The 70091-nt window shown below is 54.3% G+C and overlaps 1 protein-coding gene across 1 annotated transcript; it reads right to left on the bottom strand.

Moving 5' to 3' along the window:
• Window positions 1-44917: 44917 nt before the first annotated feature.
• Window positions 44918-53368, bottom strand: LOC134154359 (olfactory receptor 14C36-like). Its single transcript, XM_062601109.1, has 3 exons — window positions 53291-53368; window positions 51656-52579; window positions 44918-45199 (listed from the first exon to the last, which is right to left on the bottom strand). Exons 1-3 carry the CDS (start codon window positions 53366-53368, stop codon window positions 44918-44920), a joined length of 1284 nt encoding a protein of 427 aa, XP_062457093.1.
• Between the last annotated feature and the right edge of the window lie 16723 nt (window positions 53369-70091).

Genomic DNA, 70091 nt, shown 5'->3' with positions numbered 1-70091 from the left:
CGGGGAAACCTGTTCCACTGCTCAGTCACCCTCACAGCAAAGAGGGTTTCCCTTTCGTTCAGGTGGAACTTCCAGTATTTTAATTTGTGCCCGTTGCCTCTTGGCCTATCGCTGGGCACCACCGAAAAGAGCCTGGCCCCACCCTCTCTACAACCTCTCCTCAGATCCTACACACATTGAGAAGATCCCCCACCAGCCTCCTCTTCTCCACGCTGAAGAGTGCCAGCCTGCTCAGCCTTACCCTACATGAGACGTGCTCCAGACCCTTCAGCATCTTAGAAGGCTTTGGCTGCACTTGCTCCAGTAGCTCTCTGTCTCTCTTGGACCGGGCAGCCCACAACTGCACACACTACTCCAGATGTGGCCTCGAACAACAGGGCAGCAGGATCTGCATGGAGCACCCAGGAGGGGAGAACAGCAGTATCATTCTGGCATGCAGGAGTAACCACAAGAATTTCTGCTCTAAAGCCGAGTTCAGGAAACGTGGAAGTTGCCGCAAATTCTTACCTGCATACACAACTGAGTGCCTCAGCTAATTACACATTAATGAGCCACAATTAAAACCATGAAGAAAGGAGTATTTTCCCAGCAGGTATGGAAGGATTCCTACTGGCTCCTACTGGCACTTGAGGGGCACCATAGGAAGTTCTGTGGGTAATTCTGTAGTCCGATTTAAAAAAAAAAGGGAAGTGAGATTCCAACAAAAAGCAACAAAGGCAGGCTATGAAGATGCTCCAGAAAGGAAGTGCCAATCATTCCAAAGGGCACTAGGGGAATTTAATTGGACATAGCCAAACTAAGACAGAGGAAACAGGACTGTTTTACTATCAAAGTTGCTCTAGGGACACAGAACCGGTTACCCTCACAAGCAAGGCTGCCACAAGGACAAATACCCATCAAGTGGCCATCAGGAAATGCCCTTTGGACTTGAGAAGGCCTCAGATCCTTGAAAAGGAAATTCTTGAATTCAGTCAAGGAAATATTTCACAAGGGAACTTAAGTGCATTTATAAAATCAGTGCTGGCATACATTTGCCTGGAACAGGTGACTAAACTACAGGACCCAGGAGATTCTTTGGGAGGGCATGAGGTGTCAAGGAAACACAGGCCAATAGGAACCCAAACCTGAGGCACAAGGACAGGCACGGGAAGCAAAGCAGTGTCCTCTTAGCCTGCAGGCTCACCCCACTGCCCAAGCACACATCCTTCTTTTGTGCAGGAGGAACGAGACGACTTAGTAACTGAGGAGCAAATCAGAGCAGACTAAAAGCGGCTTGTGCCTCTGCGATGGAAGGCATCAGGCAATCTTCTTGCCTCTTTCAACCCCAGCCATCATTTGGATAAGTTCCAGACTGAAAACCCAAGTCCCCAAATAGCTGTTCCTAAACAGTGCCCATTCCAAAACCCCACAACAAGGCAATGCAGAGAATGCAGCACAAGGTGCATATACCAACTTCTCACTGTTATTTCACATGTTCTGAGGAAGGAGGTGGGTCCTCCCTGATTAGAGGATACTTCCAGTATGGTCATACTTATCAACTTGTAAGTTACAACAAGACAGGAAAAATAAAAGTTCTCTCAGGCTGTGACACTCTTTGGAAGAAGCCATTGCCATGAAACTAGCACTAGTATTTCTCATAGCAAAATCCATTACTCACACATGTCATTACTCTTCATGTCATGTGCTGGTCTGGAGTTTGAACTTAGAGAGGTTCCTAAAAGCTCAGGGGGGGAGGGGGGAAAAAAAAGAAAAGAGAGAGCAAGGGAGAGAAGCAGCAAATGTTCCCAACTGACAGATAATTAGAAACAAGCGTTTGAGAATTTGCAATTACACACTACACTTAGGTTCCTTCTTCCCTCCTGCTAAAGCAGTGAAAAAGTCAACAAAGAATTTGAAAAGAAAACTCACGTACAGCAACAGCACATATGGGAATACCACTGCACTGCAGCAAGTGTCACCTCATCCTTCAATTAGCAAAGGCTCCTTGGCGTGTGGACATCCTCAGGGGTGGCAGTGAGGTTCAAAGCACTGCTCATGATCTCCTCTGGCCTGCCTTCCTCCAGTGCAGCACTGAACCCTCTCACTATGGCCTGAGGAGGAAAAAAAAGAGTTATAGTAGAAAGGATTTACAAGGGAGGGTACTGAGCACACGAACCTGGGTGCAGCAGTCAGCTGAAACAAGGCCCACTAAAAAGCCTGTCAGGTTAAAGGCTGGAAACTGTCAGAGCGTTTCAGAGCAAAAGACCATGGGCTTCCTCAGCCTGCTGCTCAGGTAGCAACAGCAGCCTGGTTCTTTGCCTCACTCTCCTAACCTGGAAGGGTATGGTTGCTTTCAATTGTACTTCCTTCCGCAGTAACAGGGGAAAGAGAAGAAGTGGACAGAAAACACGAGGACTAGCAAACACAAGAAAGCAGCTCAGGAATGAACACAGGAACAGCAAAGGCCTCTTGTGCCACATGATGCTGCAGCCCTCCCAACACTGAGGCTTCAGCCAACCACAGCAGGCATTCCCCACACCAAGGCACCAAAGACACGAGCCTGGAAGAACTTGAGGCTGGTGAGTTTTATAAAAGAGCTGAGCTGACAACACAAGGGGGAACAGATGACAACGCTGGAGTCAGGCAAGCGGAACACCATGGTGGGCATTTGACCGGCTGCAATATGGCAGAGGGCATCCAAGTGTGCTTAAGGCAGGCACACAACGCATGGGCCTGTTGGGATAAAATGCTCCGATCTGCAATAGCATCTCCTTCTTGGTTCTTGCTTGCAGCTGGGCTCACAAAATGCAAAAAGAAATCCCCTTTTCCTCAGGCTGCAGCATGACTCTGCAGGCTTTGGTGAACCCTTGATGTGCTAACCCTTTGCAAGGCAAGTGCTAGCAAGCTGTTTGACTAGCAGACAATGCAAAAAGCCTTCCGCCTGCATAACAGTGCTAGAAGGATATTTTGTGCACACAACCAACCAGCCAGCACACTCCTCTCTTTCCAAGTTTACAAGGTCCTTTTTCAGGGAGAGCCACTTTCAAGCTGGGGCCTCAGCTACTACTGTTTCCACAGTTAAACAGCAGCCAGAGAGCCCCAACGTTGAGCGGTTTTGACCTTAAGAACATTAAGAAAGCTCAGCAAAGCCTCCCTACATTGGTATTAAGCCGAGATTGAGATCCCTGTTTCTCACTTCCAGGGGTAAGTTTCTAGTTTGGATGTCATCCTCATCAGAGATCAAAGTCCAAGACATGTACCTCACAACAAAAGTCAGAGAAGACAAAACACGTGTTGCAGGCTTGTACAGTCAGTCAACTGAGCCCGTGCACTGCGGGCTTTGAAGGATAACCCAACAGGTAAGAGGGAAAGAATTGAAACAGCAGAGTACAGAGTGCTCAGAACGGCACAGAAACAAAACAAGCAGCAGCAGGCCACCCCTGGGAAAGTGCCACTTGCTGAAGAATGGTCCCCCTTCCCCTAGGGAAAAACTACTGGCAGCAGAGCATTTCTTCACTCTACAACATACAAGGAAGAGTGCAAACATTTATGACTGAATATACTCAATCATCATCCTCTAAAAATGAACTGATAAGCACAAGGTTATCTCCACACTATCTTGTTCCACTGGTTTGTCCTGGTCACACACATTTGCTGCTGGTCTGCAATGCCTGAGAGAAGCAGAGAAAGACAGAAATGAGCTATTTCTGTGTCCGTACTCATCTTGAGTACTGCATCCAGTTCTGGGTTCCCAATACAAGAGAGACAAGGAGCTGCTGGAGAGAGTCCAGCGGAAGGCTACAAAGATGATCACAGGACTGCAGCATCTGCCTCATGAGGAATGGCTGTGAGAGCTGGGCCTGTTTAGCCTGGGGAGCAGAAGACTGAGGGGGGATTTTATCAATGCGTATAAGTATCTGAAGGGAGGGTGTCAAAGGGAAGGGGACAAACTCTGCTCAGTAGTGCCATGCAGCAGGTATAAACTGAACCACAGGAAGTTGCGCCTGAATATGAGGAGGAATTTCTTTCCTGTGAGAGTGACAGAGCACTGGAACAGGTTGCCCAGGGAGGTTGTGGAGTCTCCTTCTCTGGAGAGATTCAAAGCCTGCCTGGATGCAACCCTGGCTAACATGCTCTAGGTGACCCTGCTAGAGCAGAGAGTTTGGCTTACATGATCTCCAGAGGTCCCTTCCAACCTTATTCATTCTGTGATTTGGTATAATGAACCAGCAAACTAGCAAATTGAGCAACTAGAAAATTATTACTTTGGGCTAGTCTCCAGGGAGAGGATTACCTGCTTCTTGGCTTCTTTGATTTTTTTTTTTTAAACACCTAAGGAGCTCCTACAAATACCCTTACTTTCACAAAGAAGCTCCGCCATCATCAAAGAAACAACAACAACAAAATACACCCACCCACCAAACAGTTACAAAGGAATTGTCGAAGAGTCTTCTCTAAACTCTACACTGATTGCAGTAAAGGGCTCCTAAGGGGGCACAAGCAATTTATCATCCACCAGCACTGCAAACAGCTAGACACTGCAGAGGTCACCACTATGACAACAGAGCCGGTCTACACCTAGGTATTTCACTAGCACTCTCAAGCCTCTCTCATGCACTTTTAACATGCATCCTCCCTTTCACAAAATCCTGACAAAGCCACTTCTGCCAATAAATAGCCAGAAAGGATTTTTCTCTCCCATTTTTTCTTTCCCCTCCCTTTTTTCAGACAGAGCTTGTGCTATTCCATAGCTGCCAACAGTAGCTATCGTACCACAAATGCACTGGCTGATTTAGACTTCTGACCAAGGGATTTGAACACTTTCAGGTGAAATGCTCTTGCTGCTGCTCATGAGGAGAGGCACACAACCAGAAAACAGTGCAGTCCAGGACACTCGACTGATTTTGGATCCATCCTGCTTGCACTGGAAATAGCAGGTCCTCCACCACAGACAGTATCATGCCTAGGGCTAGCCCCCACGACACCTCTGCAGGCCCCTGGCCACACACACAGTCACAAAGAGACAAGAATGGATGAAAGTCCACACAGCTGCAGTAACACTGGTTCAGCAGTAGAACCAGAGTTTTCCAAGGCACGTGCCACCTAAGAACAGTAAGGCGTATTAACTCCCTAAATAACTCCTTGTCAGAAAACTGACCTTTACTTCTTCCCCTGAGTCTGGCCAGGGTCACGCATACATGCGTGCTGAGGAGAAAACAGGCAAAACAGGGTTTGGCAGCATCAGGGAAGCCTCTCAGAGACCCAGTGCCACACACAGGGACCACACTCCCAACATTACACTTCCAGCCACAAAGTTCCTCCCTCCAAGCACCTCATGGATCATCTCCAAACATGGGAAGGTTTCTCCAGCAGCAGCTACTGCTACCGCTGCAGCACGTCAGCAACACCCCACACCTTGCCCTGGCAACACACCGCTCACACACAGCTACTTCTCCCTCCACACCAACTTCAGCCTCTCTCTCTCAGGCCTCCCAGTAACACCTCACTGAACACTCAAAGTTTCTGCTGCTACTTACAACAGGCCACCCCAGTCTAGATGTAAAGCTTGCCTCCTTCCTCAAGGAAAGCAACACCCTAAAGATTATCAAGCCAGCTCAGGTCAGGAGGAAACATGCAAATCTCTGCTGTCTGTAAGCTCCAGAAAAAGAAGCAACTCACAGGCACCCACTTAAAGTAATGTCCTGCCAAAGGAGGCCTCAGGAGCCAGGTCCTTCAATAAGTCTCAGCTGCACATTTCCTCACCTGGCAGCAAGGAAGGCAACGCCCAGCTGAAGCATTTGGTCAGCAGATACAAAGATGGAGGCTTGCAAGTAGTTCTGCTTCAGGAACAGAGCCTGAAAGCTGTTGCCAAGGTTTCTTCTGCTTGCTTGCCAAAAGACTAGGCAACACTGTATGGATTCTTCAAACCTTCTGCAACAAAAGCACTTCTCTTCAACAATTTTGCTCCCAAACCCTGCTGGTACCATCACTACAGGACCATCTCCCTTTTGTGTCAGGTGCACAGAAACTTCCTATAACGGAACTGAGATCCTTAGCTGCAGCTTTCATATGTCTGCTGTCAACAGACTATTCAAGCCAAACAGAGATCATTGGGGCTAGGTGGTAAACACAAATCTATGCTTATAAGAATACACTCTCATTCAGCAGGGTCTATTTCAAAAGTAAAACTCAAGCAGGCAGAACATGTGTGTGTCCTCCAGGCCAACCTTTCACAAGACACGGGTTTCTGCCAAGCTCTCTTCAGTCACAGCTGGCCAGCATCTGCCTGCCAGCAGACAGAAAGAACACTACAACTTTCTCAAGGTGACATTCAGGGATGACAACAGTTTAAATACCTGGCTGCAGTAGTAATACCTGCTCCTGAACAGAAACACATCTTTCTCCAGTTTCAGGAGAGCACTCACCATCCAGGAGACCCTTGTCCTGTCCTTATCAAACACTCTGGGGGCCAGAAGTAGACTGACCATACAGGAAGAGCCTGATTCAAGATTCAGGAATGAATGGAGATAGCTTGGATTTGCTAAAGCAGCCACAGCCAGGGAACACGAATGGCTGCAACAAAGAAGCAAGAAAAAATGTATCTCTGCTTAGACACCTGTCTCGCACAGCAATGCACACCTTCTATTCCGGCTTTAAAAGCAAGGACAGTGCCTGTTTGTGGCCATCCTTTTACCTTCCTCCCAAGCAACTGTAATAAGACAGAAAGCTACCAAAAAAAGCACTGGAGGTCTGCATATACATACCTCAGGGCTCAGGCCCTGCTCTTTTCATAGCCCTCTTCTTTCCTCATTACTGCAGAGGACAGACTGCTAAGGTTTGTAATCTAAAGCTGAAAATAAATCAAAATTTCACACGCTAATCACAAAACCTGCTGCACTGCCCCAGCGCTCTACAGCAGCAGCTCCTGCCTATCTACTTTCCTCACCAGTTTCCCAACCCACATCCAGGATGTTTCAGCTCCCACCAGGGGAGAACATCCCGGGGCAGAAGCAGCACAGGAAGCAGCTGCCCTGTTCCTCTCCCTCCTCCCTTGATGCCTGGGGGGTCACTAGTGCTGCAGCTCTCACACCTCAGGGCTTCTCAGCACCTGCCAGGCCGCAGCACAGGCTGAAAACCCCCCCTGTGTCCCCGGGATGCTCACAGGCAGCAGCTGCCCCCAGCACAGTGCAGAGGTTTCTCTCTCTCCCCTCCCCTCCCCTCCCCTCCCCTCCCGCAGACTCTCCCAGGGCCCTGGGGCAGCAGCATTTCCCCACACACCAGCACCAGCAGCCATGCCCACACAGGCCCTGCCCCCACACCCGGAAGTGACGCCTCTCACCCCAAGGTCCCCTCCCATCCCACGCTCCCCCATTGGCTTCTATTGGACGTGGCTTCCCGGGGCGGGACACCAGGGAGGGGCGGGAGGGAGGCAGCAGTGCGCGTGCGCTGTGCAGGGGCCGGGTGGGGAGGAGCGGGCAGGGGATCCGAGGGGAGGGGCCTCGAGGGGAGGGGCGGGGTATGGCGGAGAGGGAGGGGCGGGGCCAGGCAGGGCAGAGCATGCGCAGTGGCCCAGAGGAGGACGGTGAGGGGCAGGGCGGGGGCGGGGCTGCCCGGGCCCTGCGGGCGGGGAGGGGGCGAGAGGCTGCTGCTGCCGCGGGGCAGCGTCTCCCGGCCCGGGGCCGCCCGGAGCCTTTAGCCGCAGCGCCGGGAGCTGCCGCACCGGGGCCAAGGGCCGCGGGCTGGGCAGAGCGAGCGGCCGTGCGCACGGGGGCAGCCAGAGCCGCCACGGCCCGGCTGTGTGGCAGCAGTGGCTGGGGAAGGCCCGGCCCAGCCTGGGCCACCTCTGGCCCCTCGGAGCCCCCAGCTCTTGTGCCCGTTCTCGTGGTGGCCCCACGGCTCGGTGCCAGCTGCAGTCACCGTTTCTTAGCACCGTCCCAGCTGTGAGGAGACGCCGCGGGTGCAGCAGGGCTTGTGGGGACTCCAGGCTGGAGGCAGGAGGCAGCCAGCGCCCCGGTGCCCCTGCCGACAGCCCTGCTTTCCCTGGGCAGGTCCCCAGCTGCACTCTGAGCCCAGCCCGGCTGTGGGCACCAGGAGGAGCAGGATGTGCAGAGCCTCCTGACGACCGTGGCCAGAGCCAGGCTCTCGGGTATTGCAGCAAAGCAGCTGTGGGAGAGCTGTGCCCTGCTGGAGGGCACTTGAGCCCCTCAAGACACCTCCCCAGAGGCAGTCGAGGGTCTGAAGGTGACGTGTCCTCAGGAGAGTGTTAACCCACAGCCCCATTGCAGCCCTGTGCATTCAGTTCTGCTCCAGAGATGCCTCCTGGCAGTGGGGCAGTGTCGCGGGGCATCTGCGTCTTGGCAGGTGCCTGGGGCAGTGGAGAACAGACCCCGTTGCTGCTGGTGCTGTGGGTGGACAGGGAGTTGGGGAAGGCACTTTCTGAGCTCCCTTGCAAGCCTGCTGCTCTCTCCATCAGCTTTGGAGTCTCGGGCTCTTGTGCAGGCTTTCAGCTCCTTTCCCTTCCACCCACCCCAGCAGCAAGGACCCCAGCTTGCTCCCACCAGAGGCACAGGCTGCCTTGGCTGCCCGATGCATAGGGCTCATGAGCTTCTGCACATGCCCTGGCAAAGGTGCAGAGCTGAGCTATGACGGTGGCCTTGAACGCCTCTGCCTGGCTCCTGGAGCTGCTGAGAAGCAGGTGGGAAGCGCTGGCAAAGAGCAGGAGGTTTCTGCCTGCCAGCAGGCTGGCTGCATGCTCGGCCTGGCAGCCTGCAGGCACATGCCTGGAGGTGCCCAAGGCAGCTGCCACTGCCCATCTCTTGCCCCACACCAACAAAGCCTCTGCCCAGCCAGCCTGGCTAGCAGAAGAAGCAGAGCATCATCAAGACACCTGCCTTACTCTCTTCTGCTCCTGCCAGGGCTCAGGTCCAGCTGAGGCTGCCTCTTGCAAGGCTTGGCCCTCTCCCAAGTGCTTCTTGCAGCCAGGTGTCCCTGGCAACATGCAGAACCAGAGGTACCAAATTCCACAAGCATTCAGAATTGCTTCACTTGGTAGATCATTTCCACTTTGCAGATTTGGAAGGACACAAGTTGTTCTGTGTGTCTGACATGGTTTGCAAACATTTTCATATACCACCTCCTTTGCCATCCCGCTGCTGTTCATGCTTGCATCTTGTTATTTTATTTTATTTTTTCCATCCCCACTTAGGCATTCTCAATCTTAGCATGCTGCTGGAGGAAAGGAGAGGAACTGGGGTGTGTGAGAGGATGTAGACAGGGAAGACAGAGGGTGTTGAAAAGGTGCAGAAAGCAGGTATGTAGAAGTAGGGAACCCTGTCGGAAGAGCAAGATTTTCTGCTGTCTCACTATGGGAAAAAAGCAGGAAATGGAGAATAAGAAGAGAAAAGAAACTTTTGTCTTCCATGCAGGACATTAGCTTCCCTATTACTGCAAAGAATTCATGGAATTACATCAATTCTCTGAGCCTTCCACCTCAAGGGTTTCATTTCCTTCTGGTGTGCCAGGATCAGGATGGCAAAAGGCAGTGAAAGTGCTAGAGTCTGCCTCTGGAGTGCAGCCCAGAGGGCTGTATTCTCTGTGGGCCAACCGGCACTGCATTTGGCTGTTAACTAAAAGGTTGTTGGTGGAACCCACCCAGGGGGCTAGCCCAGCTCCTGAAGCACAGCACTGGAGCTCTTTTTCTTTTTTTTTTTTTTTTTTTCCTCTTGTCATGGTGGCAGGTTGGGGGCTGTTGACACATGGAGCTGAGGGGCTCAGGCTATAAAAAACTCTGTTGAAATTACCAGATTTATTCCTCTAGGCAAAGATACACATCTGTCTACTAAGTCGGTGTGTGCAGGAGGTGGGGGAAGGCTGCCTCCAAGTGAGTGTTTTGACTCAGCAGCCATAAATGTTTTCGGTTCTGCAGAAGCAGCTCTTCAGAGATTCAGGTGGGGTGTCCTTCCTATACTAGTATCCAGTTCCTGGGGAAAGCACAGTGTTTGGGTGCTTGAAGGGCACAGAAGTGCAAAGGAACCTGGAAAGGGCAAATGAAATGAAACTCAAAAATACATGTCCGCACCATCTGAATGCACAAGCGTAACACCTGGTGCATGTGCTGGACTATCTGTAAGGCTGTTGTAAATGGAGCTCCCAGGGGGTCTCCAGCAGCCTCCCAGCATACCTGGCCTTGTGGAACCTAAGTGATAGCTGGTGCTGTCCTCTGGGCTTGCCGGGTGCTGGTGAAAAGGAAGTTTGGAAGAGAATAAAGAACCAGGTGGAATAGGCTGCCATGTAACTAATAACTACGTATCCATGCAGATTGACACACCTAAACACATGCAAACAGGCGGTAAACTGAAAACGATGTGGACCAGATAATACACAAAGTGTCAGAGCACACAGTAGGTGTGCTCTACTGCATGGGAAAATGCAAAAGAATTTGGAGGAGATGGGTGATGGAAGGTAGCCAGACTGCTCCATGGGAAAAGGAGCACAGACAGGGCATGTTGACCTATAGGCGTGGTCACATGGCTGGGCCGTACCAGTGTTTTCCCCAAACTGGGTTCTTTTACCGGATGTGCAAGCAACCAACAGACACACTGGATCGAGATATTTGTTTATTTCATTTCTGCACAGAGATCGGTGCTAGGTGGTAGATCCACAAAGCTAGCACACCTTCTCCCTTTCTCATTCTTTATCTATAAACACTTTTCAGGAAGTACTTTATACAGATTTTTCTGTTGGTTACAGTTTTATCACATCACATACTTGCTCTGTGCTTGTGCTTTAACATCCGAGTTAATTAGCACAAGAAGTGGAGAAAAAGGTGGTAACATCATTATCATGTCATTACCAACTCATTATTCATTTTGGGGAGTGCACTTTAATAGGTTAATAAGCCCTAATGAACTTGTAGGTTCCTCTGGGTTATTTTGCTGTTTTTGTCCTCTCTGTTCCTCATGTTCTTCAAAGTGTTGTGGTTTCCTCATGGTAATTCGGCTGGAGCCAGTTGTCTTTTGCAATACTGTTTCCCAAGATCCCCTTTCTCTTGTCCTTGAGTCTTGTTAGCTCTTGGAGGGTTTCCACAGCATCATTCCAACAGAATGCCAGTGTTCCCATGGGGGTCCAATTTTGCTTTCCTGACAGGCGGTTAAGGGGTATTACAAGGGGAAGGACATTATACTGTAATTCCATTTGGAATCAGATCAGCAACCCCAGGCCCCATTCCTGTTGAGCCTCCCGGAAAAGGGTTCCTGTTTTATACCCATTCCTGCCCCTCTGCTCCCTCATCCTCTTGGGCCTCATCCTCTCACATTTATTCCCCTTCCTTGCATCCTTGCAATTCTTCTTAATGCTGTGACCAACATACTCGCTTCCTCCTGCTGTAGTTTTCCCTTCTCTTTCTGACCTTCCACTATATAAGAAAGTTGCTAATGATTGTACCTTCTGTAGATTCTTTCCCTGCCACCATAGAACATGCTTTCTGAAATACTCCTGGATTCCTGGGGCTGCTGGCAGGACAAATGCACTCACTGCCACCCTTCCATTAACATTTCCCACAGACATTCCTCCAGAGCTTAATTGGTTTTGCCGCAAGCTACTCCAAAAATTGCTCGGGTGTTCCTCACACTTTTGCTAATGAAAGTACCTCTCCTGAGTTAACGACCATTAGTCCTGCCATTCTTCCTGCTAAGACTAAATTTTGGCACTCAGTTTCACATGCTGCCAAATCATTTGTAGTATTAGAATCTCGATGTGAATCTACTCCTGGTCAGGGTTGACATTTCCATCTCAGTCTGCCAATTCCTTATCCCTCTCCCAATGTTCATTCCCTATGCTCTTCTGAAAGATCTCTTGTAACAAGACTTGAACACCCCCCCCCAAAAAAAAAAAAGTGAGCTGTCCCTCTACTCTTGTAGAAAGCAGTCAAGCTGCCTTCTACAGGTCTTCCTGCACCTGGGGCATTTGCTGGGCCCTTTGAATTAGATCTCCCAGAGCCCATGGCCAATAAACATAGACACAAAGGACCAGTGTGGGCGGCTGCTGGACTGGTGTCACTGTCCTGCCCACACCTGGCTTAGGAATCACAGCTCCAGTCATAGGCGCTTGCAAAGTGGCATACTATTTTCCCATGGGAAGTGACAAATATAGGTGAGAAGCTTGAGCAGAAGCAGGTTCAGAGGGAGGAGAAGCAGGGGCAGAGCTATTCCTCATGTCTCGCAGCATTTGCTGCACAGGCCTGCGTCTTCCCTGACTTCAATCTCTGAATCCTCCAGGATGCATAAATGCCCAGTTATCCGAAATATACTAGTAGACCAATTCCCAGCCTCCAAATGAACCACCCAGAGGCCATACTCAGAGGTTGTCCCCTTCTCAAGTCTGCAGTGGCCATTCTTCCTGATGGAGGGTGATTACTCTACCCTTACTGACATTTGAAGTATGTTTATTTTATACCAGTCTTCCAGAATTTCCACTAGTGGTGAACCCATTTTACATTTCCTAAGAAAGCTCCCCTGACTCATGCTGCCCTGGTTTTAGTACCTCCCTGGTGAGCATCACCGGCAAAACCTCACACCTGATGCTCATCGACACAGCCCACAATTGAAAACAAGAAAACAGAAAATATTATCAATGTCCTGAGACAGAACCGAGCTCAGAAAGACAACACGCACAATGTTCCTGTGCCTGGAGTATCAGCTACTGAGAAAACGTGCTCTCCAGGTCAGCTTAAAAGTCATGTGCCTGCTCATGGCCTATCAGGCATTGAGGCAGAAGTAATCTCCCATCTGCATAGAAAACCTGTGCTTGCTACTGACCTATCAGGCACTGAGGCACAAGGGACCTACCACCCACAAATATGAGTCATGGGACCAGGGCCAGCCTACCCAGCACTGAGGCTCAAGTGACCTCACAGCCACAAACAGCAGTCACATGACCACCACTGGCCTGTCAGGGCCTCAGGCAGAGGTGACTTCAGAACCACAAACAGCAGCTGTGTGCCTGGCACTGGCCTGTCACGCACTAAGGCACAAGGGACCTCACTGTACTGGCTACCAGTCATTGGGGCAAGAGTGACCTCAGAACCACAAACAGCACCCGCATGACCAGCAATGGCCCATCAGCCACTGAGGAAGAAGAGACCTCACAAACACAAACGTATCCATGGGCCTCTGGTGGAAGCGATGTCACAGCCACAAGCACCAGCCCCATGACCAGCACGGCCTTATCACGGCCTCAGGCAGAAATGATCTCACAGCAACAAGCAGCAACCGTGGGCCTAGTACTGGCCTATTAGGCACCGAGGCACAAGTGACCTTGTCACCGCAAACACCATCCAAGGGCCTCGGTATGGCCAATCAGGGCCTCAGGCAGAAGCGATCTAACAGCACAAGCAGCAAGCACATGACCACCACTGGCCAATCAGGCCAGAGGCACCAGTGACCTCCCAAGAACCATGAGGAGCAATGGGCCCAGCACCAGCAAATCAGATGCTGAGGCAGAACTGACCTCACAAGCACAGTGACCAGGATGTGCCTATGAGGGCTCAGGAGAAGTGACCTCACAAGCAGAAACCAGAGCTCTGTGCGTGGCACTGTCTTATTGGGCACTGGTGCACAAGTGACCTCATAAACACAAACTGCAGACATAGGTCTACGACTGGCCCATCAGGTCATCAGGCAGAACTGACATCATAACCACAAACAGTAGCCATGTGACCAGCACTGGTCTATTAGGTACTGAGGAACAAGTGACTTCACAACTATAAAGAGCTAGCACATGACCAGCAGTGGCCTATGAGGCACTGGTGCACAAGTGACCTCACAGCCACAAACACCAGCCATGTGACCAGCGCTGGCCTATCAGGCACTGAGGCACAAGTGACCTCACAATCAAACCAGACAGCAAGGGCCACAGCCCTGGCCATTAACGGCCTCAGGAGAAGTGACCTCACAAGCAGAAACCTCAACTGTGTGACCAGCCCTGTGCTCTCAGGCAAAGGAGCACAAGTGACCTCACAGCCAAAACCAGCAGCCAAGAACCTAGTAGTGGCCTGTCAGGAACCAAGGCACAAGGGATCTCACTGCCACACAAAACAGCTAGATGACCAGCGCTGCCCTGTCAGGCCCTGGGGCACAAGAGAACGCATAGCCATAAAAGGCAGCCAAAGGCCTACCGCCCTCAGAGATGTTACTGCTGCACAAGTGACCTCACAACCAGAAACGTCGGCCATGGGCCTTGCACAGTCCTATCAGACACTGAGGCAGAGGTGACCTCCCAGTCACAAACAGCAGCCACATGCCTAGCACCAGCCTGTTAGGTACTGAGCCATAAGGTACATCACATCTGAAACAGCAGCTCTGAACCTACCGCTGGTCTATCAGGCACTGAGGAACAGCCACAGGTAACATCCAGGGGCCTAACACCGGCCTGTCAGTCACTGCAGCACAATGACCTCACACCACAAACACCAGCCATGGGCCTAGCACTGACCTATCAGGTCCTCAGGCAGAAGTGACCTTAGAAGCACAAACAACAGCTGTGTGCCTGGCGCTGACCTATCATGCACCAAGGCACAAGTGACCTCACGACCACTGACAGCAGCAATGCCCATAGCACTGGCAATTAAGGCTCAGGCAGAAGTGATCTCACAAGCAAAACATCAATCACATCACCAGCACTGGCCTCTGAGCCACTGGTGTGCAAGTCACCTCACAACCAACAACAGCAGCAGGCCTATAAGGCAATGAGGCACAAGTGATGTCACGGTTCCTAACATCAGCCATGGGCCTAGCACGGGTCTATCAGGGCCTCAGGAGAAGTGACCTCACAAGCTCTAATAGCAGCTAGGATCCTCGCATTGCCCTGTCAGCAACTGAGGCAGAAATGACCTCACAACAACAAAGAGGAGCCATGTGACCAGCACTGGCCTATCAGGCACTGGTGCACAGGTGACCGCACAACCACTAACCTCAGCCATGGGCCCAGACAGGCCTGTAAGGCCCTGAGGCCAAAGTGACCTCCCAATCCCAAGCATCAGCCATGGGCCTGACACTGGCCTATCAGGGCCTCAGGCAGAAGTGACCTCACAACCAGAAATAGCAGCCAGTGTCCGAGCGTTGCCCTATCAGGCACTGCGGCACAAGTGACTCTGCCACCACGAACAGCAGCCATGGGCCTGGCACTGGCCTAGCAGGCGCTGGCGCACAAGTGACTTTACAGCCACGAACGGCAGCCATGAGCCTGGCACAGGCTTCGGAGGGGCTCAGGCAGAAGTGACCTCACCAGCACTAACATCAGCCAGGGGCTTAGCACTGCCCTGTCAGGCACTGAGGCACCGGGGACCTCATGACCACAAACAGCAGTGACGTGTCTGCCTCGTCCTTGCCATTTACGGGTGCACAAGCAGCCTAACAACGTGTATTCACATGTATTCAAAGGAGTTTGCTTGCCGCTTGCCTATCCCGTTCTCAGGAAGCGGTGACCTCACAGTCTTCACCAAAGCCACGTGCCATCTGCTGCCCTATGAGATAGTAAGGCAAGCGTGACCGCACAAGCAAGAACAGAAGCCACATGCCCCTCACTGGCCTCTCACATGCTGAAACAGAAGTGACCTCAGAGCCTGCATTGAAGCCATGTGCTTGCTGCTGGCCTATGAGGCACAGAGGCACAAGGGACCTCACAAGCACAAAAGCAGAAAGGTGCTTGATGCTCTTCCTTGAAGCAAAAGTCACCTGTCCAGGACAAAAGGGAGCAATATGGCTGCTGGTGGCCTAGCAGATCCTGATGCCCAGTGACTTCAAAAACACAACCATCAGCAATATGGATCGAGCTGAACTGCCAGCTACTGAGGCTGAGGTGACCTCACTCACAGTCAGCCATGAAGCCATAGATCTGCTCCTGGCCTGTTGGGGACTCGGGCACAATTGACCTAACCAAGCACAAACAGCCGCAATGTGCGTGCTGGTTGCCAATCACATACTGATGCACAACTGACCGCAAAAGCACAAGCAGCAGCAATGGGCCTGCTCCCTGTTTATGAGGTACTGAGACACACAGGACCTCACCGTCATCACCAAAGCTAGGGGCATGCTGTTGGCCTGCCAGGTTCAGAGGCACAATTCGCCTCACAAGTGCAAACGGCATCGACGTACCTGCTACTGGCCTATCTGTTGCCAAGTCACAAGAGACTGGGAAGTGCAAAACCTCCCAGAGCAGAAGCTCACTTGGGCCACTCCCAAGTCCCTTGATTATGCTGTTATCTCTCCAAACATAATAGTCTTCTACAAACAGCTTTCATCTCCTGCCAAGACTCTCTCTAGGTCCTCGGACATCTCCACTCTGTCACTCTAGGCACAAATCAGAAAAGGGGAAATTGGTCTTGCCTTTCCTGCCAGGAATCTGAGCTGTGAGCCTTTGCCCTGGAGCACCTACATGAGGACAACAGGATGCCATTTCCCTTTCTTAGTACTGACAGTCAGTCAGAGAGCACAGAGACCTGGGCCCTGGCCTTGATGATGACTTGCCATTTGCTATTGATCATCCTCTGAGAATTCAGGGGGTGATGGCAGAGGAGAAAACGTGGCACTGAGCCATCACCAGAGCAGTACGTGCCATGACACAGCTCTTGAATTTAGGCCTTCCCAAATGGAGCCGGTGGTAAAATGCTTCAAGAAGAGAGGGGGCATGCATGCCAAACAGCTGGGAGGCTAGTGGTAGGATGGATGTGCTCACCACCACTGCCTTGACTCCAGCTACTCCGAGCAATGCAGCTACAGCTACGTGGGGCTCCTCACACCCCCAGAAAGTGCAGGCAAAATCTGGCACCTTGCCACCTTGCCAGGGTCAGCAGTGTCAGCACCTAAACACACCACACCTAGCACAATTTGTCTACACATGGGGTGCTTTCTTATTTCCCCATTGCATCAGAGGCAGGTCACGCTACAGCAGGATGGTGTGGGTAACTTGCAGAGACTGCACGTGGAAGGAAAAGAGACCCGGGCTGCGCATCCCTTGCAGGGCATTTTTGCCTTGCTGCTCCCATTCCAAGGCACTCCTCCAAACAGATCTGCTATGGGAAGGACTCAGTCCCTTGACAGTCAGCTCCCAAGAACTCGCCTGCCCTTCTCCAAAGACCACCACACCACAAGTATTCACACCTAAGATACTTGCAAAGATATTGTGACCTTGCTCCTCATCTTACAAGTGTACTTCTGTGGAGCAGTCTCAAATGCCTTAAGGAAGAAGGCTGACTAGAGAGATGCTTCTGTGTGCCACTTTCCCTCTAAATACCACCTCACAGCAGCAATAGGTAGCTGACAAGAATGGTGGGTTTTCACGTGAGACCATCAATTTTTTTGGCAAAGCAACAGATCTCTACCAGCCCTTTGGCAACAGTGGGACAGCTTGCACAACTTACTCTTGCACTCCCCCTTGCTCTGGCCCAGAGAAGCCCCAGCCAGCGCCAGCAGTCTGGCCATGGCAAAGGCAGGAGAGTTGCCCCTCCTGGGCTCTCTGGCCCACATTTGAGATCCACCCCGCCAGCTCCTCCAGTGAGGAAGTGGCATCTGTCCCGATGGCTTAGGATCCCTCCCACATTTCCTAACCAAAACTCTGCTGTTCCTTGCACGAAACTAACTGACAGGCATCTCCATGGTTATAAAAGCCAGAGAAATACCATGCTGCTGCTGCCTTTACTAACTGCAATCACTAATTATGGATATGCAACTGTAAATCCTAACTGTCCCTACCTGATCCCATGGCTGCTTCCCTGCCTGGCCAAAAGCTTGCTCTCAAGAACACAAGGGAGAAGCCCACCTGCAGAGCCTGTGGTTGCTAAAGGGCCAACAGCAAAGGGAGAAAGGGGCAAAACAGGCACGAGATGGTTGGAGGAAAGGCTGCGGAGGCACCCAGCCACCTGCTGAGAATGGAGCACTTCTCTACCTAGCTTTCCAGTATTTACCACTCCTTGCAGATCTGCATATGGGCATCAGGTCGAACTAAAACAAGCCCTTGGGAAAAGTCTCTTCCAGCTGACTTGTGTGGCAGCAGGGGAAGCCCAGCGGCTGTAACGACACATGGCTCACAGACCCAGGCCCCGTCCCTGCATGGCATCAGTCTCCACAGAACCACAGAGGGGCCCTGGCCAAGGCAGCCCTTGCCTTAGACTGCTGCTCTAGCTCCGCTCAAACAGAGCAACATCCCAGAAGCAGGTGCCACCTGCCCCAGCTTCCCCACACCTGAGGAAGGCAAGGGGGCGTCCTATACTTGCCTGGGCTGACCTGCTGGGAAGCAGCTCCACAGAGAGAGCCCTGGGGGTCCCAGGGGACACCAAGATGACCATGAGCTGGCAAGGTGCCCTTGTGGCAAAGGCAGCCAATGATATCCTGGGGTGCCTTATGAAGAGTAGCCAGCAGGTCAGGGGCTACTCTTCTGCTCACAGAAACATAGAAGTACAGAATTGTTGAGGTTGGAAGGGACCTCTTTTCAGTGGTGGGACAAGCAGTAGGACAAGGAGCAACAGGCACAAACTGAAACACAGCATGTTCCACCTGAAATATGAGGAAAGACTTCCTTCCTGGGAGAGTGACAGAGCACTGGAACAGGTTGCCCAGAGAGGTTGTGGAGTCTCCTTCAAGGGGAGACAGTCAAAACCTGCCTGGGGCTGATCTTGTGCAATGTCCTTTAGGTGACCCTGCTGGAGCAGGGGGGTTAGACTAGATGCCCTCCAGACGTGCCTTCCAACCTCAACCATTCCCTGATTCTGTGATTCTGTAACACTTGCGGTATTTCTCTCCAGTAGCTAGGACTGAGTATTTGCAACCATAAATATTTGCCTTCTTCCTTTTATGCACTCATGCCAGTCGTTTTTCCCAGAGGGAGGGGGAGCATTCTTTGATGGATGGCACTTTCACAGAGCTTTCCTGTTGTCCCTGGTTTTGTTTCTGGACCGTGCTGAGCACAGTGCACTATACTGCTTCTGTTCTTTCCCTCCTAGCTGTTGGCTAACACTTCAAAGCCCCCAGTGCACAAGCTTAGTTGACTTCCAGTACAAAACTGACACACCCGTTTAATCTGCTCTTAGTTGCGTTGAGAGGTATGTGGTATGTCTCTTGGATTTACATCTCCGAGGAGCAGGAGATCAGAAATAGAAACTTAGCCATGGAAGTGAGAAATAGGAGTCTCAATCCCAGCTTAATACTGACATCGGGAGGCTTTGCTGAGCTGCTTCCTGCTTGGTCAAAGCAAAGCACCTTTGTGGCTCTCTTGCCTCTGCTTACATTTGGATGCAGGAGCAGACGGATGCACAGCTGGGAAGCGACCATCCCTGAAAAGGGACTTGGGAGTTTGGAAAGGGAGGAATGTGATGGCTGGCTGTGCCTACAAACTATCCTTCCCTCTTTATGTGTCATTAAGACTGTGTTCATCACCTGCTAGCCAAATGCTCCCTCGTTGCTTCCTTGCTTGATGTTCTTTAGTCTCATAGAGGCAAGCTGGGGCTGAAATCTCTGGAAAGGTGCTGGCCATAAGCGAATGCCACCTGCTCTTTCCAGAGTGTCCTTGGCTCTTGAAGTGGAAGGAGAGAAGTTCCCAAGTGCAGAAGAAAGTGGAATGGCTTCCTCCTCTCCCAGAGGTGCCATAGCTCCTTGTGTGTTCAAAGCAGAGTTCTGTGCAACACCCGTGAGCGAGTCCATTTCTTAGAGCTGCTTCTGAAGGCATCTTTTTGACATGTTAAGATCTGGAGTTTACCCTGTCACTAAATGTGTGTGCAGCTGTGACCTCACCATGCAAGGGTCAGCCACAACTCTGCTTTCAGGCTCCACACGGTCCTTCAGCCTGTGTGACAAGGCCAATAACTGGTGCCGCTCTAGAAGCAGTGCAGCAAGAACAGTCTGCTACACAGGGGTTTGGTGAGCTGGGGCATTCAGCTCTATGGGCACTGCCTCTTCACGGGTCCTACCATGGAAGCAGGACAGGAGTCAGCTTTTGCCGATCCACAGTGCTGCCTTAGCTGTGGGGGACCAGAGCATGCTGGGTGTAGCCATGATGCCCCATCCCTCTGGCGATGTGGCAGCAAAGCCCTGCCCTGAAGCAACACCACCTGATGCACACCGAAGAGGATGAGAGCTCTCAGGAAAGATCCCATCCGCTGTGCGATGTGCTAGTTTTCGATGAGCCCTCTGGTAACCTCAGCAGCACTGCCCTGCAGCCAGAGACTTCCCACGGAAAGGGCCATGTGGATTTCTCCCGGAGGAAATCTCCCCTCCCAGAGGAGCTGCTCCTGGCCAGAGCTGGCTCTGTGCAGTGCTGCCAGGCTACTGTGAGCTCCCTCTGAGCCAGGAGCCTGGTGCAGCTCAGGAGCAAAGGCCCAGCCAAAGGAGTGACTTTGTGTTCTGGGATTGCTTGTCCCTCAGCTGCCGTGTGCACCAAAGAGATGCGTGCATGCAAGCTCCTTGTCTCCACTGCCATTCTAGTCCAAGGCGATGGAGGACAGGAATCAGTTGCTCACATGGAAACACTAAGTGAAATCTGAGGTGATCCAAGCCGTGTGCAAGTGATTGCAAGCTCACACCGGGCAATGATGAGCAACACCCCCTCTTCCATGGCATCAGCTGGGGGATTCCCTGGCCATAGGAAATGTACTAGCTGCCCCAGCCTGGGAGAAATAACCTTCTCCTTAGTCACTGAGTTCCCTGCAGCCCTCAGAGCTCCATTCCTTAGGAAGCTTAGACACATGTACACCCCTGCATTGTGGCGCATGTAGCATAATTCAGGGCAGGTACTCCATTTAGTGGCCTAAATGGATTCCTCCTGAGCCTCACGAGATGCCTGGGTGTCCAGCAAAAGTGCCTACAGCAGGCAGGACCTGGCAAGCAGATGCTGGACAGACTCCACAGGGCATCTCCGATGGACCTTGGTGCCTGGGGCCACCAGCTGAATCCCACCACTGCCCTGAGCGAAGACCCATGCTGGCTACATTGAGGGGTGCTGCAGGAAGGGGATGAGCATTGCTGATGGGTTCCCCGCGTGTGCCTGTGTTCTCAAAGCCTGGCATCCTCCTCTCCACCATCCGTGACTCTCCTGCCAAATTCTATGGACAGGGAATCTGCTAAGAGTGCTCCCCAGGTGGATGGGCTGCAGGCTGTCCTCCCACAAGGACTTCCTGGGTGGCAGTTTGTCCCTCTCACAGATCAGTTTCCTTCCCTCCCAGACCCTAAGGTGCTGCTGCAGGCAGTAGGTCAAAAACACCTCTCCAGGTTGAATGGTGCTTAACAGTGGTTCCCTGCAAGTTTCATGAACAGACTAACTGGCAAGGGAAGGAACCATTTTTTCGAGCGCTGAGAACAACGCTTTGATCCATGCCAGGTCATTGCTAGGGGTTGGAATGCAGTCAGTTGGCAGATCTTCCTTGCCACCACCACGGCAGCAGCCTCCGCTGTGTCACTGTGAGGTGGGCACAGTGCAGTGCCCCACTGCCCTCCCTCACAGCCAGGTTGGCCATGCATGGGGGCTATGGCTGGGGTGAATGCAGCTGCAGGGCCCAGCCCATATGGAACCCCGGCAGGGTTTTCCCTGCGGCACGGCCTGTGTCGGGGCTGGGACAGCTGCACAACCCCCTCGTGCAGCTCTTGCGTGCTGCAGGGCCAGCCCTGGGTGGGGGCCCTGGGGCAGAGGTGGGGCTCTGCCCCTCTGTGACATGGGCTGTGCTCACAGGGGACATCCCGTGTCACAGCAACATCTCCCGCCTCCTGCGTGACCCCAGCCCCTCCTCACACATCCCAGCGAGGCCATGGGGAGCCCAGGCGCTGGGGCTGCTCTCGGCACTGCTCTGCTGCCAGGAGTCGCCGACCACGAGCGGGAGCCGCCGAGGGGTGGCTGCAGGGCAGCACAAGGGCTGTGCTGAAGTGTGGAGGAGGAGGAGAGCAGAGAGGAGCCGACTGGGAAGGCACCTTCCTGCTGCAGGGTGAAGCCAGAGCAAGGAGGACAAGGATGGAGCTCTGGGACGCTGGCCACGGGATGCTGCGTGGGCCAGGGGTGCCAACACTCCCTCCCCAGGGTAAGGCCTTTGGGAGCTCCTTCACAAGGGTTGTTGTCAAGAGCCTGGGCTCTGGCCATGGCTGTGGAAGCCCTGGGGCTGTGAGGGTGGCTGGACGGGCTGTTGCGTTCCCCAGGAGCCCTGACTGATGGTACCTTTTGGCGCAGGTGGCAATGTGACTGCCAGGGCTGCTGCGTCCTGGCCCTCCCCTGCCCCTGCTGTCAGCTGGGGAAAGGGGTGGAGCTGCTCCAGTGGCCATGCAGAGCCTGGAGCTGCTCCGGGGGCCTTGCTGAGCCTGTATGTGCAGGGATCCGGAAGAGGGGAAATTAGCACTCCCACACTGCCACAGGCACAGCACTGTCCTCTGTGGGGTGGAAATCCCAGGGAGGGGACTGCCCTGCAAGAGCTGCATCTGCAAGGCAAGGAGACCCATCTGAGCATGGCTGCAGTGTCCTGCAGCTCCTAGTGGCTGTGGCCAGTCTGTGCGATTGCATGTTCTCGCAGCCAATCCCCAAGCTTTTCCTCAGGTCAGCTTGGCTTTCTGTGTGGCAGCCCAGCCGCTGCGTGTTGTCCTTCCCCCTGGATGCCTTGGTAACCTCCAGCCTGGCAGAGCAGGCCTTGAGCTGGGAGGTGCACTGTGGATGTTGGGTGGCAGGATCTGCATGTCTGTGCTTCTCCAGGCCTCTGGTTTGGGTGCAGACCTCTGCTGGGGTCAGAGGGCAGGTTCTAGCCTGAAGGCAGTGCCTGCCTCAGCTCTGCAGTTCCTGTCAGGCATGGGGTTAGTTTGGGGGAGGGGGTGTCTCTTGGATTCTGCCTGCTCTTGTCATCTCCTTGGTTAGGTGTGTGCTGAACAGCTGTGAGCTAGCCAACCCAGAGCATGACAAGTATTTCCCTTGCTTTCCAGAGAGTCTGCGTATCTGGGGAGGTGTGTCAGCCTACATTATGGAGCAGCTGGTGCGGAACAAGGTGAGTCTGCCACCCTTTTCCTCCCCGTCAGCCCTGATGAGAGATCTGCAGTCCAGTTTCAGTTGGAGGAAGGGTCCGAGGCTTCCTGGGTCTTGTCTAGGCCCCTCTGGCAGAGTGAAAGGCCAAAGAGGGAGCCTGGCACATTCTTCTGAGGTTATCTCTGTTCTTGGAAACCCGTTGATGGATCTTCCGGATGTGAGGGATGGTTACTTGCCCTTTGGAGAAGGAGAGGAGGAGGAGGGGTAGGAAAGCATCTGGAAAGTTCTCCCAAAGGGCTTCTTCAAGGCTTCTCCCAAGCTTTCCAGAGGGTTCCCTCTTGCCCCTTTGCACACCAGGAGTGGGCAGGGCCCAGAGCACTATGGTCATGCTCTGACAAGTGCACAGTCTGTTTGTCCATCTCCGGTGCTTCTAATTCTCCTCTTTGCTTCTGTTCACAGGACGTGAGGGTTATTCGACTTGGGACCTTCAGCGTTGTTACAGAGCAGGTTGTTGATAGAAAGAATGGTCTTCTGACTGTTCGCAGACCCATGTTTCACCTTTCAAAGAATCTTGCAGAGCTTCATGGCCTCACCGATGACAAGGCTTATGTTCCTGGTAAGAGGACAGATTGAAACTTTGGCTTTGCCTGGCAGCATGTGTGGGGTGTGGATAATTGCTGCTTTGCCATGCCTGGCAGGACCAGGGACAATACAACCTGGCTAGTCCTGGGACCAGCTTCTGTTTTCTCTTATTACCATGGTATCACCACGCAGAAGCAAAGGAAACTGTCTCTCGCGCGCGCACTTGGCTTAACATTGGGCTCCATGCCAGATGTTCGGGGGCTGCTGCTTCTAATCTGATGTGGTAGGAGCTGTTGTTCCATGTTTATGGCACAGCAGACCTTGTAAGGGCAAACAGTAGCATTGCTGCCATCTCTTAGAAATCGCTTCTGGTGAGAAGTGGGTAGAAGCCAGCCACAGAGAGCCTTGCGACAAAAGGGAACTCTAGTGTGTGTGTGGGGGAGGTTGGGGGGCGGGGCTGGGAGGTGGAGGGGAAGGATGCACTGTGCAGTTCTGAGGGCCTGGGGGCAACCAGAAAGTTTAAGGTGATGATTATGATTAATTAATATTCATCTCTAATGAAGACTGACCTGGTAAGACTAAGGGCTGTTGTGCAGTCCATGTGTTTTCCTTCTTCATTGCACCCACTGTGATGCAGCACAGCTAAGTCTCTTCAAACCTGACATGCCCGGAGTGTGTGGGCACAATTAATGAGATCTCACATCATCCTGTGGGATCGTGTGCTTTGGTGACCACTGCGTTCTCCTGGGAACTGACTCCTTCTCTCCTCTCCTTGTCCTGCCATCCTGCTTCCTGGTCATCAGAGATGGCTGAGACTCTTTCTTTCTGCTTTGGCCAGGAAGGAAGCATCACTGTACCCTTGGCCTATGAGGCTGCAGAGAGTTTTGAACTTCTGCCAGGGAGGGATGACATCAGCCTCCTTTATGGACTTTCCCAGAGGGCTGAAGAAAACAGCGCTGGAGCATGGTCTTGCTGGGAGAGCTTCAAGTTGCCAACACTCTGCTTGAGCCTGCTGCAGTGCTGTGTTGGTGACTGCGTTGCTCTGTTGTTGTTGCCTAGGTCATAAGCAAGCTGAGCCCCTGAAGTATGCTCGCATAGCCTCGGCCTTCTCCGTTGATCGGAAAACAGTGGAGGCTTGCATAGAAGAGACCATGTACCTTCTCTCCTGCTGCCTTGCGAGTGGGAAGAACGTTGCTCTTGTTTTGAAGGGCATTGGCATGCTTGTCATCCAGGGCAAGAAGGTGAAAATGGGATTTTACAAAGGCCTTCTGCAAAGGCTGAATGGGCAGGAACAGCTGGTAGAAGCTCTTCTTGGGGTAAGTTTTCCATGTCTCCAGCTTTCTTGCTCTTTGGAAACCCTAGCAAAGTCCAGGTGAATGTCTTTCCTGTGGCCTGCCACAATCTGTCTGGACAGGTGGGCAGTCCTAGTCTCGAGCAGTGCCAGCTCCCTGCCCAGACTCAGTAACATAGAAGACCCTGGGAAGAGCTGTCCTGGGTCCAAGCAGAGAGCCACGCAGCCCAGGATCCCGTGTCTGAATGCCCAGCAAAGAGTCCAAGAGAAGGGCAGGTCTTGTGTAGTTTTTTTTTTCCCATTAGATTTCCTCCAGAAGTCTTCCAGAAAGCCAGGATTTAGCACCCCTTGAGGTCAGGATTACATTTGACTCCGGGCCTCTTTTGGCTGTGTTTGGGATTGTGGAGCAGGGAGTTCAGCAGTTTCACCCGAGGCTGTAGAACATTACTGCTGTGTGCCACCAAGGAAGCTGCTGCAGTCCCTTGCCTTTCCCCAGGTCCCTAGTGCAGGCCTGTCCTTCAGCCTGGGCATTCAGGTGCAGCTGGGAAGCACAGCTGTGAAAGCAGGCTGAGCCCCTCAAGGGCTAAGCTGCAGATGCAAGCAGGCTGTAGCCTAGCCCTACTTGCCAGCTCTGTGTTTTCCTTCTGTCCCAGTCCGTGAGATCTTTTCAGTCCATTCTCTTGGCCAGGGCCTTTTCTGCAACCTTTGTTGCAGTGGGTCCCAGACCAGGACCCTCCACTGCTCCTTGAACATACTCCAGAAGTTTGGCACTCTCACAGGAAAGAAATTCCTCCTTACATTCAGGCGGAACTTCCTGTGGTTCAGTTTGTGCCCGTTGTTACTAACTGTACAGGGGAATCACAGAACCACAGAATGGGTAAGGCTGGAAGAGACCTCTGGAGATCATCTAGGCCAACCTCCCTGCTTAAGCAGGGTCACCTAGAACATGTTAGCCAGGGTTGCATCCAGGCATGTTTTGAATCTCTCCAGAGAAGGAGACTCCACAACCTCCCTGGGCAACCTGTTCCAGTGCTCTGTCACTCTCACAGGAAAGAAATTCCTCCTCATATTCAGGCGCAACTTCCTGTGTTTCAGTCCTTGCCCATTGCCTCTTGTCCTGTCACACAGGGCAACTGAAAAGAGTTTGTCCACATCCCCTTGACACCCTCCCTTCAGGTACTTGTGCACATTGATAAGATCCCCCCTCAGTCTTCTCTTCCCCAGGCTAAAGAGGCCCAGCTCTTGCAGCCGTTCCTCAGAGGGCAGAAGCTCCAGTCCTCTGATCATCTCTGTAGCCCTACACTGGACTCTCTCCAGTAGCTCCATGTCTCTCTTGTACTGGGGAGCCCAGAACTAGATGCAGTACTCGAGGCCTCCCCAGGGCTGAGTACAGGGGCAGGATCACCACTTGCTGGCAACATTCTTCCCAATGCACCCAAGGATACCATTGGCCTTCCCGGCAACCAGGCCACATTGCTGGCTCGTGGTCAACTTGTTGTGCACCAGCACTCCCAGGTCCTTCTCTGCAAAGCTGCTTTCCAGTAGGGCAGCCCCCAGCCTGTACTGGTGCATGGAGTTATTTCTCCCTAAGTGCGGGACTCTGCACTTGCCCTTATTAAAGGGCTTATTATGAGCTTTCCCCTTTCTAGGGAAAGGAGAGGCTCTGTGTCTCTATTCCTCCACACTGCAGAGAAAGCCACTGGAATCTCTGGAGAGACTTTGGGGTTAAGCCTACACATGCATGCTTTGTCCTCAGCTCACGAGCAGGCAGCCCAAATGGGCAGACAGAATGCAGAGACCAGGAGGACAGGCTAGTGAAAGGCCTTCCCCTGTGCTTGCCTGCCTTGACTTCCCTGTTAGGAAAGAACTACTCTAACAAGCGATGCTCTTGATTCTTGCCCCTGCCAAAATCCCGGCAGTGTTATTTCTCCTTCTCCTGCATTCCCCTGAAGCTGCTATTCTGTCCAATTGGGGGGCAGCCGTGAGAAACAGGCAGGTTTGTTTCAGAGTTTCTGAGAGGCAGCTTCTTCTCTGAGCAGTGGAAACGTTTGCTGCCCTTGTGAGCAATGAGATCCTTTGCTTGGCAGCATCTCACATGTGTCTCTCACTTTTGCAGATGCCTGAGATGAGCAATTCAGTCCTCACAGGCACCGAAACAGCTGCTTCCCAGACCCGCTCAGGCTGTGTCATTGTCCTTCCCAAGTGAGTATGTTTGCTTGCTTCTTAGCCTCCAGCTGACCCAGCAAGCAGCTTCTCACTGCGTGTGTGGGAGTGCTGTGCTGCGAGGGTTGGCGAAGGCTGCTCAGGAAGTGATTTTGGACTAACGCCTTCCAACGGCCGGGTCTGCACTGAGTTACTGAATTTCCTACAGCAGTCCTCCACAATCTGGCATATTCTGTATATTCTACTTGGGAAAGGGTGGGGTTCCTAACAGCTCTGGCATGCGCCTGTGTGCCCATGGTGAGCATAATTTGCAAAGGAGGGACTGCAGTGGAAATGTGGTGCCCTTCCATCACAGCGGAGCCTTTTTTACTGTCTCCAGGCTTGAGCTAGAGACTTCCCCCGAGAAGCCGTGTGTGAGAGCTGTGAGGCCGCCTCAAAAAGAGGAGAAGGGAAGACCTGATCTCAAAGCTGAGAAAGGTAATGGAGCAGCTGATTCCTGGCCTGTGAGATCCGACGAAGTATCGCAGGCTCTGTTTCCCTCGTGTGAAGTTAGGGCCCCAAAGAGTCTCTCGTAGGTCACCAGCACATCCCTGCGAGCCCCACTGTTCCTGGTGTGGACAGGTTAGAGCAGTAGAAAAGCACTCCCACAGGAAAGGGTGTTTTAGGCTAGAAATGAAGAGCTGGACAGGAGCCAGAGTGAGGGAGGGCCTCAGAGTGCCTTGGAAACATGGCTTCAAAGGAATCCCCTTGAGGCTTCACAGGTCTATCACTGACTGGAGCGGTGCTGCACATCACTGCTATACAGATGGCCACCCCGGCGGTGTTCTGAAGGGTTTTCTTGTCTGCTGCTTACAGGGGATGTTCCTACCCTGCGCCTCCTCGTCCGAGAGAGGCAGCCTCCAGCCAGACTAGCAGCTCCTAGTGTGGAGGAAGGCACGGGGGAGCAAGGCAAGGGGAAGGAGCGTCATAGCAGGTGAGATGCTTGGAGCTGTTTGTGAGGGTGAGCCTGTAGCCTTGTTGGTCTTGGAGATGCATGTTTCCCTTGGACATCATGGCCCTAGTGACTCTGAATGCCTTTCATCCCATACTGCAACGACTAGTAATCTCTGGCTGGATGGACAGCACAGAGCAAGTGGTTGGGAGAGCCTCCTGTTGGCTTCCTGTTTCTGCTGCCACTGCTTCCCGGATGGGGACCCTTGGGAAAGTCAAATTCTGCTTCCCAGACATGGGGGCCTTTCCACAATTCCCCATAGCCGAAAGTAAGCAGGATTGTTTCTACCTGCCGACAGCAGGGCTTGGAGTCTAAGGACATGTTGTGAGGCTGAGGAGAGGTCTGCATGCTCTTGTGAAGCCTTTGCAAGAGGGAGGTGTTTGTCTGCCCTTTGGGCCACAACGCGGGCTGTTTCCAGAGGCCAGGGAGTATGCAGTGAGAGGGGACTCAACAGAGAGGAGCTCTTTCTTGGCCTGGAAAGGATGCTGCCTTGCAAGCAGAAGGGCAGCCCCCCTCTTCCTGCCACCAAGGCCAAGGAGCAGGGGCTGTTCTCACAGTGCCAGATTCACGTAGTGACCTTGAAGCCCTTTCCTTCACATGAAACCTCCTCCTGCAGCTGGCACAAGCCGAGCGTGACTACACCTGCTGTCAGGCACCTCTCTGTGTGCCCAGAGCATCCTGAATGCCTGATCAGAGTTGTGGGCTCTGAGATAAGGGGACTGTGTGTGTGTGCAGAGTCTGGGAGAGGCAGGAGGTCTCCAGCGAGAGTGAGAGAGAGCCTGTGCCCCTCCTGCCATCAAAGCCTTTCTCAAGCATGTCCCTGGGGCAGGCGAGTTGCAATGAGCAGCGTAGCTGCAGAGGTAGCAGTGCTTGACTCCCTCGATGCCTTTCTCCTGCTTTGAGCCTGGGTGCCCAACTAGAATCCATTTTCCATCCTAAAAACAGAGTTTTTGGGAGCAGTGGCTAAAGGAATTGGGAGGAGCGGGGGCAACGGTGTATCTTGGAGCCTGTCACTGTTGCTGTGCCTGCTGTTCTCCTTGCTGCATGGAGAGAAAGCCTTGGTGTGGGCAGCCTGAGCTTTGCTAGCTTTCCTTCAGGCATGTTGTGCAGCCTTGCATGACTTGGCAGGGCATGATCTCCACCTCCGATGAGGGCAGTGAGTGGAACCCATGTCCTTTGGCTGCCGAAGGAGGTGCCCATGCTGCGGGCGCGGGATGGAGGCCCAACTCCCCCTGTGCTCATGCCACCTCCCCGCGGTGTCTGTTTGCAGTGTGCTTCAGCCTGAGGAAGTCAGATGGCCAGCTGCACGTGCTGTGAGTGCAGGCCCTCAGAGGGCAGGGAAGGTAGGTGCTGCTGCTTGGGGCCCTTCCTGTGGCAGCCGGAATTGTGGGAAAGCATCGTCCCCTGGGCAGTGGCTGTACCAGAGCCCTTCCCCTGCGCTCCTTTGAGCTCTGAGTGACCTAGTCCAGGGCTTGCTTTCCAAGATGCCAGCTGTGCTCTGCTTTTGCAGCACATCTGTTGCTGCTGCCTTCTCTGTGGACACAGCAGAAGATGCCTGCATGGGGCCCTGTTTCTGGTGGGAAGTTAACTGCTGGGCCTGTGTGGGGTGGAAGCTGGAGAGCTTCTGTTCATGCTCATGTCGATGATGGGGCAGCAGGAAAAAAAGGGTTCTTCAGTCTTGTTCAGATTCATTTCAGGTCTGAATGGGGCGGAGGGGAAGACTTGCAGCAGACAGGGGTCAGCGGAGAGTGTGAGGATTACCCTGCCCTTTACGGGCGGATGTAGCTGCCCCTAGTGTACCTGTGGTGCTCTCTCTCTCCTTAGCTGGACAACACTGCCCATTTCCTAGATTGGAGGGGAATGCTTTTTTTGCCTGTGCTTCCCTCCATTGACTTCCCCGTTAGGAAAGACCTGCTCTCCTAACTCAGGTTCTTCATTCTCGACCTTGCCGAAAGCCCGGCAGTGTGATTTGTCCTTCTCCTGCATTCCCCTGCAGATGCTATTCTGTCCAATTGGGGGGCAGCCGTGAGAAACAGGCGGGTTTTTTTCAGAGTTTCTGAGAGACAGCTTCTTCTCTGAGCAGTGGAAACGTTTGCTGCCCTTGTGAGCAACGAGATCTTTTGCTTGGCAGCATCTCACATGAGTCTCTCACCTTTGCAGGTGCCAGATATAAGCAATTCAGCCCTCACAGACATCAGAAAGGTTGCTGCTCAGGCCCTTGCTGGGCCTGGTGTTGTCCTTCCCAAGTGAGTATGTTTGCTTGCTTCTTAGCCTCCAGCTGACCCAGCAAGCAGCTTCTCACTGCGTGTGTGGGAGTGCTGTGCTGCGAGGGTTGGCGAAGGCTGCTCAGGAAGTGATTTGGGACTAACGCCTTCCAACGGCCGGGTCTGCACTGAGTTACTGCATTTCCTACAGCAGTCCTCCACAATCTGGCATATTCTGTATATTCTACTTGGGAAAGGGTGGGGTTCCTAACAGCTCTGGCATGCGCCTGTGTGCCTATGGTGAGCATAATTTGCAAAGGAGGGGCTGCAGTGGAAATGTGGTGCCCTTCCATCACAGCAGAGCCCTTTTTTACTGTCTCCAGGCTTGAGCTGGAGACTTCCCCTGAGAAGCCGTGTGTGAGAGCTCCAAGGCCACCTCAGAAAGGGAAAGAGGGAAGACCTGATCTCAAAGCTGAGAAAGGTAATGGAGCAGCTGATTCCTGGCCTGTGAGATCCAACGAAGTATCGCAGGCTCTGTTTCCCTCGTGTGAAGTTAGGGCCCCAAAGAGTCTCTCGTAGGTCACCAGCACATCCCTGTGAGCCCCACTGTTCCTGGTGTGGACAGGGTAGAGCAGTAGAAAAGCACTCCCACAGGAAAGGGTGTTTTAGGCTAGAAATGAAGAGCTGGACAGGAGCCAGAGTGAGGGAGGGCCTCAGAGTGCCTTGGAAACATGGCTTCAAAGGAATCCCCTTGAGGCTTCACAGGTCTATCACTGACTGGAGCGGTGCTGCACATCACTGCTATACAGATGGCCACCCCGGCGGTGTTCTGAAGGGTTTTCTTGTCTGCTGCTTACAGGGGATGTTCCTACCCTGCGCCTCCTCGTCCGAGAGAGGCAGCCTCCAGCCAGACTAGCAGCTCCTAGTATGGAGGAAGGCACGGGGGAGCAAGGCAAGGGGAAGGAGCCTCATGGCAGGTGAGATGCTTGGAGCTGTGTGTGAGGGTGAGCCTGTAGCCTTGTTGGTCTTGGAGATGCATGTTTCCCTTGGACATCATGGCCCTAGTGACTCTGAATGCCTTTCATCCCATACTGCAACAACTAGTAATCTCTGGCTGGATGGACAGCACAGAGCAAGTGGTTGGGAGAGCCTCCTGTTGGCTTCCTGTTTCTGCTGACACTGCTTCCCAGGTGGAGACCCTTGGGAAAGTCAAATCCTGCTTCCCAGACATGGGGGCCTTTCCACAATTCCCCATAGCCGAAAGTAAGCAGGATTGTTTCTACCTGCCGACAGCAGGGCTAGGAGTCTAAGGACATGTTGTGAGGCTGAGGAGAGGTCTGCATGCTCTTGTGAAGCCTTTGCAAGAGGGAGGTGTTTGTCTGCCCTTTGGGCCACAACGTGGGCTGTTTCCAGAGGCCAGGGAGTATGCAGTGAGAGGGGACTCAACAGAGAGGAGCTCTTTCTTGGCCTGGAAAGGATGCTGCCTTGCAAGCAGAAGGGCAGCCCCCCTCTTCCTGCCACCAAGGCCAAGGAGCAGGGGCTGTTCTCACAGTGCCAGATTCACGTAGTGACCTTGAAGCCCTTTCCTTTACATGAAACCTCCTCCTGCAGCTGGCACAAGCCGAGCATGACTACACCTGCTGTCAGGCACCTCTCTGTGTGCCCAGAGCATCCTGAATGCCTGATCAGAGTTGTGGGCTCTGAGATAAGGGGACTGTGTGTGTATGTGCAGAGTCTGGGAGAGGCAGGAGGTCTCCAGCGAGAGTGAGAGAGAGCCTCTGCTCCTACTGTCATCAAAGCCTTTCTCAAGCATGTCCCTGGGGCAAGCGAGCTGCAATATGCAGCGTAGCTGCAGAGGTAGCAGTGCTTGACTCCCTCGATGCCTTTCTCCTGCTTTGAGCCTGGGTGCCCAACTAGAATCCATTTTCCATCCTAAAAACAGAGTGTTTGGGAGCAGTGGCTAAAGGAATTGGGAGGAGCGGGGGCAACGGTGTGTCTTGGAGCCTGTCACTGTTGCTGTGCCTGCTGTTCTCCTTGCTGCATGGAGAGAAAGCCTTGGTGTGGGCAGCCTGAGCTTTGCTAGCTTTCCTTCAGGCATGTTGTGCAGCCTTGCATGACTTGGCAGGGCATGATCTCCACCTCTGATGAGGGCAGTGAGTGGAACCCATGTCCTTTGGCTGCCGAAGGAGGTGCCCATGCTGCGGGCGCGGGATGGAGGCCCAACTCCCCCTGTGCTCATGCCACCTCCCCGCGGTGTCTGTTTGCAGTGTGCTTCAGCCTGAGGAAGTCAGATGGCCAGCTGCACGTGCTGTGAGTGCAGGCCCTCAAAGGGCAGGGAAGGTAGGTGCTGCTGCTTGGGGCCCTTCTTGTGGCAGCCAGAATTGTGGGAAAGCATCGTCCCCTGGGCAGTGGCTGTACCAGAGCCCTTCCCCTGCGCTCCTTTGAGCTCTGAGTGACCTAGTCCAGGGCTTGCTTTCCAAGATGCCAGCTGTGCTCTGCTTTTGCAGCACATCTGTTGCTGCTGCCTTCTCTGTGGACACAGCACAGGGCATGGGGCCCTGTTTCTGGTGGGAAGTTAACTGCTGGGCCTGTGTGGGGTGGAAGCTGGAGAGCTTCTGTTCATGCTCATGTCGATGACGGGGCAGCAGGAAAAAAAGGGTTCTTCAGTCTTGTTCAGATTCATTTCAGGTCTGAATGGGGCGGAGGGGAAGACTTGCAGCAGAAAGGGGTCAGCGGAGAGTGTGAGGAATACCCTGCCCTTTACGGGCGGATGTAGCTGCCCCTAGTGTACCTGTGGTGCTCTCTCTCTCCTTAGCTGGACAACACTGCCCATTTCCTAGATTGGAGGGGAATGCTTTTTTTGCCTGTGCTTCCCTCCATTGACTTCCCCGTTAGGAAAGACCTGCTCTCCTAACTCAGGTTCTTCATTCTCGACCTTGCCGAAAGCCCGGCAGTGTGATTTGTCCTTCTCCTGCATTCCCCTGCAGATGCTATTCTGTCCAATTGGGGGGCAGCCGTGAGAAACAGGCGGGTTTTTTTCAGAGTTTCTGAGAGACAGCTTCTTCTCTGAGCAGTGGAAACGTTTGCTGCCCTTGTGAGCAATGAGATCTTTTGCTTGGCAGCATCTCACATGAGTCTCTCACCTTTGCAGGTGCCAGATATAAGCAATTCAGCCCTCACAGACATCAGAAAGGTTGCTGCTCAGGCCCTTGCTGGGCCTGGCGTTGTCCTTCCCAAGTGAGTATGTTTGCTTGCTTCTTAGCCTCCAGCTGACCCAGCAAGCAGCTTCTCACTGCGTGTGTGGGAGTGCTGTGCTGCGAGGGTTGGCGAAGGCTGTTCAGGAAGTGATTTGGGACTAACGCCTTCCAACGGCCGGGTCTGCACTGAGTTACTGCATTTCCTACAGCAGTCCTCCACAATCTGGCATATTCTGTATATTCTACTTGGGAAAGGGTGGGGTTCCTAACAGCTCTGGCATGCGCCTGTGTGCCTATGGTGAGCATAATTTGCAAAGGAGGGGCTGCAGTGGAAATGTGGTGCCCTTCCATCACAGCAGAGCCCTTTTTTTCTGTCTCCAGGCTTGAGCTGGAGACTTCCCCTGAGAAGCCGTGTGTGAGAGCTCCAAGGCCACCTCAGAAAGGGAAAGAGGGAAGACCTGATCTCAAAGCTGAGAAAGGTAATGGAGCAGCTGATTCCTGGCCTGTGAGATCCGACGAAGTATCGCAGGCTCTGTTTCCCTCGTGTGAAGTTAGGGCCCCAAAGAGTCTCTCGTAGGTCACCAGCACATCCCTGTGAGCCCCACTGTTCCTGGTGTGGACAGGGTAGAGCAGTAGAAAAGCACTCCCACAGGAAAGGGTGTTTTAGGCTAGAAATGAAGAGCTGGACAGGAGCCAGAGTGAGGGAGGGCCTCAGAGTGCCTTGGAAACATGGCTTCAAAGGAATCCCCTTGAGGCTTCACAGGTCTATCACTGACTGGAGCGGTGCTGCACATCACTGCTATACAGATGGCCACCCCGGCGGTGTTCTGAAGGGTTTTCTTGTCTGCTGCTTACAGGGGATGTTCCTACCCTGCGCCTCCTCGTCCGAGAGAGGCAGCCTCCAGCCAGACTAGCGGCTCCTAGTGTGGAGGAAGGCACGGGGGAGCAAGGCAAGGGGAAGGAGCGTCATAGCAGGTGAGATGCTTGGAGCTGTTTGTGAGGGTGAGCCTGTAGCCTTGTTGGTCTTGGAGATGCATGTTTCCCTTGGACATCATGGCCCTAGTGACTCTGAATGCCTTTCATCCCATACTGCAACGACTAGTAATCTCTGGCTAGATGGACAGCACAGAGCAAGTGGTTGGGAGAGCCTCCTGTGGGCTTCCTGTTTCTGCTGACACTGCTTCTCAGGTGGAGACCCTTGGGAAAGTCAAATTCTGCTTCCCAGACACGGGGGCCTTTCCACAATTCCCCATAGCCGAAAGTAAGCAGGATTGTTTCTACCTGCCGACAGCAGGGCTAGGAGTCTAAGGACATGTTGTGAGGCTGAGGAGAGGTCTGCATGCTCTTGTGAAGCCTTTGCAAGAGGGAGGTGTTTGCCTGCCCTTTGGGCCACAACGCGAGCTGTTTCCAGAGGCCAGGGAGTATGCAGTGAGAGGGGACTCAACAGAGAGGAGCTCTTTCTTGGCCTGGAAAGGATGCTGCCTTGCAAGCAGAAGGGCAGCCCCCCTCTTCCTGCCACCAAGGCCAAGGAGCAGGGGCTGTTCTCACAGTAGTGCCCTTGAAGCCCTTTCCTTCATGTGAAACCTCCTTCTGGGGCTGGCACAAGCCGAGCGTGGCTACACCCTGCTGTCAGGCACCTCTCTGTGTGCCCAGAGCATCCTGAATGCCTGATCAGAGTTGTGGGCTCTGAGATAAGGGGACTGTGTGTGTGTGCAGAGTCTGGGAGAGGCAGGAGGTCTCCAGCGAGAGTGAGAGAGAGCCTGTGCCCCTCCTGCCATCAAAGCCTTTCTCAAGCATGTCCCTGGGGCAGGCGAGTTGCAATGAGCAGCGTAGCTGCAGAGGTAGCAGTGCTTGACTCCCTCGATGCCTTTCTCCTGCTTTGAGCCTGGGTGCCCAACTAGAATCCATTTTCCATCCTAAAAACAGAGTGTTTGGGAGCAGTGGCTAAAGGAATTGGGAGGAGAGGGGGCAACGGTGTGTCTTGGAGCCTGTCATTGTTGCTGTGCCTGCTGTTCTCCTTGCTGCATGGAGAGAAAGCCTTGGTGTGGGCAGCCTGAGCTTTGCTAGCTTTCCTTCAGGCATGTTGTGCAGCCTTGCATGACTTGGCAGGGCATGATCTCCACCTCCGATGAGGGCAGTGAGTGGAACCCATGTCCTTTGGCTGCCGAAGGAGGTGCCCATGCTGCGGGCGCGGGATGGAGGCCCAACTCCCCCTGTGCTCATGCCACCTCCCCGCGGTGTCTGTTTGCAGTGTGCTTCAGCCTGAGGAAGTCAGATGGCCAGCTGCACGTGCTGTGAGTGCAGGCCCTCAAAGGGCAGGGAAGGTAGGTGCTGCTGCTTGGGGCCCTTCTTGTGGCAGCCGGAATTGTGGGAAAGCATCGTCCCCTGGGCAGTGGCTGTACCAGAGCCCTTCCCCTGCGCTCCTTTGAGCTCTGAGTGACCTAGTCCAGGGCTTGCTTTCCAAGATGCCAGCTGTGCTCTGCTTTTGCAGCACATCTGTTGCTGCTGCCTTCTCTGTGGACACAGCAGAAGATGCCTGCATGGGGCCCTGTTTCTGGTGGGAAGTTAACTGCTGGGCCTGTGTGGGGTGGAAGCTGGAGAGCTTCTGTTCATGCTCATGTCGATGACGGGGCAGCAGGAAAAAAAGGGTTCTTCAGTCTTGTTCAGATTCATTTCAGGTCTGAATGGGGCGGAGGGGAAGACTTGCAGCAGACAGGGGTCAGCGGAGAGTGTGAGGATTACCCTGCCCTTTACGGGCGGATGTAGCTGCCCCTGGTGTACCTGTGGTGCTCTCTCTCTCCTTAGCTGGACAACACTGCCCATTTCCTAGATTGGAGGGGAATGCTTTTTTTGCCTGTGCTTCCCTCCATTGACTTCCCCGTTAGGAAAGACCTGCTCTCCTAACTCAGGTTCTTCATTCTCGACCTTGCCGAAAGCCCGGCAGTGTGATTCGCCCTTCTCCTGCATTCGCCTGCAGATGCTATTCTGTCCAATTGGGGGGCAGCCATGAGAAACAGGCAGGTTTGTTTCAGAGTTTCTGAGAGGCAGCTTCTTCTCTGAGCAGTGGAAACGTTTGCTGCCCTTGTGAGCAGCGAGATCCTTTGCTTGGCAGCATCTCACATGAGTCTCTCACCTTTGCAGGTGCCAGATATAAGCAATTCAGCCCTCACAGCCATCAGAAAGGTTGCTGCTCAGGCCCTTGCTGGGCCTGGCGTTGTCCTTCCCAAGTGAGTATGTTTGCTTGCTTCTTAGCCTCCAGCTGACCCAGCAAGCAGCTTCTCACTGCATGTGTGGGAGTGCTGTGCTGCGAGGGTTGGTGAAGGCTGCTCAGGAAGTGATTTGGGAGTAACACTTTCCACTGGCTGGTTCCCAGGGAACTCCAGGTTTGCTCTGGCTTAACCTGAGCTTTGTGTGGCGGTGGGAGGGCGTGGCAGAGGCCGTTTCTGCAGAGCTGTGTCCTGATTCCCTCCTAGCTAAGGGGGTGGATCCCTTAAAGGCCTGGCTCATGCAGGCTGTTGTTTGCAGAGGCACTGACATGAGGATTGGAAAGACTGCAGGGGGTGTGGAGGGCTAGGCTGGAGTTTCAAACAGTGGTGGAAAGGCAGAGGAAAGGAGACTAGTTTCTTCTGCCTGGACGCAAGCGTGGTCAAGAGCTGGGAGACTGCCTCTGGTGGCCTCATGGAGGGTTTGTCTTGGAAAGCTGCCAAAATCTTTCTCATGGGAAAGCCAGGGAAACCCTGGAAGAGTCTGAGAAGGAAGCTCCCGCCCCTCCCAGCACTGGAGGTCTTCACATGGTCACTGCATTTCCTACAACAGTCCTCCAGGATCTGGCATAATCTGCATATTGTACTTAGGGATCGGATGGGCTTCCTAGGAGCTCTGACACGTGTCTGTGTGTCCCTAATGAACATAAGCTGCCAAGGACATGCTGCATGGCAATGTGGTGCCCTTCCTTCAATGTGGAGTCTTTTCCCTATCTCCAGGCTTGAGCTGGTGACTTCCCCCACCAAACCCGCAGTGAGAGCTGTGAAAGAGCCTTGGGAAGAGGAAAAGAGAAGAGACAGTCTCGGTGTTGAGAAAGGTAACAGAGCAGCTGATTGCTGCCAGGGTTTTGCACCTTCTCCTTCTGTCCTCCTTGGCAGGACAGCGGAGCCAAGGCTCCAGTGCAGTGGCTTAGATAGTACGAGGCACTAGATGCAGTTCTGCTCACCCGTGATGGGAAGTCTCCAGTGCCTCCTGCGGGGGTAAGACCCCATGGCAGGCCAACAGTCCCAAGTGAAGCTAGTCCCTTTGAGTTAAACTTTCCCAGGGGACTCGTGCCCTAATGTACACTGCCAAGTACTTTCCATGGGAGAAGGAGGAGAAGAAGGGAGTCCAAGCTGAGGAGAATCCTTGTGATTCGTTGCTTCTGTCTGGAGCAGAATGGTAATGGAAGGAGTGCCCTAAGTCAGGACCTATCTCATGGAATCCTAGTACTTTCCTCTGATGGGAAAAGCCACCTAGAGGAGATGGACAAAAGTCCGGTGATGTGTGCCAAGACTTCCTCGGATGTCCAAAGCAGGCAGCTTGACCCTTTGCTTGAAAGTTTTTCATTCAAACTGCCAGACCAGTGCTTTTGGGTTGACTGCCTCATCAGAGAAAATGCAGCCCGTGAGATCCAACGAAGGATCGCAGGCTCTGTTTCCCTCGTGTGAAGTTAGGGCCCCAAAGAGTCTCTCGTAGGTCACCAGCACATCCCTGTGAGCCCCACTGTTCCTGGTGTGGACAGGGTAGAGCAGTAGAAAAGCATTCCCACAGGAAAGGGTGTTTTAGGCTAGAAATGAAGAGCTGGACAGGAGCCAGAGTGAGGGAAGGCCTCAGAGTGCCTTGGAAACATGGCTTCAAAGGAATCCCCTTGAGGCTTCACAGGTCTATCACTGACTGGAGCGGTGCTGCACATCACTGCTATACAGATGACCACCTCGATGGTGCTCTGCAGGGTTTTCTTGTCTGCTGCTTACAGGGGATGTTCCTGCCGTGTACATCTCCATTCAAGACAAGCAGCCTGCTAGAATGGAAAAAGACATGGGGAAGAGAGTCAAGCGGAAAGAGCCTCATAGCAGGTGAGATGCTTGGAGCTGTGTGTGAGGGTGAGCCTGTAGCCTTGTTGGTCTTGGAGATGCATGTTTCCCTTGGACATCATGGCCCTAGTGACTCTGAATGCCTTTCATCCCATACTGCAACGACTAGTAATCTCTGGCTGGATGGACAGCACAGAGCAAGTGGTTGGGAGAGCCTCCTGTGGGCTTCCTGTTTCTGCTGACACTGCTTCCCGGATGGAGACCCTTGGGAAAGTCAAATCCTGCTTCCCAGACACGGGGGCCTTTCCACAATTCCCCATAGCCGAAAGTAAGCAGGATTGTTTCTACCTGCCGACAGCAGGGCTTGGAGTCTAAGGACATGTTGTGAGGCTGAGGAGAGGTCTGCATGCTCTTGTGAAGCCTTTGCAAGAGGGAGGTGTTTGCCTGCCCTTTGGGCCACAATGCGAGCTGTTTCCAGAGGCCAGGGAGTATGCAGTGAGAGGGGACTGAACAGAGAGGAGCTCTTTCTTGGCCTGGAAAGGATGCTGCCTTGCAAGCAGAAGGGCAGCCCCCCTCTTCCTGCCACCAAGGCCAAGGAGCAGGGGCTGTTCTCACAGTGCCAGATTCACGTAGTGACCTTGAAGCCCTTTCCTTCACGTGAAACCTCCTTCTGGGGCTGGCACAAGCCGAGTGTGGCTACACCCTGCTGTCAGGCACCTCTCTGTGTGCCCAGAGCATCCTGAATGCCTGATCAGAGTTGTGGGCTCTGAGATAAGGGGACTGTGTGTGTGTGTGTGTGCAGAGTCTGGGAGAGGCAGGAGGTCTCCAGCGAGAGTGAGAGAGAGCCTCTGCCCCTACTGCCATCAAAGCCTTTCCCAAGCATGTCCCTGGGGCAGGCGAGTTGCAATGAGCAGCGTAGCTGCAGAGGTAGCAGTGCTTGACTCCCTCAATGCCTTTGTCCTCCTTTGAGCCTGGGTGCCCAACTAGAATCCATTTTCCATCCTGAAAACAGAGTGTTTGGGAGCACTGAGCAGTGGCTAAAGGAATTGGGAGGAGCGGGGGCAACAGTGTGTCTTGGAGCCTGTCACTGTTGCTGTGCCTGCTGTTCTCCTTGCTGCATGGAGAGAAAGCCTTGATGTGGGCAGCCTGAGCTTTGCTCCAGGCATGTTGTGCAGCCTTGCATGACTTGGCAGGGCATGATCTCCACCTCTGATGAGGTCAGTTAGTGGAACTCATGTCCTTTGGCTGCAGGAGAACCCATCTTGTGAGCGTGGGGTACAGGCCCAACCGGCACTGTGTTCATGCCACCTCCCCGCGGTGTGTTTTTGCAGTGCGTTTCAGGCCGTCCCAGGGTACTCTACGTGGAGGGCAGCACAAGCCAGGAGGAAGGAAGCCGCTGCATCTGGATGGTCAGCAGTACGTCCTGTGAGTGCAGGCCCTCAGAGGCCAGGGGAGGTAGATGCTGTTGCTTGGGGCCCTCGTTGTGGCTGCTTGCATTGTGGAGAAGCATCATCCTATGGGCAGTGGCTGTACAGGTTCTGCAGTCACTGGCTGCTTTAGGGATGCATTGAGAGCAGCAGCTGAGCGGCTTTGGAAGTAGGGCACAAACCGCTGTGGAATTGTCTTGCAGGTTCAGCACAGAACAGAAACTCTGCCAAGCATTCTGGCCAGCTCAATCCTGTCGCAAAGCAGGAAAGCTAGGAAAGACCTTAAGAAGGTCCTGGACATTGTGGAATGGCGAGAGCTAAATGAAAGCATCACTTACCACATCTCAGCAGGAACGACTGTGACTTTGAAAGATTACTTCTCCTGCAAAGAGGAGAATGCAAAAAGGCTGGCCAAGCAGCAGGGAAGAGAAGAGAAAGAGTACGTATGTGGTAGCTTCAGGGAAAGCTTGGGACATCTGAGTGGCAGTGACCCGCCACGGGGTCAGGCTCCCAGTCCCCGAGCCACCGGCTTGCACAGAGCATCCTATGGCTTTTCCTGACATGGGATTGACTTGGGTTCGGCCCTGACACCAAGCACCTCTCTGTAGCCCCAAGCAAATGCCCAGCACTGCTTTGGAGGGGAAGGCCTGTGGCTACCAATGGGAGCAGGCGTGGGAGGCCCTGGGGGAGGAGAGAAGCAGGAGGGCTCTCAGCCCGAGTGAGGGAGAGAAGGTGTCGGTGCTTCTGCAGCCACAGTTCAGCAGCAGACAGCCACCCTGGCCTTGTACCAGACTTCCCTTCCATCCCAGGCATAGCTGTTGGGTGCTCAGAAGGGGATTTATTTCAGTGTGGACATGGGTGACTGGAGAATGGAGAAGTCCAAGGCACAGAGCTGTGTCTGTTATTACTGTTCTGGTTTTATATACTTTGCAAGAAACATCCTCTTTTGTATGACAGCCTGTCTTTGTGGCTGGCACAAAAGAGTGCCCAGAACAGGAATACTGCAGGAGTGCTTTACTCCCTTGATAGCTTCCTCCTTCTTTGACCCAGAGTGCCCAGCTAGAATCCATTTTCCATTCCTAAACACAGAGTACTTGAGACCAGTGAGCAGTGGCAAATGGCACTGGCAGGAAAGGGGACAACAGTGTGCCTTGGAGCCTGTCCTTGGAGTTGATTCTGCTGCTCTGCTTGCTGCAAGGAAAGAAAGGCTCCGTGTTGCCATCCTGAGCTTTGCTCAGGTGCTCTCTATCTCATCCATGTGGCCACTGTCAGTCAAAACCACGGGCTTCTCCTGCAGGACTTCCTCCTGCTGCCGAAGCAGGTGCCTGGCTTGGGAGCGCAGAGTGGAGACCTAACTCCCCCTGTGCTCACACCACCTCCCTGCGGTGTCTATTTGCAGTGTGCTTCAGGAGCTCCTGTGGGAATGGGAGGCAGTGGTAGCCGGAAAGGAGCAACCTCCTAAAGCTAGATCGCCACCGAGGTGGGAGGTGAGTGAAGGCCCTCAGAGCGAGGAACTGGTAGGTGCTGCTGCTTGGGGCCCTTCCTGTGGCAGCCGGAATTGTGGGAAAGCATCATCCCCTGGGCAGTGGCTGTACCAGAGCCCTTCCTCTGCGCTCCTCTGAGCCCTGAGTGTCTTTGTCTGGGGCTTGCTTTCCAAGATTCTGGTTGTGCTCTGGTTTTGCAACACATCTGTTGCTACTGCCTTCTCTGTGGACACAGCAGAAGATGCCTGCATGGGGCCCTGTTTCTGGTGGGAAGTTAACTGCTGGGCCTGTGTGGGGTGGAAGCTGGAGAGCTTCTGTTCATGCTCGTGTGAATGACGGGGCAGCAGGAAAAAAAGGATCCTTCAGTCTTGTTCAGATTCACTTCAGGTCTGAATTGGGCGGAGGGAAGACTTGCAGCAGACAGGGGTCAGAGGAGAGGGTGAGAAGTAACCTGCACTTTACGGGCAGACATACCTGGTGTACCTGTGGTGCTCTTTCTCTCCTTAGCTGGACAAGGGGGGAAGACTCGAGGCAGACAGGGGTCAGGGGAGAATGTGAGGAATAACCTGCCCTTCAGGGAAAAAGAGACCCACTGCACACATGCTGCCCTCTCCCTCCCTAGCTGGACAGCGTTGCAGGTTTCTTACTCTGCAAGTGGCAATTCCCTCAGCTCACTTATGCTGCCAGGAGAGATCAGAGCCTGAGGGAGAAGTGCCAGTGGGAAAGACCATGAGCCCTGGTCAAGCTGTGACATAGGCTGGGGCCTGTTGTGGGGCTTCTCACTGTTCTCCAGCTTGGGCTGCAGCGTTGCTACCCTGGGGCAGCAGTTGCCGTTTGGGGTGCCTGAGGGCAGGCGAAACCAAAAGGGGCTGGTGACTGCACAGGTCCTGCAGTCACTGGCTGCTTTAGGGATGCATTGAGAACAGCAGCTGAGTGGCTTTGGAAGTGGGGCACAGACCTGTGTGGAATTGTCTTGCAGGTTGAGCAGAGACCGGAGAGCCAGGAAACCATTGAGGGCAGCTCAAGCCTGTCGCAAAGTAGCAAATCAAGTGCGACTAGTGAGAAGCCACCTGTAGAAATGCCCAGCATTCAGGAAGTTGTCAAGTACGACTTTGGAACGGGGAAGGAAGTCGTTGTGAATGTTTATTACTCCTGCGTAGAGGAGGAGGCAAAAAGGCTGGCTGAGGAACGGGAGGCCACACTAGACATGGTACGTATGTGCCAGCTCCAGGAAAACCTGAGACATCTGAGTGGCAGTGGCCCACCACGGGGTCAGGCTCCCAGTCCCCGAGCCACCAGCTTGCACAGAGCATCCTATGGCTTTTCCTGACATGGGATTGACTTGGGTTCGGCCCTGACACCAAGCACCTCTCTGTAGCCCCAAGCAAATGCCCAGCACTCCTTTGGAGGGGAAGGGCTGTGGCTGCCAATGGGAGCAAGCGTGGGAGGCCCTGGGGGAGGAGAGAAGCAGGAGGGCTCTCAGCCCGAGTGAGGGAGAGAAGGTGTCAGTGCTTCTGCAGCCACAGTGCAGCAGCAGACAGCCACCCTGGCCTTGTACCAGCCTTCCCTTCCATCCCAGGCATAGCTGCTGGGTGCTCAGAGGAGGATTGCAGTGCGGGACCTAGAAATCGCACCAGCGTTTGTTTGCAACCTCTCCCTGAATGCTGAGTCCAAGGCACAGGTTCACTCCCAGCCTCTGCCCCCGTGCACCCAGGCTGAGGAGCTGCTTATGCGACCCTGTTTGGACACAGGGGCGGTGAGCATGGACACACCATCAGAAGCCCATCCAAAGATACGTGGCCTGGACAAGCCTGCACTGTGCCTCTGCCTTTCGCCCTGTGCATAACACAGCCTCTTCCTTTCTCACTTCTTAGCCCTGTGAAGAAGAGCAGTATCCAGAGACAGAAGAAGAAGAAGAAGAAGAAGAAGAAGAAGAAGAAGAAGAAGAAGAAGAAGAAGAATCTCTGCCTGTCAGCTGGGCCAGCACATCTCCAAGCTGCTCATCAACAGCTATGGGTGAAGACCAGCCCATTGAAACAAACCCTGAAGAAGGTCTTGCCAGCATGCAGGGTGAAGACAACGCCACGACTCCCAGCCCCGAAAGCAGCCTCCACAGTGAGGCAGAGGAGGAAGAACCTAAAGAATAAATGTGGCATCTCCCAGCACAGTTGAGATCAGCTGCCAATGCTTATTCTCCTGGGGGCTGGGCACTGGTGCCATCACTTGGGGCTGGCGTACGGCTCCTTTCATAGAGTCTTCAGGGCTGGCTGGAAGGATGTGGTGCCGACATAACAACCTTGAGTGGCTTGGCCATGGATCTGGCCTGTTCTGACCTGGCTGGCTGCTGCTCTCAGGAGCCACAGAGGTGAGGAGCGATGCTGGGTCTGCCTGGCTGGTGGCACTGGGGCCAGCCAGCTCTGAGTGCTGTAAGGCTGTAAGGGTGAGTGAGAAGGGCAGCAGCATGGCCCACTGTGCCTAGGGCCACAGAGGCCAGAGAGGTGCCCCAGCCCTCCTGGGGGCAGAGATGCTTGTCAGCACCTGCTGCCAGGCCCTGCCTGGCCTCACCCCAGGGGCCCAGGGGCCCCTAGGTGCTTGCCTCTCCTTGGGGCCTGGCTGGCACAGACAGCCCATTCCCAGGGGCCAGGAGCTTTCCCCCGGGAGCAGCAGCCTCCATGGCGCCTGTGGGAGCAGGGGAGGAGACCCAGCGCTCCTGCCAAATGCAGTGTTGGGCTGTGGGAGCACTGAGACAGAGCCGTGGTCCTCTGTGGCTCAGACAGCCTCTGCTGGCAGTGCCTGCCCTGGGCTTGGGCTTAGGCTCTGCCAGCGCAAGGGCTGGAGCTAGCTGCAGCTGCGTTTGCTGGAGAGGAAGCAGCTTTAACTGCTTCTGATTTCTTAGGAGTAGGAAGGGTGAAGCTAGAGCTGCCAGGAGACTAGAGCCCCGCAAGCTGTAAAAATGTAGCCAAGTATTTCCACAGCTGGAGCATGCATGCCCATGAGGGCTGGAAAAGCAGCTGTTCCCCACACTGCTGTCAGGGCAGGAACTCCATTCAGACATGCTGACGAAAGCGTGGATGAGCTCAGGCCCCGGCGCCTGGCTCTAGAGGAGTGCTGTGTGCCTGAGACATGGGTCTCCTGCCTGGCCCAGGTGCCAGGTCCAGCCTCTGAGCAGCCTGCCACTGCCCCTGGGGCAGGACCTGCCCTGCAGGACCTGATGGGCAAACAGCAGGCACATTGCTGTTGCTTATGCTTGCAAGGTCACTTCTGCCTCACAAGCTGACAGGCTAAAACAGCAGCAACACTGCTTCTGTTTGAGCTGCTGAGGTCACTTGTGCTGCAGTGTCTCCCAGGCCCACAGCACGCACTTGACTTTTATGCTGACAGCAAGGTCACGGCTGCCTCAGTACCTGAAGGCCAGTATGAGGCAGTTGTCCCTGGACTTGAGGAGAGCAAACATTGCCTTCTTCAGGGACCTGCTTGGGAGAATCCCATGGGATAGGTCCTAAAAGGAAGAGGGGAAAGTGGAAGAAAGCTGGTTAACATGCAAGGAGCTCCTCCTCCAAGTTCAGGAGTGGTCCACCCCAAGGAGCAAGAAGTCGAGCAAAGCGGACACAAGACCTGCATGCACGAGCAGGGAGCTCCTGGCAAAACTCCAACATAACAGGGAGTACATAGAAGGTGGAAGCAGGGACAGGTAGCCTGGGAGAAAAACAGTCACAATGTCCCAGGACACACAGACGGGGCCTAGGCCCATCTGGAGTTTAATCGGGTGAGGGATGTCAAAGCCAACAAGAAGGGCTTCTAGAAATACATCTGTAACAAAAGGTTGCTGAATGGGCCAAGGGCCCTGGCAACAGAGGACACAGAAAAGGCAGAGAGCCTGAGTGCTGCCTTTGCCTCAGGTTTTACTCCTCACATCGGCAGTAAAACTTCACTGCTCAGACCAGCCCTCAGCAATCCTAGGCCCTGGAGAACACGGGGAAAGTCTGGAGAAAGGAAGACTTTCCCTTGCTGGAGGAGGATCAGGTTAGCAGTCACTTCAGCACACTGGACATCTACAAGTCCATGGGCCCTGACATGGACATCCATCCAGGAGTGCTGAGGAAGCTGGCCAATGTCATTGCAAGGCCACTCTCAAGCATCTGCAAAAGGGCAAGGTGATCAGGAGAGGTGCCCGAGGGCTGGAAGAAAGCCAGTGTCACTCCAGTCTTCAGAAAGGGCAACAAAGAGGACCCAGGGAGCTACAGGCCAGTCAGCCTCACCTCCATCCCTGGAAAGGTGATGGAGCAGCTCTTCCAGGACACCATTTCCAAGCACATGAAGAGCAAGAAGGTGATATTGACCAGCAGCAGTCAGCATGGATTCACCATGAGGAAATCATGGTTTACCAACCTGATAGCCTCCTATGATGGAATGACTGGCTGGGGAGATGAGGGGAGAGCAGTGGATGTTGTCTCCCTTGACTCCAGCAAGGCTTTTGGCACTGTCTCCCGTAACATTCTCGTAGGCAAGCTGAGGAAGTATGGGCAAGAGGAGTAGGCAGTGAGGTGGACTGAAAACTGGCCCAGTGGCAGAGCTCAGAGGGCAGAGCGCAAAGTCTAGCTGGAAGCCAGCAGCGTCCGCTGGGGTCAGTACAGGGGCCAGTCTTGTTCAGCTTATTCATGACCCGGATGATGGGACAGAGCTCACCCTCAGCAAGTGTGCTAATGATACAAGTTTGCTGAGCAGGCTCTGATGCTATTCAGAGGGACCTCGACAGGCTGGAGAAACAGGCAGAGAGGAACCTCATGAAGTTCAATAAAGCAAATGCAGGGTCCTGCACCTAGGGAGGAATAACCCATGCTCAACTACAGGCTCCACTGGGAAGCAGTGCCGCAGAGAAGGACCTGGCGGACACCAAGCTGACCACGAGCCAGCAAGGTGCCCCTGTGCCAAAGGCAACTAAAGGTATCCTGGGTTGCCTTAGGAAGAGCATTGCAGGCAGGTCGACAGAGGTGATCCTCCCCCCCTGCTCAGCCCTGCTGAGGCCACACCAGCAGTACTGAGTCCAGTTCCACATTCCCAGGTATGAGAGATGGAGCTACTGGAGCAAGCCCAGTGAATAGCCACTAAAAGGCAAAAAATGGAAACACAGGAAGATCTAACTCTAATCACGGTGATCTTGCTTCCCTTTAGCCCTTCCCGGCTTGTCACACTGCAATAGCTTGTGTGTCATGAGTACGCCTCAAAGTGCATGAGTGACACTTTCTCCTCTGGTGGCATTCCTGTATTTCACACCTCATACAACTTCACCTGAAGCCTGCGTATGCCAAGTGACAGCTGGGCATAGAAGAAGCTGAGCACAAGAAAGAGGTTTTCGACTCTGCTTGCTCTTGTTCTGGGCATCGGCCTGTTCAGGTTGGGCTGCCTCTGTCAAGGTTTGCTCACTTGAAAAAGATGCAAAGCAAAGAGATAAGTGAGAGTGTGTGTGTGTGTGTGCGCGCGTGCATGCGTGTGGAGGGACGGGGGAGGGGAGGGAGATGCAGGGCAGGAGGTTGGAATTGCAAAGGTGCAGAAAGCAGAGACCTGAAGAAAGGGAGCTATGAACAAAGTTGCACAGGATGCTGCTCTCCTGCTATAGGCAAAGCAGGCAACGGAGATCAAGAAGACAAAAGACACTTTTCCCTTCCCTTAAAATTTGTCAGGCAATAGTCTGTAATTGATCCATGGTATTAGCTTCTCACGGACATGGACACACAACTCAGGGGCATGATTTCACTTGGACTTAGACAAGTACAAGGGGAGAGGGCAGCGGGAAGATGCTACGACCTGGCTCTGCAGCACACTGCAGGGCAGGGGTCTCGTGACATGTAAATGACCATGATGACGATCAAGCCCACCTGCCAAAGGTCAGCACTGTGGCTAAGCTCTTTTCCCCCTGTTAGGGTGGTCAGGAGGGGACATTAGCGGGTGGTGTCACAGTCAGCTGAGGGGCATGGGAAACCATGCTGCCACAGCACGTGGCCCTTCCTCTACAGTCCTGCGCTCCTGCTGTCACAGGATGGCTGGTCTGTGCTGAGAGGGATTTCTGGCTGGAAACAAGCCCTGGGGAGGATGAAGAGGGTCACAGGGGAGGAGAACTGCTGCTTCCAGGCCTTGCCTGGACCCACAGCAGCTGGCAGACACATCCTGAAGCCGTGAACATGGAGAGAGTTCTAGCCTGGGGGTTGTCACATTGCATTAGGCAGGAGACACTGGCAATATTGGCAGTGCCTGGCAGGGCACAACCGTCCCCTCCATCAGCTGGTGCCAGCAATCTGCTGTCCTTCCTGGAGGGAAGGTCCTCCGAACACAAATCCTCCTTCGGCCCTCACACACCAGCTCTCCTCTCCTCTTCACCTTCCTTCTGGCGAGGACACACAGGTCACTCCTATTCCCATAGCCCAAGACCATTGCAAATTCCTGCCCTGCCCTCCAGCTCACCTGCAGCCACTCGCACGTTCACTGGCACTGCATCTGAGGACACTCAGGTCTGTCCTGCAGCCATCAGCACAGCTACTCAGCACTGCTGGCCCCACACACAGCCTGCCAGTCTCCCAAGAAAGCCCTCTTCCAGCACCCCTCCAACACCACACAAAGCCAGGCAGGACACACTTTAGTCCCTTGAGCCTCACAAAAGTCCCATTGAGCAGGAGAAAGGCATTTGCAGAGTAAGACCCCATGGAGGTGAGCAATGTACATGGGCAGTAGAAACACAACCCTCATCCCCCTGGAAACTCCTGCTCCTCCTGGGGCTCAAGTTTCAGCCCTGCATCTTCCACGGGGACAGATGGGTGGGGGGCTGGGAGGGTAGGAGCTGCCTTGGGGCAGGGGCTGTCAGCAGGAAGGCTCCTGGTCTCAGGACTAGAGGCAAAATCTGAGTCCTGGCTCTCCCCAGAGCCCCCAGAGTCACCCCTGCCCTGCCCCACTGCTTCAGGGATGTGCTGGTGACTCCATCCCCGCCACCATCAGCAGCAGTGGTATTATTCCCTCACATCTACACTAGGGATCCAGGCCCCTCCCACAACTGCTTCCCAGCTCCATACATGGGGCCCCAGCACAAGTGCTCCAGTCTGGAGTGGAGCCAAAATATCCCCAGCCCCAGGATGTGCTACTGCCCACAGAGGGCCTGTGCAGGCCTTAGGGCTGGAGGAGCTCCCAGCCCAGCGTGGGGATGTGCTGCCATGGGAGAGGGTGCTGGTGACAGCCTCTGCCTCCCTCCTCTCCTGGAGGCCAAGATCCTGCTGTTTGCAGTGCTGCAGAGCTCTGGCTGTTCCCAGCAGGGAGCCCAACTTTGCCCTGCCCATGCTAGGGGATGGAGGGGGCTCACACAACCCCACTGCTGGGCTGTGGCTTGGCTGCCAGGGCAGAGGAGAGCTGCCCCTCCCGGGACCCAGGGCTGAAACCCTCCTGCGAAGCAGAGCCAGCTCTGGGCAGCACTGGGGCTGCGGGGGTTATCGTCTGCCTCCTCGAGAGAGGCACCAGACTCTGGGCAGACGTGTCTGGCTTTGTCTCCCGGCCTGATGGTGACTGCCGCGGGGGAGAGGTAAGCTGTGCTGGGGCAGCTTGGCAGGGAGAGGAGAGCTGCCAGCAGTGATATGTCCTCATGCTTTCCTGTGACTGGGAAGGCTGAAATCAGTAAATGAGTGGAGGATGGATGCGTAAGAGGCAGGGTGAGAGGGAGGACAAAAGTGAGGAAGGAAAAAGTAGCAATGGGGAAAGTAGGGAATACAAATCACAGCTTAGGAAGGAAAAATTAACACCAGGAAAAAAAGCTGTTCCCAGAAACAGCCCGTTATTCCCTCGCTGGGGCTCATCAAGAGATCAAAGCTTTTTCTGTAAGCGCACAAACCACAGCCCACGAGACCTCAGCAGTCCGCACCATGCTCTCCCTGCAGCAGCACCCAAGCCAGGAAGACAGTGGTTTCTCTCTGGGCTTGCTTCCCCAAGCAGGCTCACAGCACATAGCCACTGTGCCAGCTCCAGCCTCACACCTGCTCCCAGGGATGGGGCTGCAGGGGCTGCTCCTGCTGCCTTTGCAGACACAGGTGCCACAAACAGGTCCTAGAGGTGGCCTTTTCCCCGCAGGTGACCAAAACACTCCTGGGCCCCTCTACTCAGGGCCAGGCAGGGGGATAGGGGTCCCCTGTGCACCAGAGTCCCAGTGCTCACAGCTCACAGCACCACTGCAGCCCAGGGCCATCAGCACTTGGGACCTCTCTGTCTCTCTCTAACTCCTATCCACCACACACTACCATTTATGCAAAACAGCACACACCTCTCATTGCAGTTTCTCATTAGTGGTATGGCATCTCACACCATCCCACTGCGCTGCTATTGCATACCTTCATGCATTTCAGAGCCATTAAACCTTCACATTTGGTAAGGTATTGTACTTTTCTACTCACTGAGTGGCTTGCAGCTCCTTCACTGCCCAGCCTGCTGCCCAGGACAGCACCAGAGCCCTGACCCTGTAGTACCTCCGGTAGCTCCTGCTGCCCCAGGCAGAGCGCGGTCTGATCTGAGATGGTGCTCAAACTTGTTTCTTGCACTCATTTTCTCTCTCTGAGCTCTGTCCTGCTTGTCTCCTGGGATGTCCCTGCTCCCCAGAGAGTCTTTCCCCAGGTGAGTGGGTCTCTGCTGACCTGCACAGCAGTTCATGCACCCCTCCCCTCTGCTCCTCACAGGGTCTTGCACTACTGCTACACTGCAGTGCTATCAGATGGTGGGATTACAGCACCGTGGGGTGACCCCTGACTCCTCACTGGCTGTGCTGGTTGGGGTAGGAAGGAGAACCAGACAGACATGGCTCAACACCACCGACACTGCTAGCACGTGTTTGTGCTCATGGATGTGCTGAGAGTGATCCCAGGGTGTTTGCAATGGCAGCAGATGTGTTTTTGTGTGCCCTAGCTCTGGCCTGTGGTTTTACATGAGAGTGCATGGATCACTCTCCAGCCCCCTTTCCCTGGGTGTCCCAGGTCCCCACTGCTTCTGCAGGGATTGCAGAGCCCTCCTTTCCTATGCATACCTGGGTATAGGGCTTTATGTGACTCCACCATGAAACATCCCTCACTTTGTGAGGCTCCACTCCCTGCCCACCCCTGAGGCACACACTCTTCCTAGAGATCCCCCGAGCTCTCCTGGTGGCCAGCTTCCTTTCCAGAAGGATGGCATCTGTGAGCAGCCCCAGACAGGCATCACAGAGACCACTCACCATCTCTGCTTGCACTGGTCACCACGAAAGGAGCCCCAAATCCAGCCCTCGGTCCCTGGTGGATCACACTGGGACTCTGAGCTCATCCTGCTGGGCCCATGGAGTTCACAAGCAGGACAGCAGGCCCTTTTGTGCTGCAACCCTTGGGTGTGTTTTTTACTCTCCTTTCTGAAGAAAGGCAAGACTCACGGCACAGCACGGAGGAGATCCCCTTTTATTACAAAACGTTATTTGGGACCCCAGGTCTGACATAAAGGTGCCCATTGCCTCGTCCTGCCTGTGCTCACAGGAATGCACGGGGAAGCATAACCGTACCACCACCACATTAGGAGAGCTCTTAGGTTGTATATACACACTAGAGCACAGCAGCACAGTGTGGCAATGAAGAGAACAGCTCCGAACAGAGAAAATCCTGCTGTTGTTGGGCAGACGTGTTTCCAGGAAAGCTGCAGCCCCCATGTGACAGCTGCAGGGAGGAAATACTTGCTGTGGTAGAGGGAGAATGGTCCTGCGGAGCATAGGGTCTGTCCCCACAGGCTGCATCCAGACGCTCCTCCACTTCTGCTCTGTGCACTGCAGCCCTGTAGAGGGAAGGGACTGGCCCACTGTGATAGCTGCCTGCCACCCTTGCAGAAGAGGCATGTGAGATCACACTCTGACTGTGGCCAGGGGAGTTGAGCTCTCCTAATGCACATGGGACCCATGCTGTCACCCCATCTGTACTTGCGCAAGCCTGACTCTTCCCCCCGAGCTCCTTTGGTATCACTGCTGAAAGAGACACTGCAGTGGGAAACTCTCCTCGTTGCACTGGGGCATCCGAGGGAGCTCAGACTAGTATGCCTTTGAGGTTCCCTCCTCCCTGCTGATGAAGGGGGAAGCCTGGCTTCCTCCTTCAGCACAGTCGCTGGGTCAGATTCAAATGAGAGTTTCCAGAGGACAAGTAGCACTTTTATTTTTTTTTACAGGAGTGTAAATAATAAAAAATTGAATAACACATAGCTTTGATGCCAAATACGCTGGAAATGGGAAGGAGGTGCACATAGGGCAGTTACTGGTCAGACATTGTACCCACTGGATCCGTTTCCTTACTGCATCTTGCAGCTCCTTGTTCCTCATGCTGTAGAAGAGCGGGTTTACTGTTGGAGGCACAACAGAGTACAGAACTGCCATCACCAGATCCAGAGATGGGGAGGAGATGGAGGGCGGCTTCAGATGGGCAAAGGTAATAGTGCTGACAAAGAGGGAGACCACAGCCAGGTGAGGGAGGCACATGGAAAAGGCTTTGTGTCGGCCCTGCTCAGATGGGATCCTCAGCACAGCAGTGAAGATCTCCACATAGGACAGCACAGTGAAAACAAAACACCCAGAGACTAAACAGGCACTAACCACAATAAGCCTGACTTCCCTGAGGCTGGTGTCTGAGCAGGAGAGCTTGAGGATCTGGGCAATTCCACAGAAGAACTGCTCTAGGATGTTGCCTTGGCAGAGCGGTATTGAAAATGTGTTAGCAGTGTGCAGGACAGCACAGAGAAAACCACTGGCCCAGGCAGCTGCTGCCATTTTGACACAAGCTCTGCTGCCCATGAGGGTCCCATAGTGCAAGGGTCTGCAGATGGCAATATAGCGGTCAAAGGCCATGGCAGTGAGAAGAAAATACTCAGCAAAAATGAAAAGGACAAGAAAAAAGAGCTGGGCAGCACATCCTGAGTAGGAAATGGCTCTGGTGTCCCACAGGGAATTGGCCATGGATTTGGGGACAGTGGTGGAGATGGTGCCAAGGTCAAGGATGGAGAGGTTGAGGAGGAAGAAGTACATAGGGGTGTGGAGGCGGTGGTTGCAGGCTATGGTTGTGATGATGAGGCCATTGCCCAGGAAGGCAGCCAGGTAGATGCCCAAGAAGAGCGCAAAGTGCAGGAGCTGCAGCTCCCGCGTGTTGGCAAATGCCTGGAGGAGGAACCTGTTGAAGGAGCTGCTGTTGGACATTCGCTCCCCCTAGGCATGGGGGATCGTCCAAAAAGACAAGACATAGACAAGTTAGGACAGAATTCTCTGGGCCAAACTTTCTATTTCTTAGTACTCTGCCCCTCCAAAAAACATGTATCACCTGTCCCCACCTTGGTTTGCAGCCCAGCCAGATATCCCACAGTCAAATGGTTAAAGGTCCTAAGGATGGGATGTTCTGAAGAGAGAATTGGCTCATTGCTAGCCCCTCTCCCCTGCTCCTCCACCCGCCCCAGCACTGCCCAGAGCCACAGAAGCTGGAGGGGGACTTGATTACCTTTCTCAAATATACATCTCTATGGCAGGACCTGCAGGGTCAGTGTCTGAATTGCATCTCAAACACTCCTGCCCAGGGAGTCCAAGTGGAAGGACAAGAACAGCATAGACAGGTAGGGAAATACAGGGCAGTATCGTGGCATTTCTTCTGAGGGAGGCAGGAACATGGAGACTCAGGGGAACACTCAGGGTTTTCTCCTCTCCTGGGTGTCCATCAGCCAAGGAAAAACCTCATGCCATGGATCCTACAGGCTTGAGGGCAGAGAGCTGGAACAGGTTGCCCAGAGGGGTTGTGTTTGTCGAGTCTCCTTTTCTGGAGATACTTAAAACCCGCCTGGATGCAATCCTGTCTAATATGCTGTAGGTGACCCTGCTTGAGCAGGGAGGTTGGACTAGATGATCTCCAGAGGTCCCTTCCCACCTTACCCATTCTGTGATTTGGTGAGCTGATGGGTGAGAAGAGGAGATGTTGAAGTCTGCAGTTTCCTCCCACACTTTGACCATGACTGCTGCCTGGAGCTATCCCTGCAGGGAGGCGTTTCTCTGTCCCCACGTCTCTCTCCTGTCACTGCTCACAAACCCCATTCCCCTCATGGGGCGCTCAACCTTGCCCTGCAGACACCTCCCAGGGGCAGGCAACTGCCCAGGGGCATCTCAGTGACACAGGGGCTAAGGAGCAGGTGAGATATACCCTGATGAGGCTGGAAAGGTGATGCTCGTTCTGTCTGTAGGCTGTGGGCTGGATGAAGAGATTTGCTGAGTTCCCTCCAGAATTGCAGCTCGCTCACTGTCAAGTTTTGGAGCCTCAGTTGCCTGTCTAAATCTGACAGATCCAGCAACATTTCATCCCACCCACAGACAATACGACTGAAGGTAGAGACTCATGGATGTCCCTTCCCTTTCAAGTATGCCCTGCCTTGACCTTCCTTTTGGAAACCCCCCTCCAGAATGTTCGCAGGGTGAGCTGGAGCTGTGAGCAGCCCTGACCCAGGCAGCATCCCCTCCACAGCAGAATAACCTGTCCTGCAGGGGTGTGATCCTCCCACCCAGAGCTCCTCCCCACAGCACTGTGGGGAGTTCCCTGGGCACGCTGAGTGCTGACCCTCGCAGGTGGCAGAGTCACTGCCCTGGGCGCACTGCACCCTGTGGTGCAGAAACACTGCTCTGAATTACAGCCCTGGGCAGACCTGAGTGCACTCCCTGGCTTCACAGCCCTGCAGCATCCCTGGAAGAAGGAAGCAGGATGCCCCGTCCCTCTGACAGGGTCCCTAGGAATCCCTGCTCTGAAGCACCAGCTGCTCCACACCAGAAAAATGGGGATACCCATTGTGAAAGGTCCTATAGGCCATGGAATGTGCTAGCTTCAGAGAAAGCCTCAGGGTACCTCACCTGCACTGCCCTGCAGCCACAGACTTACTGTGTTAAGGGCGGCAAAGATTTATCTCCCAGTGAGCTCTCAGCTGTCCTCCCACTCCTGATTGCCTTTAACTTCCTTCTGTCTCACTCATCTTGCTCACCTTGCTTGTCTCCTCTGAGCACCTGCCAAGTGCACACCTGCAGCCCTGCTGCTGTATGCAGAGGAGCTGCTCCTGGGCAGAGTTGCTTCTCAGCAGTGCTGCCACATTGCCATGAGCTCATCCCTCCATCTCAGGAGCCTGGCCCTGCTTGGGAATAGTTGCCCAGCTGAAGGTGTGACTTTATCTGTCCTTCGTACTCCCTCCTCCTGGGAAATGTTCACTGAAGCAGACTGAAACAATCATCTCTAGTCTCTCCCTAGGAGAGACTGAAGAGACACCGATTCCAGCATTGTAATTTGTCACATCAGGGGATGGTTTTCTAAGAGAGGTGGAAATGTCCCACTCTGGAAGACTCTATTCTCAGCTCAGGACACCCCAAGAGGGACAAGAAGGGAGTTTGTTTCCCCATGGCTCAGGTACAGTTCAGATGAATCAATCCAGGCATCATATGCCCTTTAGAAGTCCCTGGTCTGGAATGGGATTCAGATCCCTCCTTTGGACTCCACAAAACACAGGTGGTGGCATTCTCATTGCCCACACTGAACTGTGAACAACACAGATGTCTGCATGCAAGCTCCCTGTCTACACTCCCATTATTATCAATGGAGATGGAGGGTGGGAATCAACTGTTCAGACAAAAGCACCTTGTGAAATATGAAGAGACAGCAGTGATCCAAGATACGTGACAGTGTCTACCTACTCTGAAGGATAAGCTGTGAGCCCCGTGTCCTTCTAGAGCCTGAGGTGAGAGCCAGGTGAGGAATTTTCTTGGCTCCCCGAAATGACACTGGATGCCTACTATGACTAGAGCTCTGCTCTCTAGGAAGCTGAGACTCGTGCACATCTCTACATTGCAGATAGTTAATGTAATTCAGGGCAGACACTTGATTTAGTGACAGAAAATAGATGAGCAGGACCATGTCAGATGCTCGGGGTGTCCAGCACAACCACCGCTCTAGCAGACACAGCATGGGACCTACACCCCTCCAGACTCTGGAGACAAGAGAGAAAGTCTGGAGAAAGGAAGACTTTCCCTTGGTTGAGGAGGATCAGGTTAGAGAACATTTAGGCAAACTTAACATCCACAAATCCATGGGCTCCAATTGGATGCACCCACCAGTACTGAGGGAGCTGGTGGATGTTACTGCTAAGCCACACTCCATCATCCTTGAAATATTATGGAGAACAGAGAGATGCCTGCAGCCTGGAAGAAAGCCAGTGTCACTCCAGTCTTCAGCCAGGGTGAGAAGGATGACCCAGGAAACTACAGGCCAGTCAGCTTCACCTCCATCCCTGGAAAGCTGATGGAGTAGCTCACCCTGCAGGTCACCTCTAAGCATATGATCATGCTTAGAAGGAAAAGAAGGTGATCAGGAGTAGTCAGCATGGATTCATGGAACTGAGATGTGGTGGGACCACTCATACAGCTAGAGGGCTGTGAGGGCAGGGTCCAAACTCTTCAGGAGAGACTGCTTGAAAGGTAGTTTCAGACAGGATGGAGCTTTTCTTGGTTTTGGCAAACAGCATGAGAAGGGGAAACAACCACAAACTGCAGCTTGTAACGTGCAGATGTGACTTCAGGAAAAGAAATGTCACCTGAAGTGTAGTGCTGTAGTGCAACAGGTCACCATGAGGGAGTCTGTGATCAGCTACTGGCTTTGTGTTTCAAGGAAAAGCAAGTGAGGGCAGGGAGACATCAGTAAAGGCAGAGAGATCCTGCAGTGGTAGTGAGGTGAGGGAGCAGGTTGGGTGTCTACAGTCTGCAAGGAAAGAGGAGGAGGTATGAGACAGCGTAGGACAGCCTGTGGTGGAAACAACCAAGGGTGAAAGCCGAGGCTGAAAGCTCCCAGCAGAACTGAGGTCTTTGTCCTTTGGCTATGGCTGTTGTCTCTGCCACTAAGACCTCTGAGAAGAGGTTGTTTCCTTACGCCACTGAGGCCTTGCTGCCTCCTTGTTCCCGGGAAACCCAGGAGGTGCTGTACCATTGTCCTGCTCTCAGTATGGCGCACCCCCACACTCACATTGCCCTAGGAAGAGGCATCGCGAGGGAAAGCATCACCCTACCCAGGGCCTGGGTGTCAGTGCCTGGCCATTTTGATTGACCAAACTCACCCAGCTTTGCATGACATTGGGGCCACCTGCACATTTCCCTTGCCTACTTGCAGCTAGTGCCTCCAACTTTTGGGTGTAATTGCCCCGTGGGGAGGCTTTCTGAGTAATGGCCCTCAGTGGGACTCATTAATGCTCCAAGAAGCTTTGGCATTTGCTGCTGACTTTAACTACTTGAGAGGTTTGTTCAGTCTCCTTTCAGTACCTGAGGCTCTGGATCAGCACCAAATACACTTGACGGGTCATTAAAATACTCAAAGCCCTAGCAACCCTTCTCACTCCCCCTGATTTTCTTCAGTTCTTGGGTGGCTCATGGGAGAGGTCTCAGCAGTGTATTTACAAGAGCAAGCTGTCAATGAAGACCTGAAAAAGAAAGGGCTTCTGCTTTTTAAGCTCTCTTTACTTTTCAGGTTACAGAGAAAGTGATAGCCACACTCTCCAGATCATAGTAACCTGGAGTGTCTCTGCCAGAATGAAGTCTGAGCATGGAGGAAAAGCAGTAGTTTTGACAGGAGACATGTATGGACAACCTTCCTCCTCACTTCCCAAACCCAGACAATCTTATGCCTCTTGGTGGCCTATCAGCTACTCAGGCAGACAGGACCTCGCAACCACTCATCCCAGACAGCAGTCAGGTGCTCCCATCAGCTTCACCTATAGAAATGACCTCACAACCACTTTCCCATCCATGTTCCTGCTCCCGGTCCATCACCTGCAGAGACAGAAGTCACAAAGTCACCTCCAGGTCAGGGCCTCCTCCCATTCAAGGAGCTTCTGAGAAACAATCTCATTAAAATGTCACAAAAATATCAGCCTCCTGGTGGCCTACTAGCTCACCAGATACAACTGATTTTGTAATCACCTACCAAGCCAATGGGCCTCCTGCTGCTCTTTCCTCTTCCCTTATGGAAATGACCTCAGCATGTTCTGAATGACCTCACAATCAACACCCTAGCCCTGCGCCTCTTGGTGGCCGATCAGGTCCTCGCACAGAACTGACCACACAAACAGTTACCTGAGGCATGAGCCAAGGGCAGACCTATGGGCTACTCAGACAGAGGTGACCTTACAATCATCTACCAAGCTCGTGTGGACACTCATGACCCTTCAGCTTCTCACATGGACCAAGTTTCCTTTCTTGCTTATGAGATCACTTCTGTCTCAGCCTCTGATAGGCTAGTAGCAGCATCATGGCTGGGGCATGGGCGTGTGAGGTCACTCCTGCCTTAGTAGCTGATAGAGCAGCAGCAGGCACATGTCTTGGATGCTGATTATGAGGTTCCTTGTAGTAGGCAGCATAGATTCACCATGGCGAAATCACGCTTAAGCAACTTGACAGCCTTCTGTGATGGAACGACTGGCTGGGTAGATGATAGGAGAGCAGCAGATATTGTCTCCCTTGATTTCAGCAAAGCTTTTGACACTATCTTCTCCCATAACATCCTCACAGGTAAACTTAGGAAGCCTGGGCTAGATGAGTGCACAGCGAGGTGCATTCACAACTGAATGGCAGAGTTCAGAGGGTTGTGATCAGCGGTGCAGAGTCTAGTTGGAGGCCTTCAGCTAGTGGTGTCCCCTCAGGGCTCCGTACTAGGGCCAGTCTTCTTCAGCTTAGTCATCAGTGACCTGGATGAAAGGACAGAGTGCCTCCTCAGCAAGTGTGCTGATGATACCAGACTGGGAGGAGCAGCTGATACACCAATGGGCTGTGCTGCCATTCAGAAGAACTAGACAGGCAGGAGAGTTGGGCAGAAAGGAACCTCATGAAGTTCAGCAGAGGCATGTGCAGGGTCCTTCACCTAGGCAGGAATAACCCCAGGCAGCAGTACAGACTGAGGCTGACCTGCTGGAACGGAGAAGGACCTGCAGGTCCTGGTGGACAACAAGTTGACTATGAGCCAGTAATCTGCCCTTATGTTCAAGAAGGCCAACAGTATCCTGGGGTGTATTAGGAAGAGTGTTGCCAGCAGGTCCAAGGAGGTAATGCTCCCCTCTACTCAGCCCTGGTGAGGCCACATCTGGAATACTGCGTCCAGTTCTGGGCTCCTCTGTACAAGGGAGACATGGCACTATTGGAGAGAGTCCAGCGCACGACCACGAAGAGGATTAGAGGACTGGAGGGTCTCTCTTACGAGAGTGCTGCCAAGATCCCACAGCCCATGCCAGAGTGAGAAAAATCCAGGCTCTGCAGGTGGTCTCCCTGTTCGACAGCAAGCAAGAGTCAACGCTACAGCCCACCCTGGCAGAGTGCTCCATGCACATGGGGAAGAGCTCTCTTTCAGGGTGATGTGGCCAGGCCCTTCCTGATATGAGGGCTCACCCCTTCCCAGTGTCAGGCTGGAACGCTGCAGCAGGCAGAAGGACCCTCTTGTACTGGGTGCCCTCAACTTGACCAAGAGCAATTCATGCTCTGCACAGCTGAGTGTTAGAGCGGATACAGGAAGATGAGGTTTCCTGCCAGTTCCTCCCAAACCTCCTCTGCACCCAGACAGCTCAGCATTCTACTGAGTATACCAGGGCTGCTCTGTTTGGTGTCACACTGGAACCCCACAGCATGACCGTGATCAGCCGTTCCCAGTTGAGGAGGGGACACACATGCACCCTCAGCAGGACCTGAGTGTCCAGAATGCCCATCTCCTCTGTGGGACCAGTCCTGTCCTCCCAGTGCTGCTGAGGATGCCCCAGCACCTCCCCCTCACTCCACTGCTGATGTCCTGTGACAATCTGCCCTTCCTGGCTTTGCAGGTGCTGCCCACAAAACCTACCACTGCAGCCAGCGAGACCCCACAGAGGCTCCACACAAAGCAGTGATGTAGATTGCCTTTTGCATAGGAGACAGCAGAGCTGGTGAGGGCTTGGGACAGGGCAGCAGAGTGTGCTGGCAGCTCGGCCCCACTCCTGGCTTGGGAAACGGGACCAAGGCCCTTTTCCTGGTGTATCTGAATGAAGGGCCCTGAAGGGGGGCACAGTGGGTCCCACCACATCGTCTGCCTCATGGGGCTCTGACCTAGGATCTGCACTGACGTCTAGAAGCCTGTGTCAGTGTGTCTGAGGCGCAAAACTCTCTCCACTGCCCACAGCACCTGGACAGCTGGTCTATGCCAGTGCGACAGGATGGGAAGGGACGATACAATGCCTGTTCAAGTTTCCCTGGAAGGATCCAGGATGTACTGCTAGCGGAATCCTGGACAGTCACAGGGAGGTCTTTCAGGAAGGAGCCTTTGAGCTCCCTAGTGAAAATCTGGGTTGGCACTCCTGAAGACCTTGTTAACCAAAAGACAGCACAAGGCAGAAGGTGGCTCAGAATGCAGCAGGTGTGGCTGGATGACTTCTGTTCTGGAGGAAACAGGCTGGGAGCTGAGAAAGCAGCTCCCTTCAGCACAATACCCCCCACCCCAACTTTGCCCCTACCTGTGATTGATCCCCAGGTCTTAGGTGGAGGAAGAGGCCAGGTGGAACCCTAACAGCACTGTGGCATCTTTGGCTTTGGTGCTCAAGCAGCCCCTCCCGCAAATGCTGCTAGGTGCCTGGCACTGGCAGCAGCCCCTGGCAATGCCCACGAGGAAATCACTGCCATGTCGGGAGCAGGCAGGCAGGACATAGGCACATCTCTCTCCACATGCTGAGAGCAGGGAGATGGGCTTACGGGGAGCTGGGCCAGATCTGTTGGCCAGGGGTGATAGTGGCAGTGCTGGGGACAGCTTTCTGCCACCTGCCAGGCTGCTCTTCACCCTGGGAAGGACACTGCTGTCAATGGAAAGCTCCAGGGAAAAAACCTGCCAACTTGGTCTTGAGCCAAGGGAAGAGACAGATGCTACAGTTGAACTCTCAGCAGAGATGAGAGATGCCTCTCCTCTGCCCTCACTTCTCTCCCCTAGAAAAGGGACTGGGGACAGATGGGAGTCTGCTCAGCAGCACAGCGATGATGCCACTTGCCAGCCCCTCCCCCAGGACGAGGGCTGGCTTCCTCCCTCTACCTGCAAATGCCTCCTTTCCTTTTTCAGGCAACAAAGAGGGCCAAGAGGACCACATCAGATACCCGGATAGAGCAGGACATGGTGAACAGTGGCATCGGTGCCCAAGTATCACCTAAGCAGACAGCTGAGGCCACAGACCTCAGCAGGAGGGGCTTTGTTTGGGCTCTGCCACTGGGCACAGGTCCTGGGCTCCTGGGCGAGCTCAATGTCATGGTCAGCTCCTGCACCAGAACAGCTTAATCATAGCAGCCACAGCCTGGGCAGAAGAGAAGATCATCTTGCCCTCTCTCATGGCCCTGCCAAGGAGACCCATCCTTTCCTACATTCTCCATTGCCTCACTCTGAATCCAGCTTTGGACCAGCCTTGAGACAGACATGTGGTGCATTCACCCCTTCCCTGAGGAACAAGCTGCCTTTGCAGCTGGGGCTTGGATGTGCTGCTCCATTATGCTCCTGGGAAAGGCACAGCACTGAGGCCATGCTGGCAGCATAGTATTCAGGCCCATGTGCCAGCCAGCTCACCTCTGATGCGAGAAGCCCCCAGTCAAGGCATCTCTTTTCCTAGGTTTTTGCAGCCTCCATTTTTTCAGCTCCTGTCAGGTCAATGGACTGGTTCCCTGAAACAAGGGGAAAAATGAGAAAAGTAAGAGGCCACTGCCAGATCAAGGATGTCAAGAACCTGAGAGCCTGCATACAGCAGCTATCAGGCATACGTGGAGCTGTGACAGTCTCCCAGCCACTCTTGTCCTTCCCTGAGCCCAGCCAATCCCCAACACTACTCAGCAGTCAGGCACAGACTGGGGCTGACAGTGAGGGATGACATGGGGCTCCTGCTCAGTCCCAACAGCCATGGCAGAGACTTGTCTCCATACAGCTTGTGGCTAGGGGTTGCGAGACAGGCCTGGCACTGGTGTGCCCCAGGTTGTTCCTTCTCCCGAGGACCATGTCACACAGCAGCCTGCGCCATGTTCCACTAGGTCCTGGTACCAAGGCTGCGCTGCCACCTGCGTGATGGCAGTAGGCCTCAGAGGGATGTGGGAGGATCGCTCTGGGTGCCTTCCCCAGTGCTGAGCCCAGCACGTGTGATTGCAGGACACGGCAATCCCTGACCAAGCTGATATCAGGAGCCCACATTGCTACACCGCCGATCTTCAACAGACCACGGCAAGGAGGGGCAGCAAGGAGACGTGCCAAGGACAACACGGCTTGTGGGGGGGCTCCTGCGCCCTGCTCCCTGCTGCTGCTGAGGAAAGGGTGTGCTTGAGAGGGAGCACCAGGAGAGATAGATGGCTCCTGCAAGCAGAGAGCTCAGCCATGGGCACTCCCAGTCCATTGGGCTGGAATGCACTGGTAACGCAGGCAGGAGAGTGCCCAGCAGGTGGGCCAGGAGTGGGAACTGGCTGGGCCGCAGGGGCCTCCTGTGCCCCCAGCCCTCTGGTCGGGGTCTGTTTCCCTTGGGGTCCTCATCTGCCCCATTCTTAAGCTACATCTCAATATTCCTCTTTGAACGTTAAGAAAATGCTATAACCATCGATTACATGATGTGAATACTCATCAGTTTAAACAAATACATGGAAATGTAAATGCTGCAATAGTTATTATTTTCAAAAAACATTTCAACTTTTTTTTTTTCTTGGATGGGGGGGAGGAAGAGCTCCTTCTACCTTAGCACCAGGCTTACACTTCCCAGAGGCCACTTCAGGGGGCTCCGATGGTTATACTGCTCTTTCTTCCTCCAGCAGAGGTTGGGCTCAGTGCTGCCAGAGAGGGAAGGACTTGGCAGGGGGCAAGGTCTTCCTCGATGGCTCCTCAGGTAATACACCACAACCTCCATCCCTCTGTCCCTCAGCGGCATGTGTGCAGGCAGGGGCAATAGGAAACCACTCCGCCACTGAGATGCTCCATCCCCATGTCCACTGAGGTGATGTGGAGCTGCAGAGAGGCCACAGCACCTGCAGACAGACTGGCTGTGAACCCAAGCTGAGCCCTGGCAGAGCTGGGACACAAATGAGGCCTGAAACCGGCACTGGGCGAGAGAGATGTGCTGGGAGACGAGCAACACGGCTGCGCCTGACCGCACAAAGGCACTCTGTTCTGCACGCACCACAAAATACACACGGGGTGAGCCCCGGTCTCCCCTACAGCACCCTCAGTGTGCTTTCCGGTGCCCCCGGCACCCTCCCGGTGCCCTCCGGAAAAGCTCAGACCCCTATGCCTGCCACCGAAGGATGGCGAGCTCCGGCCCAGCCTCACGTGGCGGGCGGCGGGTGCTAGGCCAGGCTGGCCCGGGTGGGTGAGCACGGACAGCCCCACAGGGGCATGCCATTGGGTGCTCTCCTTGGTGGATTGAGAACTGGCTGAAAGGCAGAGCTCAGAGGGTTGTCATCAGTGGCGTGGAGTCTAGTTGGAGGCCTGTGGCTAGTGACATCCCCCAGGGCTCAGTACTGGGTCTCATCCTGTTCAACTTTTTCAACAATGGCCTGGATGATGGGATGGAGTGCATCCTCAGCAAGTTTGCTGATGATACCAAGCTGAGAGGAGTGGCTGACACACCTGAGGGCTGTGCTGCATACAGAGAGACCTGGACAGGCTGGAGAGCTGGGCAGAGAAGAACCTCATGAGGTTCAGCAAGGGCAAGTGCAGAGTCCTGCAACTACGGAAAAATAACCCTAGGCATCAGTACAAGCTGGGAGCTGACCTGCTGGAGAGCAGCTCTGCAGAAAAAGACCTGGGAGTGCTGGTGCACGACAAGTTGACCATGAGCCAGCAATGTGCCCTTGTGGCCAAGAAGGCCAATGGCCTCCAGGGCTGCATTAGGAAGAGTGTTGCCCGCAGGTGGAGGGAGGTGATCCTGCCCCTCTACTCAGCCCTGGGGAGGCCTCATCTCGAGTACTGTGTCCAGTTCTGGGCTCCAGAGGACAAGAGAGACATGGAGCTACTGGAGAGAGTCCAGCGGAGGGCTACAAAGATGATCAGAGGACTGGAGCACCTGCCCTAGGAGGAACGGCTGTGAGTGCTGGGCCTCTTTAGCCTGGGGAGGAGAAGACTGAGGGGGGATCTTATCAATGTGTACAGGTACCTGAAGGGAGGGTGTCAAGGCGACAGGGACAAACTCTTTTCAGTACTCCCATGTGACAGGAAAAAGAGGCAATGGGCAGAAATGGAAGCACAGGAAGTCCCGCCTGAACGTGAGGGGGAATGTCTTCACTGTGGGAGTGACAGAGCACTGGAACAGGTTGCCCAGAGGGGTTGTGGAGTCTCCGTCTTTGGAGAGATTCAAGGCCCGCCTGGATGCAACCCTGTCTGACTTGCTCTGGGTGACCCTGCTGAGCAGGCACGTTGGCCTAGATGATCTCCAGAGCTCCCGTCCAACCTTACCCATTCTGTGATTCTCTGCATGTCTCTCACAGCACAGCCCGCCCCTCCCAGGCACTCATTGGCTCTCTGCCTCCCCGCGCTAGCTGATTGGACAGGCAGCACAGAGGGCTGGGGCAGCAGGAGGCGCCGTTGCCAGGCGACGGGGGCGGCGCGGGCGGGGCCGGCGCTTCTCTCCCTGACAGGAACCAGGAGCCTGGCGGCTGGAGCCAGGAAGTTCAGAAAATGATCTCAGGTGAAGATGGGTTTTGTTACACTTTTCAGGTTTTAAAATTCTTTGTGTTCTTATTGTCCTTCACTTTGTTGTCGTTTTTTTTTTATTATACTGGTCTTTTTTTGGGGGGGGGGGATTTTCTTCCTTTTTAAAGGAAAGTGATTTTCGGAACTGCGGTGGGATGCAGTCACAGGGTCATGGGTGTCAGTGCCAGTGTAGGTACCTTGTTCCCCTCTGCCTTGCCTCCATCTGCGGCTCCAAGGGTCTCTGATCTTCTGCAGGTCCCCTGGGAGGGCTGCCAGGGCCGGGCAGGTACCTCAGATATACGAGAGCCTCTCCAAGGGCCCCTGGATGCTTGCAGTGAGATGCCTGAGCTCTGCCTGAAAAGGTGAAGAACCGTTTTCAACATTTGCCAAACAAGAACACACACTCATCAGCTAAGATGACTGAATGATTTTAATATAAATGTCAGTGTTCCCCATGAGGAACTAATGTAAATTTTCAGGCAGGGTATGAGTCTCAGGAGAAGAATACAGCCGTTGACTCGTGTTACCACTGCTCTGCCTGTTTTGCTGTGGATGTAATCTCACTAATCGCATATTTCCACATATGCTGATGAAAGGGATCATTTCTAAAGGCACCCTAGGAACTGGACATATGCACTTTCCTTTGCTTTCTGGGACTGGAAATGCCCTGAGGACCCTTCCCAGTAAAACTCCTCTGCGATTGCATGAATGGAAAGACCCTGAGCACAGAGCCAGGCTCCGCCTGTCTTGTGAGCTGCACTACTGATGAGCAAGGGGCAGAGCCCGTGGCCGGCCCCACCCTCCTTCATGCACCTCTACCTCTGAGCAGGACAGAGCCTGGGTCCAGGGTAGCGCTCTGCTCACAGCCCCACCACAGGCTGCTCCCTGTACAGGGTGAAACCCCAAAACTCCCAGCATGGAGCTGCTGCCAGAGCAGCATCCTCAGGCCTCAGTGGCCTCCGTCCTCCCCCGTCCAGCTGCTGGGCCCCAAGTTGGGCTGCTCACCCTGCCCCAGTGCTCCCCGCCCTGCCCTGTCCTTGCTCTGGTGCTGGCTGGCCACCCCGGGCCAGCTCAGCTCCACCAACCTCATGAGGGAGAAGGGGCTTGGGGGAGCCTATCGGTGGGCTGAGGGGAGGCTGGCATCCTGCTGCCTGTCTGGGGCTAGATCCTCGGTGTGGGGAAAGGTGGGGAGGGGCAGAGTTCATTGAGCTGCTGCCTGCAGAGCTGGTCTGTGCAGTGCAAAGAGAGGGGCTGGGAGCCAGAAGCAAAGGAGGCAGGAGGCCAGGCAGGGGCCGGGGTGGCAGGGCTGCGGCAGGGGCCACAGTGGGTGCTGCTGCAGTGCGACGGCTGTCCAGTTGCCTCCCTTGCGAAAGGTCCCCCTGGGCAGGAACAGGCTGCTCCCCGGTTCGCATGCTGCCCTCCAAGCAGGATGGGACATATGAGGAGGGGCTTGGGCTGCCCCATGCTCAGGGCCAGCTGCCTGGGGCTGGCACAGCTTGCCCTGAGGCACCTCCAGCTCATCAGCCTCTGCTCCAGTATGGCTGGTGTGGGGTCAAGAGCCACTAGGGCAGGACAGAACAAGCGCTGCTGGGAGAGTTTCAGGGGAAGATTCATAGGTCTCTGGCAGAGCCCGGGGCTTTGGAAAACTCCCTGATGCACCCCAAGTGGCTCCGTCTGCCTCTTTCACCCTGCCCTGTGCTCCTCTCCCATCTCTCCAGGACTCTCTTTCTCACAGGGAGAAGAGGGAGGGCCTCCAGCAGCCCCGCACTGCCGTTTCCACCCCCCATCCTTTGCAGTTGCATGTACCTGGCTCTGCCCACTTGCCTTCGCCACAGCCATGCTTGCACTGGAAGTCCATTAAAATCCCAGTGCTATGATCCTCAAGCTGCCATCCACCCCGAACCTGGACCCTGGCTGCCCACAGAGGCATCAGCCATGCAGTGTCCCAGCTATGTAGCCAAGGGCAGGGGTCTCCACCCCAATTGCCCTGCTCCTCCCCTAGCTCCTGGCACTGCTGCTGCTGTGCCCATGCCTATCCCTCCTGCCACCAGACTGCCTTGAGGCCCAAGGCAGCTCCAGCTTCCTGGAGGTCTGTGCTGAAGCCTTGGAGGTTGGACTGGCACCAGCAGGGTGGGTTGGGAGAGGGAAGCTTCCCTCTGGCATGCTGGGGCTGGGGATCACTCTGGAGCTGGGCACATCTTCTCCCCTGGGGCAGGGGAGGAGGGAAAGAACTATCCCAGGGCAACTCTGAAAGCCCCTTTCAGACAGGGTTTGTCCCATGGGAGCACACTGAGCTGCTGGGGGCAAGGCACTCACCAGGCCTCAGCAATAGCCTGCTGCCTTCGGCCTCTCCCAAACCTTTGGTGCAAAATGACCAGCACAGGAATATCTGATGCCAAAGCGGTGGTAACCTCAGGAGTCTGACGCAGGCCAGTGAACGGCTCAGGGAAGGACCTGCACCGCAGCAGCAGGTGATGAGGAAAAAGCTGTTCTCCTCCTCCTCCACCTCCTGCACACTTCTCCACAGCCCCACACTGCCCCAGCCTCCTCTATACAGCTCCTGCACAGGCCTGGCAGCTCCTGGCAGCGGAGCGGGACTGAGAGCAGCCGCAGTGCCTGGCCACCCCCAGCCTCACCAGGACGTGTGTTCAGAGGCCATGGCTGGGCAGGAGAGAGCAGCCTCAGGGCAAAGAGGGGGTTGACAGCACCTAAAATGCAGAAGGAACTCAGCATGTGTATACACACTAGAGTGTGCACACACCGTGCAAAGTACTCACTTACTCAAAAGTGTGCACATGCACCGTAGTATACACACACCCCACAGTGTGCATACACACACCAAAGTGCACATGCCTAACCAAAGAGATGAGCAGTGCAAGCGTACTCCAAGAGCACCCCCTTCACAATGAACTGGACTGTGTGGTGGAAGGACCATGGGAGCAGGCAGAGCTGGTGCTGGGCAGGGAGCTGCGCAGAGCCCCTCAGCCAGGCTCCAGGCCTCCCCCTGCACCACACTGCCAACCAGCACCCGGCCATGGGCAAAGGGCAGCATCCCCCTGCCTGGGGCTGGGCATGGGGCTGGGCTCAGGGACGTTCCCATGCCCACACCACCAGGACAGTGCTGACACTGGAGCCCCCGGCACAACCCCAGGTGGGGGGTTTCTGTGGCACAGCACGCAGCACGTTCGGCTGTAAACAGAAAGGTTGTTGGTTGGAGCCCACCCAGGGACGGTTCCCCCGTGGTGGGGTGCCTGGGGGACTGTGCTGCTCAGCACCCTGGATTTTGCTCACAGTCCCCAGGAAGGATCCCAGTCAAAGCAGTGGGAACCTCAGGGGTCTGACGGAGGCTGGGGAAGGCCCAGGGCCCAGGGAAGGACCTGTGTCCTGAGGCAGGGCTGCTGTGAGCAGGGGGGTCACGGCTGCTGGGCTGGTGCCACTGACCTTCCCCTTCACCCCTGTGTGTGTGTGCAGAGGTAGGTCTTGCTGGGGGTGGGGGGATGGGGAGGCTCACCGGGAGGGAATGGGGAGAGGAATCAGAAGTGTTTAGGATCAGCACCAAGCAGAAGGCACACCCTTTGCTAGGGCTAAAAGAGAGTAAATCAGGGTTTAGTGAATACTATCCATTCTGCCCTCTGTCCTCCGCAAAGAAGAGCAGAAAGGCAATCCTCAGCAGACACAAATGGAACCCAAGAGTGTTCCCAAAGCATCTCATGGCCCCGTCTTCACCAGCCCCTTCATGTGATGCCACCTCCATACACCTCCCTGCTCTTTCATGAGCGGTAAACTCCCTGCACCTCCCCTGCTCGCAGGGAATGCTCTTTTCCACTCCCAGGAACTGACATGGGAAACCCAGAGGGAAAAGGCAAAATTCCCCTCCCCACTTCTCCAGAGGTCCAGCCCTGGCCAGGTGTCTCTGGGACAGCACATCTGCTGGAGGGTAGCACATGCACGCTCCTGGGGGATGTCCCTCTGGACCAAATGGGATGGGCAGGGGACCAGGAGAGCAGCACGGAGGATGCATGTGTGTCTTGCTGAAGCTGAGCTGAGCTGTGCTGTGCCATGCCCATCCCTGGTAGGAAGGACAGGAGAGGGATCAGCATGTGCCCGTGCTGGGTGGTCATGTCTGTACCTCTGCTTCCTGAATGGGGAGAAGGGAGGGAGCAGTGCCATGGGGCAGCCAAAGGGGCCAGCTGAGTCCCTGCTGCCGTGACCGTGCAGGGATGTGGGAGCACTTCAGAGCTCTGCTTGCTGTGCAGGCGGCTCTGCCAGAGACCCCTGTAGCCGGGACAGTGCTTCATTTGCCCTGAGCACAACGTGGGTGGAGAGGACAGCGCTCACCACCCAGCCTGTGTTTGATCCTTGGCCTGAGTTGTTGGCTGGAGAGAGGCTGAGACTGGAGACGCAGCGGGACACAGTGGGTGGTAGACGCAGCTGAGCTCCAGCTGGGAGAGCAGGGTTCAGCAGCAGCAAGAGCTGCTGTGGGGCGGCAGGAGCAGGGCTTCTCCCTCTGTGCAGGGACAGGGAGCTGGAGCTGGGCTGGGCAGGGCTGGGCAGCCAGATGGGGGAGTAGGCTTGGGTGAGGGAAGTGGGGAGGATGGATGGAGGCATTGGTGCCATGAGCTGGTCGTGAGGGGACAGAAAACGCAAAAGTCAAATCTCTGTGCAATGTTCAGGAAAAGTTTTATTAAGAAATAAATAACCCCCCCCCCCCCAAAAAAAGGAAATTTGGAGAAGACTAACTGCTTGTAAATGGAAGCAGAAGCCCCCTTCCTGATGGGTCCTTGCCTCTTACAGATGCTTCTGGAAAAAAGCTCTGGAGGAAATGCTGGTCTTTCTCCAGGGGAGTTCTCCCAAAGCACTCTTCTCTCTTCTGTTGCCTGCTTGGGTCTCCAGCCAAGGACTCCAGAAGGGGAAATCTTCACAGGGCTTCAGATGGGAGGAAAGACAAGAACGCCCTCGCCCATTACCCGGAAGTGATATTCCACCTGGAGGGCCACAGAAAATAAACGGCAAAGAGGACTGCTGGCATCTGTGCTTTCCCAGGGCGCAAAGGGCATTTCTCATCCTCTCTCCTGCCGCTTGGCTTGAGCCTTCCCGGCAGCGCTCTTACGCCCCGAAGCTCATAGGGGCAGGTCTCAAAATCCCAGTTTGGATCTCACCAATGAGCTCAATAATCACAGAACTAAAGGGAAACTGCCCATGGCCTCTCCCTGAAAGGCCCAGCAGGTACCTTCCCACGGGAAAAAGGGCCAAAGAGGGGCTTCTGAGGTGCTTCCTGAGAATGCCGGAGGGACAAATGCCCTCCAGAACTAGTGGGTGACCTGCACCTTTTCAAGCAAGGCCCAGATGTGGTTGGTCACTGGCCAAGTGAACACGCAGGCAGGGATCTCTCCTACCCACTGCCCATAGGACTACGCTTTTCCACACGTCCCCGTGGCACAAGCAGGACCTCAGGCTGTAGCACGCACCTCTCCTGGCCACCTCTGGATTTTCTTCACCAGTTTCTCCGGTGGGGGCATGGCTTCAGCACTGCCCTTTCTCCTGCCTTGCACCACCTTCCTGGAGCAGCTGCCTGCGATGGCCGGGAGCCCCCTGAAAAGACACCTTGTGGGCAGGTGCTGGGAGCACAGGGGCACTTGGGTCTCCGTCCTGCACTCACCGGCTGGGCACCTGCCTCTGCGGCACAAGGCCCTTCTGCCAGAGAAGGAGATGGGTTCCGCTGACTGTGTTCACACCCACAGGGACAGAGACCACCCCCAGCTGAAATGCCCGGGGCTGCAGGATGTGCCCTCGGGAACGCTCTGCGTGCCCAGACACGGGCTCGCTCTGGATGCAGCCCGGAGAGGAGCAGCCTTCTCTACCAAGACAGGCTCCAAGAGACACCCTTACCCCATCCTGCCAAATGTATTACAAATGGCCTGGCGGTCCCCAGTGCCCTGTGCTTAGGCATGGAGAACAGATTGTTCCTGGAGACGCAGGGTCAAAGAAGGAGAAAGTGGTCAGGGCTGT

This window comes from Rhea pennata, unplaced genomic scaffold (assembly GCF_028389875.1).
Source record: "Rhea pennata isolate bPtePen1 unplaced genomic scaffold, bPtePen1.pri scaffold_26, whole genome shotgun sequence".
Lineage (NCBI taxonomy): Eukaryota > Metazoa > Chordata > Aves > Rheiformes > Rheidae > Rhea > Rhea pennata.
This window is presented reverse-complemented; position numbering and strand designations above follow the sequence as displayed.

Bases quoted from the DNA above. Each gene is read 5' to 3' on its own strand.
- LOC134154359 (XM_062601109.1), bottom strand. From the start codon at position 53,368: ATGGTCAAAGTGTGGGAGGAAACTGCAGACTTCAACATCTCCTCTTCT. The intron at 52,580-53,290 runs GTAAGGTGGGAA...CCCCATGCCTAG, and splicing joins CTCACCAAATCACAGAATGG to GGGGAGCGAATGTCCAACAG. The intron at 45,200-51,655 runs GTACAATGTCTG...CTCTGTTGCCAG, and splicing joins TAAGGAAACGGATCCAGTGG to GGCCCTTGGCCCATTCAGCA.